General features: G+C 49.8%; 1 protein-coding gene across 1 annotated transcript; it reads right to left on the bottom strand.

Annotated features, from left to right (window-relative positions):
• Window positions 1-17688: 17688 nt before the first annotated feature.
• LOC131403013 (forkhead box protein O6-like) lies at window positions 17689-47945 on the bottom strand. Its single transcript, XM_058537434.1, is given in 4 exon segments — window positions 17689-19000; window positions 19002-19235; window positions 37340-37489; window positions 47853-47945. Coding segments are annotated over 4 exon segments (1521 nt in total). The 3' UTR covers window positions 17689-17956.
• Window positions 47946-71349: the final 23404 nt, after the last annotated feature.

Below are 71349 nucleotides of genomic sequence, written 5' to 3'. Positions count from 1 at the left end.
GGTGAGAGGGACCAGAGAAGACAGGTGAGTGGGGAGGAGCACCTGCTGAGCCCCACACTGGTGAGTGAGCTCTGTGCCCAGCCAGGGCCTGAGTCATATTCATCCGTCCGTTCATTCATTTCACAAAGGGACAGTGAGTGCCTGCTGTGTGCCAGACCCTGTTCTGGGCACAGTGAACGAGAAACGAGGGCCCTGGCCTCAGGCAGTGCGAGGGTGAGGACCCCTCAGCGACAACGCTCAGCCTTTCACCCATGACTGTCCAGCAGGAGTGAGGCTGTCCGTGCCCTGAGCTGTGCCTCAGCAGCCCCTGGGGCGTCCAATGGGCACAGCCCCCTCCTGCCTGGCTTCCATCCCCCTGGACACTCGTGAGCCCCTGGGTGACAGTTGGCCCTGGACAAGCAGAGGGGTGATGGGGGGATGCGGGAGAGGCTTGGGCAAGGTGGAGCTAGTGGAACCAGCTGGAGACTGCCTAGTAAGCCGAGGGCATGCTGAAGCCCCTGGGCTGCCCCGTAACAGGCAGGTGATAGTCAGACTCGCTCCCTCTCCCACTGCAGAACGGGATCTGGGCTGCTGAAACCTCCACAGCCTCATCTTGGCCCCAAGTTCAAAACTCTCAAGTCAGGGCTCTGATTGGCCCAGTTTGAATCATGTGTCCATCCCTTAGCCAATCAACACTGCCCAGGAAGGTGGGCCCTTTAGTGGGGAAACTGGTTCTCTGAATACAAAACCACAGATGGCCACCACACTGATCTTGGGCATGTGGAGATACATGGAGCCTCACTTTTCTGCCCTGTAAAATGGAGCCAATGAGAGTGCCAACCTCACTGGGCTGTCTTGAGGATCAAAGGAGAGCATTCGGCAGGTACTGAAGAAATGGGCGTCAAGTTTGGGACCTCTCTGGCCTCAGTCACTCCCTTTCTAAAATGGGGGGTGTCTCGTTGATCTCCCCAGCCCTGATGCCCCAGGATCCCAGGGCCCAGAGCCTCCATGACAAGTGTGAGTGAGCAGAGACCCTCCCCTCAGAGGTCAAGGGCCTCCTTCTATTCCTCAGGACTGGGAAAATCCTCCTGTTGCTCTTTCCCTCCCCAACTCCGTCTCCCCACCCCTGTGACTGCCCCTCAACCCTCTGAGTCTTTGCCTGGTGTCCTGGGGAAGAGCACGTGCAAAGCTGTGCTGAGCTGGGCCATCCGAATTCAGATCCCAGTCATGTCTGTCGCTCAGAGGCTGGGTGATCTGGGTCAGGCTCCTGAACTCCTCTGTGCCTCAGCTCCCTCATCTGTAACAATGGGGTATAAGAATAGGCACTCCCTTGTGGGGTCGTTGTGTATGTGGCCCAGCCACGTAAGTATTAGCTGTTCATGTTATTATCGCTGCTGGCTCCTGCTGCACCCTGCTGCGGAAACAGCCCAGCGGGTAAGAGTGAACCGAGCACTGGGGACCGAGCAATGCACCAGACTGGCTGACGCCGCCCCTGTCCTCCTCGAGCTCCCGCCTGGTGGAGGCAGACACATCAACAAGCAATTTCAGTGCAGCGTGACCAGGGCCCCTCTCTGGGGAAGCCTGGGGACCGTGTGGCCACAGGAGGGGCCCAACCCCACAGAGGGAGACCGGGGCAGGCTGCGGGGCGGGTGATGACGAGAAGTCAGTGCAAGCGGGCTGGTGAAGGAGGTTCAGAGTTGGGGTCCAAGCAGAGGGGCTAAGGGTGCAAGAAACTCAGCTGTGAGGGTGGGCCAGGAGGCCTGCTGCTCTTGGTCAGTTCCGGTGGAGGGAACATGTGACAGGATGGGCTGGAGGGATCCAGGGGGTGGCTGCACTCTGGGGCAGACTGTGGAGCCTCGGTGCCTGCCTTTCACTGGACTGTGTGCCTGGGTGTGACTTTGTGTGATTGACTGGACTCTGTGTGTATGTGTGTGGCTGTGTGGGGGACGGTGTGTTTGTGAGTGTGTTTCTGGGTGGGGCTGTGTGTGTGAGAATGTGAAATAGTGTGGGTTTGAAAAGGGAGGGAGCTTGCCTGTTTGAGACAGTTTAGGGTGTGACCACTGTGGGTGAAGTTGTGTGTGTGATTGTGTGTCCATGGATGTCCCTAAGCAGTAGATATGTGGCTGGCTGGCTGTGACCAGGAGTGTTTGTATGTCTGGTGTGCGTATGTATATACATATATGTGCATGTGTGTGTCTGTGTATATATGTACTATGTGTGTGGGCGAGTGTCTTTGTGTAGGTATGTGTGTGTACGTGTGCATGAGACACGTATATTGCTGTCTGCGGAGTCCAGGGCAATGAGAGCCAGTCTCCCCTCTTCAAACCCTGCTGCCTGCCAGCAACACACACACACACACACACACACACACACACACACACACACTTGTGGGGCTGGGAGGGGTGGCTGCCCATCTGCCGCAGCCAGTCAGAACTTGCTAATTTGCATGTTAATGAAGCTCGGGGAGCTCTCCAGCTTGAGACTGACAGGAGCCCCCGGCGCCCCCCCATATCCTCCCCTGACAAGCCTGGGAGGGGGGAGTGGGGATGGCTGGGAACCGACAGAGGGAAGAAGAGGCAGAGGAGGCTCTGGGCTGAAGCTCCCCTTTCTCTCTCTTTCTCTCACTCTCCCACCCCTGTGCAGGCCCCAGGCCCCAACCACATGGCCACCTGCCCCTCAGTCCCCCTGCACTCTCCCTCCTGGCCTGACTAAGAGAGAGGGGGCTGGGGCAGAGGAGGCTGCTCAGGGTTCCCCGTGAGGTGAGGCTGGGCTGCCCACCCCCTGCCCCTAAATGGAGCATCCACCCTGGGGCAGATGCCCTGGAATGGGCCTCTGAGAGCAGGTTGGTGCCAACACAGCCAGCAGGCCCTCCCTCCTGCCCCCTCTGGCAAGGAGAACCACTGTGAGCTCTTCAGCCTGCACCCCAAGACAGAGGGCTCAACCCCAACCCATGTGAGGTCAGGGCTTCTGCACAGGAAAGGAGAGAGTGGGTCAGGGTGGGGGACAGGGATGGGGACTCTGGAGACAAGATGTGTGGGGAGACTGGGCTAGAAATAGAGGCTGCCTGTCCCCAGAGGGCTGTGCTCTCAGTGAGCAAAGGGCAGGTGGTGGGTGGTAGGTAGGAGAGCAGAGCCCTTACAGCTTCGATCAACAGGTCAGTTGTATGACTGTCTTATGCTCGGTCCTATCTCCAACCGCATTCTTGTTTTGGTCCCTGGATCCTTCACCCTTCCCATCTCTGCACACCCCTCCTGTCCCAGCCCCTCCTCCCCTCCTTCCCTTCTTAAGCAGCCACATCCCACAGGAGGCTGGGCCCTCTGGGGAGCCCTCAGCAGCCGGCTCCTAAAAACACTGTCTGGTTTTGTCTCAGAGCTGTGTCCCCTGCCTTGGCAAAGAGAGGGTCTGGGCTGGGGGTCCTGGCTCCTGCCTCCTCAGCCTGACTCCTGTGGGGCATTTTCTTCCCTCCTTTGCCTTCCCTTCTCCCCCGTCTCTTTCTGCCCTGGGTCTGGCCCGCTGGCCCCTGTCTCTCCTTGGGCCTGGGTCTGCATTTCTCCTTCCTCTTCCCCAAATGCTCAAATATTCATATCCCACCCCCCAATCTCCTCTCTCTCTCCCTTGCCCTAGGCACCCGCCCCTGCGCAGTCCCTGCCCCATCCCCCTGTGGCCAGGCCTGGCCCCCAGATGTGCTCTCGCCAAAGCTGGGGAGGCAGAGAGGTGAGGGCAGCCCTGGGTCTCTGCAGGTGAGAGGAGAGCCAGGCAGTTGCTAGTGTTAATTGCAGGGAGGATGTCTGGCAGAAATAAGGTGGTTTTTCTGCTTCAGTGACGACTGTTACAATCAAATTGTCCACAGACAATTAGCGGAGTGGGAGAAATAAGAATTAGATTTCTAATTATTTTCCCAGTAAAAGCCGCCCTGGACCCCGTGGGTGAGGGGGAAGGGCTTTTCAGTGGAGCCAACTGGCGCTTTCATGGGTCTAGCTCCCCTGGGCAGGGGGGGAGCCCCAAGTGGGAGTTCCCATGGGGAAAGCAAGGGGCAAACTTTGCTTAGCCTTGGGTGCTGGAAAGAGCTGGGAATTTGGACGCTTGGGCCTCACAACTAGCCTTGATGCTGACTTGCTGTCACTTCCCCTTTTTGAGCCTTGGTTTGCTCCTTCTAAAATGGGAGGATATTCATTCTCAGGTCGTAGAGCTCTTGTGAGGAGTCGAGGAGGTGAGGTGGAGACACCACCTGACAGACATTGGCACAGGGTAGAGCGTCCTGGGGGCCCTGGCCCCGAGCTCACACGCCCTCGAGTACGGGAAGCCTCTCCTTCCACACCCTTCTGTCTCCCTGGACGGCTAGGTCTGTGTCGGTGACAGAGGGAGGGGACTCTCAGGGAAAAGGAGACGGTACCCAAATAGAGCCTAACTCGTAACAGAATGCCTCTCCCTGATCTGTGTGAGCCTCAGTTTCCACATCTCGCAAATGAGGCTAACGATGGTGCAGCCTGCCTCGGGTTGAAGTGAGGGGTCAGTGACACACACGTAAAGGGCGTGCCTCAGGCCTGGCACATGGCATGTGCTCAGTAAACCCTGTTAATGGTGAAAGTACTATCCCAGGCGTCCAGCCCAGGTGTGAGGCTGAAGAGGGAGGGTAGGGGGTGTTTCTGGAGGGAACCTGGATAGCAAGCTGAAGGAAGGGATGAATAAGTCAAGTCCTTCTCAACTCCTACTAAGCACAAGGGCTCAGTGCTGAGTGTTGTGGGACCACCAGACCCAGCCTCAGGGGCCTCAGATGCTCAGAGAGACAGACAGAAGATGGAGCAGAGAAGGACCGACTGGGCTGAGTAGGATGGTCCTGGGTTCGTGTCTGGGCAGTGCCCTTTCTAGGTAGTCAAGCCACTGCCACTTCCCCTCTTGGAACCTCAGTTTTCTTCTCTGTAAAGTGGGGAGAATATGAGTGGCTTCGTCACAGAGTTGTTTTGAGGCTGTGACAGTGCTTTGCTCCTGGAACGTGCTTTCAGGAGCAGGAGGGGCTGCTGGCACAGTCACCGTGACTTGAACAACAGCGCCCCACATCCTGCACCCAGACTCGGAGTCCCTGAGTGGGAACATCTGGGCCAAACTGAGCAGAGGGAAGACCTGGCTCACTAATGTCCTCCAAGTGCCCAGGGCTAGTGACAGCCGTTGCACCCGCACCCAGAAGACCCCATGCTGGTGCTACGCGTGATCGCACTCTCGCTGTCACATTTGTACACGCACCACACACACCCTTTCTGGGGCAGCCAGAATGTCCCCACGTGAACTGAGGGGAAGCTCGTGGCTGCACCCACCAGGGCTGTGCTGAGGGAAGCAGCTGCGGCCCAGCTGTGGGCTCTGGGGTGGGATGAGGGGAGCTGCTCCGAGACCCAGCTGGGAGTGGGGCAGGAGGGGTACTCAGCTGCACCTTGGGCTCCAGGCCACCTTCCTACCTCCAGGGCCAGCTGGCTGGGCATGGCGTGGTGGAGGTCACCTGCTGGGGGTGGCAAGAACCTCCACCTGTATTGCTCTCCCTCCTCCCCCACCGCCTGTCACTCAGCAGCAGTGACTGGGACCCTCTGGATGGTGCCCTGCCCACCTTCCCCCACCTTCTATGCCATCTCTTTCCTTCTCCCCACCCCCATATCTCTTGTCTCCGGCTCTCTGACTCCGTCTTTCTCTGGTCCCCTGGACCTTTGTCTCCTGGGCCTGGGTCTCCCCACCCCAGGGCTGGGCTATGTAAATGTGGTATTTCCCGTCTCATCAGCAGGGCTGCCTGCTCAGCTCACATTTAATTTGATCCGTGGCGGCGCCTCTGCGGAGCCACTCATCAAAGCAGGAAGACAATTAGGTGAATGTCAGGGTGGCCTAGGCCCCACGGGGCGACCAGGGCCTGGGGCTGGGGCCATGAGAGATGGGGGGCAGGGGGCTGGCTGCCACCTTCATCTCCCTCAGGGCCTGTCTATACTTGGGGCCCAATGCCTGTGGGGTGCCCAGAGGCCTGGACTGCCCCAGTGAAGACCAGGTTGCCCTCTGCCCAGGACTGGAGGCATCGAGGGGCGTGGTCGGTGCTCCTGTAATGGAGGAAGGGCTTGGCAGAGCCCCTCCCCACCCCTGGAGCCCAGAGAGCAAGGGGCCCGGGCATCTGCATGGCTATAGTCAGGTGGACTCCTGGGCTGGGCGCCAGTAGGGTTTGGGAGAGGATCTGAGCTCTGGCTCAGGGTCCCCTGAGAAAAGCACACGTTCTTTCCACAGCAGTCCCACCTGTGCCGGCACGGAGGGGTCTCTCCTGAGGGGTCCCCTCCTGAGCCTCAGCCCTGCCTTTCGTCCTCCCCTCTCTGTCTCTTTTCGTATCCTTCTGTGTCTTTATGTCTCTGATTATCTCTCTCTCCGTGTCTCCCCCCGCTCTGCCTCTTTTTCCAACTCATACCTTTACTCCTAACCTCTCCCTTTTCCTGGGTCTTATACCCGCACCCCCACCCCACCATGTTTTCGATCTGGGACCCTCGAGCCTCAGCTACTTGTCTGTCATTCCCCAACTCCCTCTCCATGGCTTCCTCATGGCTGACCCTGCCCCAGCAGCCCACCTATGGCTGACCTTCTAGACGAATCCCAACCCACCACCCCAGTCCTGGATTCCGCTCCACTGCCCCCCACCCCCCAGGGATACCCTGAATCGCCAGCATCTCCCTCCCTACTGGCTCCTTCCCGTCAGCTCTCAACACATTCAAGTCTCTCTTTTCTTAAAAACCAATAATAATGATAAAATAATTTTAAGAAATACTTTCCCTTGACAGCCCAACCTCTTCCACCATGGCTGAGTCTCTCCTCACCCTCTAGAGAAGCTTCTGAGAGTTGTCTATATTTGCTCTTTGACCCACTCCAAGCTGGCTTCTATACCCCTCATGCCCTAGAAACAATCCTCCCCAAGGTCACCAGCAGCCTTCTTGTCACTAAATCCCACGGTCATTCCTCATCTGGATGCCGGGACAGCGTCAGGCACAACTGACCTCTCTTCTCTTCTTGGCTCTCTCGTGCTCCCGTGATGCCTCCTGGCTTTGCCTCCACCCCTCTGGCTGGTACCTTCTTGGACTCTTCCTCTGCCCTTCTCACAAGGCTGCTCTCCAGAGCTCTGTCCGGGTCCCCTTCTCCGCTCACCCTTCACATGACCCCTGGGTAATATAATCCGTGCCCAAGGCTTCAGTCACCATCTGCGTGCCTACACCTCTGATCTTCCACTCCAGCCCAGCTCTTTCTCCTGAGCTTGGGACGCGACTATCCACTGCCTCCTGGCCCCTCCTTGCATGTTCCCTGGATATCTCCAACCCAGTGTGGCCCAAACCAAGCTTTCTCTCTGACCCACACCACGCTCGTCCTCTTGGCTTCCCCAGCTTGATGACTGGTGCCTTCATCTCCCAGTTTCCCAAGCCAGAAACCTGCAAGTCAAACCAGAGCCCCTTCTCCCACCTTATCCACATAGAGGTGACGATGGACTGCAGATTCATCAATTCTGCCTCCAAAATATTTCTCTTTCTCTAAGGCCTTGAAAGTCCACCCTGACCTTCCCCATCCTCCCTAGACAGACCACTCAAGCCAGGATGTTCTCATCGTTCCTTGGAGGCATCTTATGCTTGTCTACCGCCAGGTGATTACTCTTTCTTTGTCCCCACGTGGAATGCCCTCTTCCTCTTCTTTGCCTAATCCATGCTAAATCTGTCTTGGCCTCCTCTTCAAAGCCAAGCTCCAGTCCCCTCCAAGGAAGCCTCTCCTCTCTGCCCCACTTGGCAGAACTCCCTCTCACTCTAAGCTCCCGGGCCCTTCTTGTCTTGTCCATGCCTAGACACATAGAATCACCCCGGCCCTCCTCCTGCATACACGAAACCCTACATTTCCCAGGCTCCTTCTTGGTAAGTGGGCCGTGTGACTGCTCCTGGCCAAGGACCTGTGGACAGAGGTGAAATGGTCACTTCCCGGCCAAAGCATATAAGAGCTGGTGCATGACCTTCCAGCTGCTGCAGCAACCAAGAAAGCCTCTTTTGAGGCGGTGGATCCTCAAGATCAAAGTGGCATGGAAAGTTGAGTCACCCCATGAAGGACAGCAGCCCTGAGAGGTGCCCGGACCTGCAGGAGACTTTGCATAAGCAAACAATAAGTTTTTGTTGTGTTTCTCCACTGAGATTTAGGGGTTGTTTGTTACCACAGCATAGCCTCTCCTCTCCTGACTAATACAGCCCTCTCTGAGTATAATTTCCCCATCTCTAGTCTGAGGATAACCATCTACTCCTCCCAGGGTGGTGATGAGGATTAATTATCAAAAGGTCCACCCCTAGTTCCTGAGTGCCTACTGTATGCCAGGCTCACTGTGAGGGCCTGACCATGAGATGCCTTGGCTGGGCAGGTGTTATGAACTGAATGTTTGTGCGCCCCCAGATTCACATGTTGGAGCCCCAATCCCCAATGTGATGGTGTTTGGAGGTGGAGGCATTTGGGGGCCTAGGTTTAGATGAGGTCATAAGAGTGGAGCTCCCATGGTAGTAATAGCACCCTTAGGAGAAGAGGAAGACACCAGAGCACTCTCTCTCTCTTCCGTGGGAGGAAGCAGCGAGAAGGCAGCCGTCTGCAAGCCAGGAAGGGTTCTTACCAGGAACCAAATCTGCCGGCACCTTGTTCTTGGACTTCTCAGCCTCCAGATCTGTGAGAAATAAATGTTTGTGGTTTAAGCCACCCAGTCTATGGTGCTTTGTTATAGCAGCCCGAGCAGACTAAGACAGCAGGGCTCCATCATCAGAGAGAAAAGGAGATAGCTACATTCAGCTGCTCAGGTTGGGTTCTGAACAATTCCAGGGGGGAGGGGCACTGACAAACATTATAATGTGGAAGTCAACCCTTGGAGTTGTGAACTGTAGTAACCCTGTCGTACTCCCACTCCCAGTTCTGTTTTGAACCCACTAATAAATATGGAGACTGATTTTGTTGTTATAAGAGTAAGAATTGCGGAGGAGAGTCTGAAAAGGGCACAGGAGAAACAGGAACAATGGTTATAATATCATAACATTAATATCGTCATAATACTATCAGGAAACATTCACATCATGCTGCTATGTGCTAGGTAACACTCCAAGCACTTTACTAACATTCACTTATTTATTTCTCACAACAACAGCCCTATGAGGTAGGTACCATCATCCCCATTTTACAGATGAGGAAATTGAGGCAGAGATAAGTTACCCAACATCATGTGTCTGGTAAATAGCAAAGCCAGGATTTGAATCTGGGCAGTTTGGCTTCAGAACTGCTCTTAACCCCTCCACTGTATGGGTTCCTGGAATGAGGGCAGTGTGGAGCCCTCCCCAGCTGAGCCCCTGCTTAGATTTCAGCTTCCAGGGTCAGGGCAAAGGCAGAAGCTGAAGAAACTGATTTCATGAGAGTGTTTGAGAGATGATAAGCACAAGCACAGCTCCTTGGGGCCCAGATGACAAGGCCCAGAGCTGAGCAGGAACACAGTCCCTTCTACCCTTTACCCCTTTCATCCCCCGTCTTCACCCTGCTGCCCTGGCCTTGATGCAGAGCCCAGAACCACTGTGGCATCCAAACAACAGGGGATTTGGAGAACACCCAGAGGCCACTCTTTGGCCTGGTATTGATATGTCATGATGGGAGGAATGGTGGGGAGGATCTGTCAAACATGTTCAAAGGTGGCAGGCGTGCATAAACGGGAGTTGGGTCAGGACCAGGCTGGAAGAATGATGGGTGGGCTGCAGTAATGAAAGACAGGTCTGTGGGCCCCTGTGAGACCCCACCTCCGGAGCCTGCCAGAAACAGTGGAGACTGTGGGGGGTGGCCTGAGGCCCTGCAGTGAGCATGGGGGGACTCAGAGCCTGAATCATTTAGGCATACCAATAAACGCAAACGTGACCTCATTCATGCGCATAGGTTCTTCAGCTCTGGGACACATCATGCCACAGACAGGAACTCACTTAATTCTTACATCAACCCATTTTACAGATGAAGAAACCAAGGGTCAGAGAAGCTGATTGCCTGAAGCCATTCAGCCATTAGGGAGCAGAGTCTGGCAGACCTCAGGGCTGTCCACATCTCCGGCTGCCCCCACAAGTGCCAGCCCTCCTGAGAGAACTCCCTATGTCCCCAAGGATACCTCCTACTGGGGACCAGGTTATCCAGGTCTCCTGCAGCCTGGCAGAGGTCTGCCTACCCGGGAGAGCCTCTGCCTCACCCGCCCACCCGTGTGCTAGGGACAAAAGGGGGAGTTTATGTGCAATCTGCCCCACTCTCCAGAAAGCACTTAGGTTTACGATGTGCATGAAATTGATCGCCAGTTGGCGCAGCCCCCGCTCGCTCAGTGCCAGCCCAGAGCTGGCAGGAGGCTGCCCCCCCACCCCCGCTTTCAAGGAGCATCAAAGCCGCCTGCCAAGGCCCCTCGTGAGGGTCCTTCTCCACTAACAAGTGCAGAGTGGAGGAGGGAGCTCTGTCCCAAGGACTTTCCACAGCACACACACCCCCACCCCACGAGAGTTAAATAGCTCTGTGTTTTCTGCCAGTTCCAGCCTCTTCTGCTTCCCCTCTAACAAGCTGATGCTTTCAAAGGCCCAGCTAATTGGTGTTTGTGCCTCGCACACCACGACACTTTGATAGTCACTTAGGACGTGGGGCCATCCATCACACCTACGGTACAAGAGGTTGCTCACCTAACTGCACCAGGGTGCCTGGGCCCGTGTGACCCCGTGCCTGTGTGTGCCTGTGAGAGTACCCGTGTGCTTTGCTTCATATGTGGAGGACATGCATCTACACAGGCACACATATGTGCACATGTGTGTCTAAATGCTCCTTTGAAGATATTTCTTGTGTACCTATGTGTTTGCATGTCAGTGCATGTGCACGGGTGACACTACCATCTGTGCACCCGGGGGTGTGCATTTGTGTGCGCGCACTTTCCTGGGTGAGTGTGTTTGTGTGCAAATGTGAACTCGCGTGTGTTTATGCATGCTCTCGTGTGCCTTGCATGTTTGTGTGTGGACATCTGCTTGCAGGCGGGCACGTACATGTGAATTTTCGCAAGTCTACTAATAAGGTACATGTTCCCGTCCGAGTGCATCTCTGGGTGCCGGGGTTTGTATGCCTAAGCGCAGGGGAGGGCAGACGTGTGTTTGTGTGCATGCAGGTGGGACGTGGAGATGAGAAACTCTCTGGTTGGGGATGTATGTGTATGTGGCATGCATGTCCCTGGGCATTTGTGTATGACACGTGGAGGAAAGGTGTAGCATAATAGTCAAGGGCCCATAGACTTTGGTTTTGAGGTCTGGATCTGCCATTTTCTAGCTGTGTGACTTTGGGATAATCACTTAACCTCTCTAATCATCAATTTTCTCATCTGTAAAATGGAGATAATAAAAGTATCTACCTCACATTGTTGCGTGGATCAATGGGATGGCACATTCAAAGGGCTGGCAGGGATGTGCAAGATGCAGGGGTGTGTGCCTATGTGCAGGGGCGGGCCCTTCCCACCCTCCCAACCCCTCCCTCCCCCCGGGGAACACCCACAGCACAGACACTTTTCCCCGCCCTCAACATGGAGCTAGCTGCCTGGGAGAGACCTGTGGGCACCTGGGGAGAGAACTGGTCAGGCCCGGGTCACACAGTAACAGCTACAACCTCGGAGATCTTTGTTGCATCTGAAGTGAGTTCACACTTTTATTACCTCCCTTTGACAGGTGGGAAACTGAGGTGCAGAAGTAGATGCCAGTTGGTGGCAGAGCAGGAACTTGCTGACAGAGGACACAGCCTACAACCAGGCTGTGGGAAGCCAGGCCGCCCCTCTACTCTTGAGGATGGAGTAATGCTCACCTTGGCACCTCGTGCACAAATGCACAAAGCTGGAGCAAAGGCGATTCCTCGCCTGTCCCTGGCCTAGGGTGCTTGCCTCGGGGGAGGGTCCCTGATGGGGACTCCAGGCTGAATACGGACAACCTCTAAGGATCCCAGCCCTGTCCCCTCTGTGAACACAGCTTTAGTCTAACCCTCCCCTTTACTCAGAGAAACTGAGGCCCAGAGAGGGAAGGGAGCTTGCTCTAGGCCATAGGACAGAAAAAGCTAGAACAGAGGGCCCAGGCACCAGACCATGACTCTCACCCCCTTGCTCTCCTCATTCGCCACACTGCCACTTAAGTGGCACTGACCAGGTTGGTGAATCGTGGGGCAGAGGCTGGGTCCTCCCCATGGGCAGGTCTTAGAGCCTTCAAGCCCACCTGGTGGTCAGCCTGAAGTGTCCATTGCGTCCCCATTTGGGGGTACATGACCTCTAGACCTGGGCTCCTGGTCTGCCCCCACCTAAGACTGCAACCAGTATGCATTACTTTTATTTCCTTCCTATTTTGCAGGGTAATTTTTCATGTTACTTTTTTAATTTCAAAAGAATTAAAACTTTAAAAATCACAACCAGCAGCAGCATTGCAACCTTGCCAATTGACACTGCCACTATCATCAGTACCATCATCCCCCAGAGTCATCACCAATGCCAGCCGCAGGGTATGACTGTGCCCCCACTGCCAATGCCCACCCCTTAAGCTGTCGTTACACCCTCACCCTTAAAAAATGTCTCCTACGTGGCCCCAGAATCAAGCAGAAATGGTCTTCCTCCAGCATTTGCATTTCATTTCTCCTCCCACCCCCAAGCTCATTCCAGGGTCATATGACCTGATGCCCTCCCCGCTCCCAAGGGCCCCTGGCCTAGCCTGTCCTGCAGAGACTGTGGGCTGGGCTCTGGCCCTGAAGTCCTCGCTGGGGGCTGGCAGCCAGCAAGGGAGCCGGGAGGGCAAGCGGCCCCCTCCTCAGCCTGGCACTCCACCCACCCAGCCGGCCGCCCGTCTGCCTTCCTGAGCTCATTATCTGCAGGTCACCGTTCAGCAGGAAAGACAAGGCGTGGGTTCTGCGGGCGTTCATTAGCCGTGAGAGGAACAGTGTGTGTGAAATTAGCAGTCACCTGAGGCCCTCGATAATTTCATAATTAGGAGGCCTAATGGCCCCAGCTCTGGATGCCAAATGACTTAACCCCTTGCCTGCTGGGCGCCAAACCCCTAGCCCAAGGCTGCAGGGGAGGGCATGCAGTAGCCCCCTGCTCCAGTCCCTCCCTATGGCCCAATCACGCTCATTTCTGCCACCCCAGCACCCAGCACCAGGGCTGGCACAGAGGGGTGGCATGTAAAGTTTATGGAGTGAATGAGTGAATGAATGAATGAACGAACCTGTATCCAAATGGGGAGAGTTTCAGCCCCCGCTGCAGGTGCTCAGGGAGGAACGACTCTCCATCTGTGTGCGTAGGTGTGTGGCTGTGTGCATGCCTGTGTGTGTGTGTGTGTGCACGCGCGAGCTTGAGGGCACACACATGTGGATCTGTGATGTCTGCTTCTAAGAACCTTGCATGTGTCCATGTCCATGCTCACATCTGTGATACTCATTCTCCTACCTCCTGTCTGGAAAGAGAGGGAGCTCTGCGATGGGGCCCCAAGAGCCTCCCTTGATGCCAGCCTCTTCCGGCATCACCTGAATAACAGTAGCTCCAGAGTTTCTCTATCGGGGCACACTTAAGGGATAAAGGGGGCCAAGGAGTTTCCCTTGAACCTGCATTTGCTTAGCAAGTGCACGTTTTTTAGACTGAATGTTTATTTGGGGGGCTGGTGCTATTAATGAGGGGCAAAAGTCACAGCCTTTAGCATAGGGGGAGCTGGTATGACAGCCTCCAGAAACCAGCCCATCCCCCGTCACTCTCAGCCTGCTCCCCCTCCTCCCAACCTTCCCCTAGTCCTGAAGAGGTGAAGGCCGAGGGGAGGGGTGGGGTACACCGGGCTCCAGGCCTGTGTAGGCCTTCCCCAATCTGGGACAATTGGTTCTGAGCCTCCTGCGACCCTGCCTCCTTCCCCTAATTGTAGAGCAGATGTGGAGAGGTGAGTGGGGTGAGAAGGGAGGAGCATGAAGAAATGGGCGAAGAGGAGGTATGAGGAGAACAAGAAAGGAATAGAGAGAGGGAACAGGAGGGGAAGTGGGAAGAAAGGAGAGGAAGAAAGAATGGGAAGTCCCAAGGAGGTGAGAGAGAAGAGGGGAGGGGAGGAGAGGCAAGGAGGCTGAGAGCATTATCAGCACTTAAAAAGCCAGCAGCTCTGTTCTTCTTTGGCACAAATAATAGCTTTTTACGAATAAATCATGTGTCAGACGCCTCCCAGGGAGTGGGCGTGGAGGGGGGCTCGTCTGCTGGGCTCAAGGCTGGTGGGGAAGGGCCAGTCGCAGACCCCCAGCTGCAGGGGTGTTGCCCCCTTTCTCCCGATGGGGCTCAGCAGGACAGAAGCTCTCTCTAGAATTACCACTGGCCTGAGCCGGGCAGAGCTCAGTCGTTACTCTGAGGTGGTTTCACTGCTCCCTGCTCATAAGCCTGGCCACATCCCAGGGTTGGGAGTGTCCCTCTGCTCCCCTCCTCTTCCTCCGCAGAGCAGCCCAGAAGACACTCCTGGCAGGGGAACACCAGCTCTGGTGCACCCGGAGAGACGTGTGCGCCAAGAAAGGCAGACACACCCAGAGAGGAAGGCATGCAGCACACACAACTCACACAAGCATGGACTCCACAGCCCCGGGCACACATGTGAGCCTACTCAGAGATGGATACACTGTCATTCTCAATAGACACACACACACACACACACACACGCTCAGGCATGTGCGTACTCAGACAGGGAGGCTCCAACCATCACTCAGCCTGCCCCCCTCCCAGCACACTCACACACACACACACAGGCCCACACAGGCAGAGGCACATGGGGCTACATGGACACACACAGACCTGCACATGCACACCAGCAGCCCACCCTCGGTCAGCCTAGGGTGGGGGCAGCTTTGCAGCCCATATGGAGCCCAGACCCAGCTGGACCATCCGGAGTCTGATTGTGGGGTGGGGCTGGGGCATCTGTCCCAGGGGAGGATCTGTCAGCCTCTCTGTGCTCCCCACCCGGCAGGGACAGCTACCACACCCCACAGTGAGGTCTCGCCCTCCACCTTTAAGTCCTGTACATGTCCTGCTGGCTCAGAGCTCGTTTGCTCTTGTGGTCACAGCCACCTCCCCAGAGGCATTGGAGGCTGCAGGAGAGCCTGGGCATTGGAGGTCCACAGTGCGGGCAGGAACCCGGCTCTGCTCCCTGCCAGCTGTGTGACCTCAGAGAATAATTCCAATCTTATTTGCTCTTCAAAACAAATCTGAGACAGGTGCTACTGTCCCATCTCCCAGAACAAGAAAGTGAGGCTCTGCGGGTAAGAGCACTGGGCATTCCTTTCTAGGACCATGCTCTTTGCACAGATTCTAGGAGCTCACAGTGTCCTGGTTTTCCTTCTCCTCAGTCCGGCGGCTCCCTCTCAACCAGTGGGTTCCTCTTCCTGTGCCAAGGTGTGCTAAGGTATCCATGCAATCAGACCTGGATCCCCTGTTCTTCCCATTCTGCACCACCCCCAGGCCACTCCCAACACCTCCATGACAGCCTCTGTGCCCTTGGTTCTCTGAGCCTCTCCAGCCCAGACACCTTCCTGGGCTTCTGACCTCACTACCCAGGGGGACATCTCCAGGCTACCATGTCGGCCAATGCCAGGGCCAATGCCATTCACACAATATACATGCTCCTGAACACCCCTCCCACATCCCACTGGTTCCCGTAGTACCCAACTCAAATTGAGCCTGTCTGAGGCTGAACGCACCAGCTTCCCCGGGGCTCCTCCTGCTGGGATGTTCCCCATCTCAGGGAAGGGCTCTGTCTGCCCAGGTCACCAACTCGAAACCAGGTATCACTCAACTCTTCCTTCTCCCTCATCCCCCATGTCCAATCCACAACAAAGTCCCAATGACCCCACATCCAAAATATATGTGACCTCTTCCTTTCCGCTCCAGCCCCACTGCCCTCCCATATCCCTCCTGGTTTCAGTCACCACCAGCACCTCTGGCCTGGCCACTGACTCCCTCCCACTGTTGCTCCCTCCAGCCCATTTGCCTCCCTGTCATCAGTAACCTTTCTATCTCTGAGTTTCCATCACACTAAACTGCCTTTGGTTCTGGAACCCATATGATCTCTTGATTCCGGGCCTCTGACCATGCCGTTCCCTCTGTCTGAATCCCTCCCCTTCCCAAGGCCAACTCATCCTTCAAGGCTCAGCTGAGACAGCACCCCCTCCAGGCACCTTCCCTGACTCCTCAAGCCTGGGATGGGTGCAGCGTGTCATTCGTTCCCACAGCAGCCCTCTGGCTCCTCCCTTCATTCCAGCTCTGACCTGCAATCGCCTCTTTACTCATCCACGTCCCCCTCGAGCCTCGAAGTTCCTTGAGGGGAGAGACTGTGCCTGTGATGTTCTCTGTGGCAGCCCCAGTGCTTGGTATAAGACCTGGCACATAACAGTTGGTCACTAAATCTTCTGTGGATGAATGAATGAATGAGTGCAGGACCACTGCTGAGCACATTACATACCTTTTCTCCTTTACTCCTTAGAAGAAATCCATGCAATCAGTGCTACTATCCTGTGGTCTAGACCAGGAAAGCAAGGCTACAGAGCTTAAAAACTTGCCCATGGTCACACAGCCAGTAAACCGCCGGGAACGGATTCAAGTAGATGTCTGTGTGCCTTCAAAGGCCTCCTTTCCACCCCACCTTGCCTTCCCAAGCCATTGTCCCTCTCGGACCTTTTTCTCATCTGTATATCGGGAACAAAAATCGTGCCTAATACATGACCTGACACTAACAGGTTCTCAGTAAATATCTGTGCCTTCTCTTCCAATCTCTGAGGCTTATTCAGGACAGAATTTCGCCAAACCAGAAACTTCCTGCATGCACATGTTCACGGAAACAGGTGCAGAGCTCCACACAGGCACATCTCCAGCGTCCGGAACTCACTAGGCCCTTAACCAATGTGTGTTGAGCAGACAGACGTAGTGAATGCTGACACATACTCAGAGGCAAAGCCACAGTAGGGGCTCAGGCACAGGGACACTCCGTCCCCATGATCCCTGCCAATTCTCCTCCTCTGCTGCTACGCCCCCTGCTAGCCCAAGGCGCGGGAAATATTTAAAACAATTTTATCCATGAAAATATGCTGTACAATGCACTCTACACGGCCTCGACACGGCACACACGCACACGCGCACGCTGACGGCACGGCCACGGTACACTGCCTACGACATGCGCCAGGGACGCCGCGCCCACAGCCCGCCCCGACCGGACACTTATAAATATGGGAGAGAGGAGCCAGCACTGGCACAGAGAAAGGGGTGTCGGTTGTGGGGTGGATGGGAGCTGAGGCCCGCTGGAGAGACTGAGACCAGCACTAGCGGGTGATGGGGAGGTTGGAAAGAGGGATTGACTCCGACGGAGGAGGGGAGAAGCTAGGGCCGGCAAGGATGGGTGGGAGGGTGGTTTAGGGCTGAAAGAGGACAGCTCAGGGTGAACAGCAGGTAGGTGTGAGTGTATTTTCGGGAGGGGATTGCTGGCTTGGGGTGGGTGAGGCTAAGACCAGTAGGAAAGTGTCAACTGAGAACTAGACCGCAGTTTGGGGTGGGCGATTCGTCATGGCGAGGGCCCCACAAATGAAACTGAAGATTCGGAGACGCCCCCTGCCCCATCTCCCGGTTGGCTTCCCCGACCAGCGCGGCCCACCTCGCTCCTCGCCGTTCCACCCAGCCCGGAATTCGGCCTCCACTCCCAGACTTCCTGCCCCCGGGGGAAGGAGTGGGTCTCAGGAGTTTGGGCAGCAGTGGAGGGGTGCCCCAGCCCCTCCCCACCACTTCCTTCAGCGGTCAACTTCTGAGGGATGTCTCTAGCTGGGCTGGGGCTGCCTCCTGGATCCTCCCGCGGAGCTGGAATCGGGGGTGGGGTCCCGGGGATCAGGATGGGAAGACAGAGGCCCCTTGGGGCGGGGCAGGCACCCGGGGCGCGGGAAGCGGCCCTCAGCCCGGCACCCAGCTCTGGTTGGGGGGCGGGGCCCCGGCCAGGCCGGGCGGCGGCGGAGGCAGGGCCGAGTCGAAGTTGAAGTCCATTTCGTCGCTGTCCATGAAGTCGCTGAGGACGATGGACTCGACGTCGCACTCGAGGCTCCCGCTGAACATGTCGAGGTCCAGGTCGGCCGGGAAGCGGTCGGGCGCGGCACCCAGCGGCCGGGCAGCGGCGGCCGCGTACGGCCCGGGCAGCGCGTCCAGCAGGAGGCCGCCGGGCGGGGCCCCGAAGGCGGCCGCATGGCCCGGCGGCGCCAGGCCCGGGGCGCCCGCCTCGCCGGGCAGCGTCATAAGGCTGATGGGGTGGGCTAAGGCACTGCGCGAGGGCACAGGCGGCGCGTATGGGGCCGCCCCCTTGCCCGGGTAGGCGGCGGGCGCGCCCGCCAGCGCCAGCTCCCCGGGCGCTCCCAGCACCGGGCCGGGCCTGGGCGCGGGCGGCGGCGGCAGCAGCGCGGACAGCGCCCCGGGGCGGAAGGGCGCGGCGGCCGGCGCGAAGCTGGCCTGCTTGTTCTCCTGGATGGTCTGCATGGGCAGGCGGCGCAGCGCGCCCAACGCCGGCGGCCCGAAGCCCCCGCCCCCGCCCCCGCCCCCGCCGTAAGCACCGCTCTTGCAGCCCCCGAAGTAGGCGGGCGTCCCGGCGCGGGCCCGCGGCCCGTACGCGTCCTGCGCGCCGTCCAGCAGGGCCTCGGGCAGCCCCGCGCCGCCGCCGCCGCCGTGCAGACCCAGCGGGCCTCCCAGCTCGGCCAGGCGGGGCAGCTCCCCCGGGCAGCGCGCACCCAGCGCGGGCGACAGCGCGCTCGCCGGGCTCGGGTACATGAGCGGCGACGATGGCGCCAGGGCCTCCAGGGCCTCGTCGTCCTCCAATTCGGCCGCCTCCCCTAGCAGGGGTCTCCCGCCACCGCGGAAGTCGGCCCACGCCTCATAGTCGTCGCTGGCGTGTGAGGCCGGGCTGGTGGCCCACTTGGCCGCGGCAGGCAAGGGCCCCGGGGCTGGTGCGCTCAGGGGGGCTGTCGTCGGGGCTTCGCTCAGGTGCCTGCAGCTGCTGCTTCTTGCTTGCCTTGCCTTTGATGCACAGGAACTTGGCCCCGTTGTCCATGGACGCGGCCCTGCGCCGCGGGGTCTTGCCCGTCTTTCTGCCCTCGGGGTTCAGCATCCACCACGAGCTCTTGCCGGTGCCCTCGTTCTGCACGCGGATGAAACGGGTGTGCAGCGACAGGTTGTGCCGGATGGAGTTCTGTGGCCGGAGACAAGGACATGGGTGGGGGAGTGGGAAGTGAGGAGGCCGTGGGGAACGGGGAGGGGGGAGAAAACAGAGAAGGAGGTGAGAGGATGAGAAAGGAGAGAGCCAGAAGGGAGAAGGGGGCAATGGGGTTGGGGGAACAGGTGTAAGTCCCCAGGTCGGACTAACCCGAACACCCATCCTCTCCCCCGCTCCCCACAGGCACTGCCCAGAGGGTGGGACCCGAGCCTTGGGCCTGGCCTTTCCCGGGAAGCATGGGCGAACCTGAGGGCGACTCTTAAGGGGCCTGCAGCAGGGGAGCAGGACCCTGTCTCCCCAGCTCAGCCCAGCGCCGCCTGGAGCTGGCCAGCCTGCCAGGGCCCCCGGGCAGATTATGTAAGGGCTCATGCCGCTGCGGCTCATTTGTCTGCCCCCCTCCCTCCCCAGCCTGGCATGGTGCCAGGAGCCCGAAAACCCAGGGCTCCAGAAATCAATCTCTCGGTGACTGATTAAGCCCTGTTTAGAACTAATTGCTCTTTCGTGTGTGGGGAGAATAAATTACCTGCTTTAATTTCGTGTCTTTAAAATGCAACTGCAGGTAGAGAAGACTGTTAACCCTTTGCTGGGAGGGCCTGGCCAGGGAAAGCAGAATAAGCTGGGGGTCCCCAAGGTGGCTATAGGCCCGAGACTATGCAGAGATTTCCCCCAACTCCTCTGAGCTCCTGGGACCTCCACAGAGGACGTGGATCCCAGCAAGCCCCTCAAAACACATCCACTGGCCGTGGAGACCTCAGACCCCACCTCTGCTTGGTGCCCACCTTCAGGCCAGCCCAGCTCTCCAGCCTGCCCTTTGGGCTGCAGCCCACCCTTCCCTCCTGACCCACCTGAAGCAGAGTAGCTCTGCCCTCAAAGCCCCTTCCGTGGAGCCTTCACAAAATCCCCACAAAGCAGGTGGCGTAATCCCCATTTACAGACAAGAAGACCAAGGCTCAGGAGGTGAAGTGGCTTGCCCAAGGCTCCATGGCCCTTTCTGCTGTTCCTTCCTACTTCCCTGAGCTTCCTTTTTGCCACCCCTGCATATCCTCTTCTAAATTTCTACTCTGCCAGTCTCTAGTGATCCCCATGTCACTGCCTGCTTTTGCCAAGAAGGCAGGGGAGTCCACAGCTCCACTGACCTGGCTCCCCTCAGGAACCTGGAGGAGTAGGACTTCTGCTGGGCCTGCCACGCCCCACCACTGGGGCCTCCCACCTGGTGGCCTTGACCTCCCAGCTTAGTAACTGCTGCAGAAACAGCATGGGCTTGGGTATCAGAAGGGCTGGGCAGGATGCCTGGCTCTTTTCAGCCACCTAGCTATGTGACCATGGGCTGCTGACTCAATCTCTTATGAGCCTCAGTGAACTCTGAAAAAAATGGGCAACATTCAATAACCACTTTCGAAGGCTGTTAGATCATTACCTGAGATAATGTGTGTGGGTAAGTGTTTGGTGAACCCACCAGGTGCTCATAGACGTTGGTTAAATCCCTCACTCTGGCCAGAAGACCTCATCTCTTAGGTCACCCAACAGACCTGCTCTGTCTCTACCTCCTTAATATCATACCCTGAGCATAACTGTGCTGGGCACTAACAACCCGGGGAAGCTGGCATTACCCCATCTCATGTACCAGGGAGCGGAGGCCCAGAGGCATGATGTAACTTGCCCACAGTCCCACAGGCAGCAGTGCTAGGTACCACTCCATCCAGATCTGCCCAGCTCATGGACCTGCTCTTAACTCATTAATCCACCTGTAACCATAACCACTGATCCATGAGGGCTCTCCCTCCCGCCTCCTTCCCACCAGTCTCCAGGAGGAGGGGTCCTTTCTGCTGCCCAGGATATGCTCCCACCCCTCACCCCCAGCTCCAGGTACTGCCCTGACTCTTCAGGGCCCAGGCTCCCTATCTCTGGCACTTTCTGGTCTAAGGAGGTGACAGCTGGGGCTCCAAGGCCCCTCCAAGCGTTGCCCTGCCTGGCTTCTCCTGGGGCCCTGAGAGGAGGGGAGCTGGACCCCCAGGGAGTGGTGCTCCCTCAATTAGATACCCCCTTCCTGCTCCCGCCCCTGCACCTGGCTCCCCAGCCCCTCCCTCACACCTGTGTTCAGGGGCCTAGGAGGCCTCAGTTCTTCTCCCCTATGGAACTCTCTGGCTTCCCAGAAGCTCCACCTCCCAGCTTCTCCACCTGGAGGTCAGTAAGGCAACACGTCTTTATCAATGTCCCTATGTGCCAGCCTGGTTCTGAGTGCTGGGGGGGAAGGAGGAAGGACATTGCCAAGTACCAGCACCTACTCAGAACCTGCCTGTTCAGACGTATAAGCGTTAAACTACTTTATCTCACGTGATCAGTCTGTCAAACTCCATACAAGTCAGGGATTGTGATCCCTATCTAAGGATGAGGATAGTGAGGCTCAGAGAGGTTAACTAAGTTGCCAAGGTCACACAGTTTAAGTGGCAGAGCCAGGTATTGATTTCAGGTTAATCTCACCCTGAGTCTAAAGGACATCACATTCCACCACGGGAGAGAGAAACGAGTCAGAGAATTTCCAAAGAATCTTAGGAAGCCAGTACTCCAGTGCTTCTCAAACTTTCCATGTAAACTATCCCTAGAAGCTGGCAGCATGGAAAGACTGGGGACATATCACAAGGTCAAAATTTCCTATATGTCTTGTGATTCGTTTGTAGAGTTCAAGTGAATTTTGAATTGTACTTCATAATACGTCCAAATTTTCTGAATATAAAAATAATGTTTTAGATTTTTACCAAGAGCACATGTTCTGAGCCTAGGAAGGTTTGCATCCTTCCCCACTCTGTTTCCTTCCCAGCCAGGTACCCCTGGGAGCTTGAGCCCCAGCCTGAAACAATGGCTGGTCCAAACCAGAGAGAAGAAAGGATTTGCCCAAGGTCACCCAGGACCTGGTGGTAGAGCAGGGATTCGGGCCCAAGCCCCCTGACCCTCAGCCTGGGGATTGATCCATTCCACCAAGCCTGACCTGGGGCAAGTCCCTCCTTCTCTCCAGCCTCAGTTTCCCTACCAGTAAACTGATGAGATGGGCCATCTGTACTCTGGGGACCTTTTGGATTTGACACTGAAAGTTCTTAGAATCATCCAGCCCAGAGGTTTTCAAACTTTTTTTCAAAGTAGTGGAACTCTTTCAGTTAATGGAATCTAATGCAAAACTTGAGTGTTGCACACTCAAGCCATCAGGGAGTGGGGGTGGGGGCACCTGAGGCCCTGCCGGCTCAGCACCCTCCCTTGCACTCGCACAGAAAACCAGGCCCCTGGGGAGAGATTCTGCTGGCCAGATGGATGGGGCAGAGAGGAGGCCTAGAGGAGGGCGATACCTTGTCCAGGGTCACCCAGGGAGGTGGCCCAGAGCTGCACAAGGACCTAGGCCCTCACTGCTGAGCCAGGCTCTGCACCAGGTGTACACCAGGGCTGTGCCCCACGAGGGAAGCCCAGGCCCTGCAGCCCAGGCTGGCTCCTCAGAGCCCAGCCACCTGGTACCGATCAGACCTCCCGGCCAACATCCAATGGCAAGCGCAGATCACAATTCACCCACAAGGCCTCCTGGGAGGCCAGAGGCCACAGAGGAGGTGAGGGAGGCAGAGGAGGGAGATGCTTCTGCCAGGCAGCAGTAACCAGGGCTCCCTCTCGGAGTCGCCTAGCAACCCGCCACCACAGCCCGGCCCCAGCATGCCCGCGCTCCCCTGGTGCCCAGAGCTGGGCCCGACTTCTGGGGCCTCCCATCTCCCATACCTCCATGCAGGCCTGGGGCAGGTTCCCAGGGGAGATAGACCTTCCTGATTCAGGGCCTCAGGAGACCCTCAGCGGGCAGAGGGAAGGGAGAGTGAGTTACATTCCACACCCATCCCACTCTCCCTCAGAACCTGGGCCAGGGAGGCCAGTCCCCTGGGGCCTCACCCACCAGGGAGAGGAGGCTGGCGCAGGGCAAAGCGCATGCGCTCTGGTGTTGGCTGCGGATCCCAGTTTTGGCTCCAACACTCACAAGCAGTGCGACCCTGGGGCAAGATGCTTTGAACTTCCATCTCCTCACACAGCTACCTGCTTCCACCCTTGCTCCCCTGCAGCCCTCCACCACGCGCCAGCCAGAGTGGTCCTTCAAATAACCCGGATCACGTCCAGTCCTGCCCAGAACCCTCTGACGCCCCCATCTCACTCAGAGTAAAGAACAGAGGCCTTGCCATAGCCCACAGCCCCTCCATGACCTCTCAGACTCCTCCCCTAAATGCTGGATCCCTCCCTCCTGCTCTGAAGCTGCGAGACATGGTCGCACCTTGGGGCCTCTGTCTCAGAGAAACACTGGGCGCCCAGACACCCACGTCGATCTCTCATCTCCTTCAAGTCTTTCTTCAGATGTCACCTTCTGCAACGAGGCCCATCCCGACCACTCTTAACAACTGCTCCTCTTCCCTGCCATTTCTGGGCCCCCTTACCTTGCTCTACATTTTTCTAAAGCAATTATCACTGTCTAAATGAATATTTAATTTATATATCTATGAATTAATAAATTAATATATGTTATATATAAATATATAATGTATTTATATTCTGTATTTATTATTTATTGTCTGGTTTCACTATTTCATGAGGGATTTTTGTCCATTTTTTACTGTACTCCATGTGTTTGATACATACTAGGCGTTTACTAAATGTCAAAGGAATGAATGAATGAATGAGAGAGTAAAGGGGGAATACTGTGTTGCAGGGAGAATTAATGAGACTGGGCAGAGTAGCTGGCACATGATATGAGCTTCTCCAAACTGGGCTGAGAGAAGGGAACATAGTCAGAAGGAGAGGTAAGCATGGGGTGGAGGAAGTCAGGAACAGTGTGATCCACAGATGGAACCGCAGAGAGCAGTGAGGGATTCTGTGAGAGGGGAAGAAGGCCTCAGAGGGTGAACAATGCAGCTGCCCACCCCAGCCCCCCACCTTGCTCCCTCCTGCTCCCCAGATAGACCTGAGTAACCTAGGGCTTGCTGGGGCCAAGGTTTCTTACAGACTGTACCACCTGGGCGAGAAGACACTCCATGAGCCCCAGTGGGAACAGAATAACCTCATCCTTGCTGACCGTGCTTCCCTCCTGGACAGGGTCTGATCCATTTGATGGCGCACCTCATCTATCCAGCAAGACAACCCCATCTATTCCCAGGACACCCTTCGCCCACGAGCAGTAATGCATTCATCTGACAGCACAACCCCATTTATCCAGCACACCAGTCCCATTTATCCAGCAAGTACAACCTCATTTGCTAACAGCACTCCATTCACCTGACGGGCCCCCTCATTTATCCAGCAGGACACCCTCATTTATTCTCCAAGTCGGAGGCTCTCCTTCCTCCTGTGGTGTGGCTGTGTTCTCTGACAGTGCAACCTGACTGATCCAGCAGGACGTCATCTCTCCTACAAGTACACTTCATCCCGACAGTACAACCTCATTTATCTAACAATGCAGCCTCACCTTGCCTCCAAGTACCACCTCATTCCCTGACAGTACAACCTTGTTTATCTTCCAGTACAACCTCATTTCTCCTCCCAGTACAGCTTCATTCTCTGATAGCTCAGCCTCATCCAATCTTACTTTTCCAGCCAGAGCCCACCAGATCTCTAGGTGGGGAGAGGGGAGTGTGGAGAGGAAAGGGGTTCCACCATTTGCTGTCTCCTGCTATGACTATGTCCAATCTCCCCAGGCCCAAAAGGGCCCACAGCCTTTGAGTTCTAGGTTGCGTGGCCCAGCCAGTGCTCCACCATTGCCCCACCTCCCGTTTTGTCCCCTCTAGGGCTAAAGAGGGCCCACAGGATGGATTTCCTCCAGCTCTCCAGGATTTGATTTGTAGCTGTTGCTGATTTCTGTGGCATGGATACTGCCATCGTAGCCAATTTTAAGCTGCCAGCATGACGTCACTGAGCGCAGAACTGGGAAGAAGTGTGCACGATCGGCTCTCATGAGCCAGTGGAAGCCAGCTCTAGCACACCACCGCCACGTGCTTCAAATACTGAGGCAGGAGAAGGGCACCACTTACAGTATGACAGACCCAGGCTAGGTTCTTTGATACATTTCTTCTTTTAATCCTGATAACTGCCCTGCAAATAGGTAGTGCTACTTTACAAAGGGGGGAAACTGAGGCTCAGGTGGATTAAATGACTCCTGAGGCCGTGAAGCTGGGAAGTGATGGAGCCAGGTCTGGGTCTCAGTGTGACGGGGGACACTGCCCCCCTGCCCACCTCAGTGTCCATCCCTGCCTTGGTTCTCAAGCCCAAGCTTCCTGGCTTTCATAAGAGACAGGAGACCCAAGTCTTGTGCCCCTCACCCACCACAAGCCCTGTGCTACCTCCTGGCCTCCCTGGCACCAGGCGGTTCCAGGACCCTCCCAGTTCAGTCCCGGGTCTTGTGTCCATCCATTCAAGCCCGAAGCCAGGTATGGACACCTCTCCAGGTTCTATCACTGTCCAAGGTTCAGCCCAGCCCCTCCCTCAGGAAGTTGACCTGCCTACCCCATGGGGATGATGATCTAGCTCCTCCCTTTAATGCCTCCCTGAGCAGACACCACCTGTGGGGCTATGTGAGCGCTGGATCCCCACCATGACTCCCATTTCGTCTCTCCCTCCTTCCTTCCCTCCCTTCCTGCAGGAACAAAGGTCCAGGGCAGTGGCTGAAATTCCAGCTTCACCCATGGAACCTTGGGCCTCCCCTGGAAAAGAAGGTAACAATCCCAACATCCATGGATGAGATCCCACATGTCATGAACCTCAACCCCTCCCTGTCTCAGAGCCCCAAGAGCAGCCCCTGTCCCACCCCTTACCCCAACCCCACTCTGGGGCCCCAGTCTGGCCCAGGAACACACACCTGTCTCAGACAGAGCCACAGACTCTCCGGGGGTCACTTGCTCTGCTGCCTGAGGTGAAGCTGTGGTGCTTCACCTGGCAGAAAGGGTGACCTGGATGACCTCAAGGGCCTGAGGCCACGTGCAAATCCTTGGTACTAGTGTCTGTAGTGGAGGAGGGGTAGAAGGGCAGGTGGTGGCATCAGGGCCGCAGGTGTCAACAGGTGGGTGAGCTTGGGGTCAGCAGTGGAACAGAAGTGGGCAGCCAGGGGGTAGGGGGAACCAAATGTCCCAAGCAAGGCATGAGTTCAAGGGATAGGCCCTGGCATCCCCCACCCCTACCCCAGAGACAGCAGAGCCCACACACCCAGCCTGGGCAGCAAACAAAGCAGCAGCAGAAGTCCGAGCTCTTCCCTCAAAAGCCTGTGGCTGCTCATCACCCACAGGCTTGGGTCCAACTCCAGACTGATACTCAAGAGCCCTCTGAGGCTCTCCAGCCTCATCACCTCCATTCCCTTAAGCCCATCTGGGGCTCCAGCCACCCTGGATGTCTCACACCTCCATGCCTTTGCACTCTGTTCCCTTTGCCCTTCCCTCCCTCTCTGCTCCACCAGTTCCTGCTGCTCCAACAAGGCTAGCTCTGTGGCATCTTCCTAGCGCCCTCTGCAAGCCCCAAAGATAGCTGCTCCCACGTCAGTGCTACTACAGAAATCTAACTGCACACTGGAGTATAACTGTCTATGAGTCTGCCTCCCCACGTGAACTTTCTGGGGCAACCCTTGGCTCACATTCAGTCAACCATAGGATGGAGCTCTCAGCAGCCACAAACCACTCAGGCCTGGCAATTCTGTGCAGTTTCTGTTCAGCAAAACCTCAGGCCAGAGCTCCAGGCCTTGCCTCCTCCACCCTGGTCTCCCCTCCCGTTCCTGCTGCCTCTGCCACCTCCCTCCTTTTCCTCAGCACTTCCTGGCTCCTCCAGAGAATCCAGCCAAGTGAGGAAGCAAAGAAACTACCATTTACTGAGCGTTCACCAGGTGCCATGCACTGTGCTGGCACTCAGCAATTAAAACCCTATTGAGTCTTTGTGACAACCCTCCGAGCTGGTTTATTATCCCTATTTTACAGACGAGCAACTGAGGCTCCAAGAGACAAACTGACCTGCCCAAGGTCACGTCGTGTAAGTGGTGGTGCAGGAATTCACACCCAGGGCCCTTGCTCTTCCTCCCACCCTGAGATGCCTCTAGGGAGGAGCCCAGGCCTGGCAGAAGCTCCAGGGTGGGCCTGGGGTGGGGGTGGGGGCTGTCCGCAATGGCTCAGCCACACCTCCACACTCTTTCCTCCTTCATCTGGGATTAAAGGGGATCCCTAAATGCAAAGCCATTCAGGCTTCTCCCTGTCTCTTCTCAGTCGGAGCCCCCTCCCTCCCTCAGGCCGCACCTCCCCACACCCCTGCCCTAGGCCTGGAGCAGCTGCGGTGACCTCACCCAGCCCTGCCCTGGGCCTGGCTCTGGGGAGGGCCCAGCAGCTGTGCCCCAGCCCTGCAGGCCGGCTCCTGAGGGGAAAAAAGGCAGAATGGGCGTGGTGCCAAGAGAGCCATCTGCTCTCCCAGGGGCATGGCCACCCGCGCAGACACTGGCCTTGCCCCAGGGGCCGCCCTTGGCCCTCTGTCCCCATGCCAAGGGGCTCCAGGAGCCCAGGGCAGCCCACCCAAACTGGGCACCAGCCCTCATCTGCCATCTGTCTTCTCCTGGATACTGAGAGGTCCTTGCAGGACATGTTGGAGCACGAATGTCTGCTGAAAAGGGACAAGTGCTCAGGGCAAGTTCTTGGTCCAGAGGCCAGGGGCCAGGGCTAGGTGTACTGAGCACTGCCTTCCCAGCCCCAGCCTGGCCAGGCTAAGAGCCGGAGATGCCCTGGGGGAGGAGGGGGCCTCCATCCCCTCACATCTGCTCAGCTGGCAGGTGCCTCTGGCAGAGGGCAAGCCCCTTCCCCCACAGCCCCAGCTCAGGTTACAGAGGAGGCAAGGCCAGACGAGGACAGGGGGAGGGGACAGGAGGGGTGGAGAAGGCATCACAGCTTCCCAGAGTCTTGGGGGAGGGGAATTCAGATCTCTAGATAGGACTCAGCCAGAGAGGGAAGGGCCATGCCCAAGGTCACACAGCCTCCCAATGGGCAAAGGGCAGCAGGCACCCAGGGGCAGGCAGCCCTGGGTTCAAGGGTGACCTTGAGCAAATCACTGCCTTTATCTCTAAAAATACAGAGCCTAAAACCTGGCTGCTTGCCTCCCAAGGCCATGGGGAAGGCTCTGGAGGCTAGAAAGCAGCGGGTCAACCTAAGGGCAGGACAAAGCTTGGACATCCTGAATATCTGACACCTTAGGGACAGAAAGGGAGGCATTAGAGGAAGGACCCCCTTTCCCGCAACACGCACAAGTCAGTGTCTTTTAGGGATCAGGGCCCAGGGACCCCCACCTGACACAGCAGTGCTGGTTCCTTTCCTTTCCCAGAGCAATGAATAACCGTCATGTTATTTCCTGATATCTTGGGGACAGTTGCCCAAGGCCACACACAGGGTGAGTGACAGAGCTATGATCAGCTCCTCCCTGCCTGTGTCCAAGACCCCTAACACCACTCTGCCTCACCTCCGGGATCCTTGAAGCACCAAAGGGTGCTGAATGGCACCTCAGGCCTGGCATCTAGGACTCTTTGGGCCTCCACCCTCTCTCGGGCTCATCTTCTCCCCTGGACCCCACTACCAGGCCCACACTGGGTGCCAGCGCCCGCCTCTCCCCTCGTCCACCCTCCACACCACCGTCAAGGGATTTTTCTGCCAGAGTAATTCCCCATCCCCTACAGCTTGGAGTGCCAGCTCCCCAGCTTGGCATTCAAGGCCACTAACTGTCAGGCCTCTGCTTGCTTCTCCAGCCTCAAGTCCTGGTGGGCTCTGGCCAACACAGCCAGACTCTGTGGGGCTCCTAAAGAGTCCTGAGGGTTGACTTCCTTTATCTGGTTCCCTTCCTCTACCTCCAAACACCTATAGATCATTATCTGGCCTTCCACCGTGACCCTGAGCAGTCTTTATCCTGAATCAAAATCTGGAGTCCTCATCTTATCTCCCCAGCTTGACTTGTGGGCACCTCAAAGTCAGGGAGCCAGTCCCGTTCCCCTGAGCAGCACTGCAGTTGGTGCCCAATGGGTGTAGGCCTGGAGGGAGGAAGCTGCCATCAGCCTTGGGGCCTACAGATGGGGTTGGGGAGGGGGGTGCAGTGTGGGACAATATCAGGCTGGTCAGGCCCTGTTTTCAGGGAGCTCTCTGAGAAAGGGAGCCAAGGACCCCAGAGCCACGCCCCAGGCTGGAAGCCTCAGGGCCAAACTCCAAGGGAGAGCAGAGAGGCAATGATGGGGCTGGAGACAGGGGTGGAAGCGGAGGCCAGCTTGGAATGTCTTGGCCAGAGCAATGGGCTAGGCAGGAGTTAGCCCTGGGGAGTTTCATTTCTGTCACTTACAGTGGGATACTGTGAAAGCCACTTTATTTCTCTCAGCCTTAGTTTCCTCATCTGCAAAACGGGGACAGTAACAGTACCAGCCTCACAGGGTTGCTATGAGAATTCAAGGAAAGCATGGACGTAATGGCATAAGGCGATTGAATCCTGAGCTGGAAGAGTGCAGTGTGGCTACAGCAAGGGTCAGAAGACGGTGAGTGATGTGGCTGGAGAGGCTGACTGGTGCCAGGTGGCCAAGGCCTTGAGTGTCACGCTGAAGCCCCTGGACTGGATCCTGTAGGAACAGCACTGCACTGTACACGTGCTCACGTCTCCTCACCAGATGGGGAGCCCTCAGAGAGCAGGGGCTGTGACGTTCAGTTTCCTCACCTTTCTAGGTGCAGAGAGGCTTCCTGAGAATTTACACCATCAATTCCCCTCCCTCCTGTGGCCAGAGGCTCTGAGTGGCACAGCGTATCAGCCCTGGCTGCCAGCTGCATTCTCTCCATCCACATTCTATATGGCGCGATTCCTAAGACGTGAGGGATGAGTGAATGTGTTGGGGATGGGGGTCAGTCCCTTCAAGCTGTCTGCATGGGGTTCAAGTCTCTGGAGGATCCAAAAAGAGCGAGCAGGAGAGGAGTGGGCTCAACCTGGGCAGCCTGCTTGGAGAAGAAGCTGGTCCACACTGGGGGCAGCGGAAGGGAGGGACAAGTGGAGCCTGAGACGCTACCATCTAAGGCACTGCTTCAGAATCGGACCCGTGACTAGACAGACCTGTTAAAATATAGATTCCAAAGCCCACCCGCTGAGAGTCTGATGGAGAGGGTCTGAGATGGGGACTGGAAACCTGTATTATCTAAAGCCTCTGGGTGACTCTGATCATCAGCCAGGTTTGCCAACAACTAAGGATTTAAGGGAGGAATTCTCAGGGAGACACAGTGAGTTCCAGAATCACCTGGGAGGCAGGTCTTTGTTCCAACCACCCAAGACCCCGCCTACTTTCTGAGGGGTGTCCCAAGGGATCAGTCCATGAGTCAGTAGCTGCCTTGGTGAGCATGTGACAATGACAGTGGGTGTGGGTTAAGAACTCCAGGGCCAGGTGTAAAGGCGACAACGTGAGGGTGGCCTGAGATCAGAGGCTGCAGGGAAAGCGGGAGCGAGGGTAGGGTCTAGACAAGGCCAGCAGAGGGCCCAGGGGTCCAAACAGAGCAGTTTGGGCTTGCTTGGCTCCCAGGGGAACTGAGGAGCCCTAGAGCGTTCTGGAGCATGAGCAAGCCTTGGAGCAGGAGGGCTGGCTGGTGTGTGGGGCTGAGACTGCACCAGCATCGGGACATGGGGAAACATGGTAGAAACAGACAAGTCTGTGTCTAAATCCAGGCTCGGCCTCATCCCAGCCATGCTGCCTTGGCCAAGTGACTTCATCTTTCTTGGCCTCCATTTCCTCAACTGCAAAATGGGGCTATTAACACATAGCTGGCAGGACCCAGGGAGGATGAAATGAGAGCATTTATGTGAAGTGTCCAACTAACTGCCTAGCACCCAGACGTTAATTCTCTTCATTCGTGTTCCCCTTCCCACAAGAAGCACCCCTCCTAGAGACCAGAAAGGTTTCTCTGCAAAGAGGGAGGCCCTGGGGGGAGGGTGTGGGAGGCCCCTCCCCCACACACCACCTGGCCCCCCTCCCACCTCCACATATGGGGTGGGGGTGGGGAATGGCAGCAAACAGCCAAACCCTCCCAAACAAGAGTTGCTTTCCATGGTAACCAGGGTGCCAGGAGGAAGGGGGGCGCTCCAGATCCAGCTATCCCCCTGAGCGCCCTACTCGGGCCCCAGAGCCTCAGCTAATGCCCACCCAACACCCTGCACACCCCATCTGCCCGCTCTGGGGGCCAATTGGGACTGCCATGAGCACTCCTGTCATTGCGCCCAGAGTACGTTTGCCACCTGGGTAACGCCATGGGCAGGGTAGGCATCTCCAAGCAGGAGCCCCAAGTTCAAGTCCATCCACACCCACACTCACACGCTTCCACCCGTGAGAAGTCCTATCGGTACTTTGTGCCCGCCATGCCAACTAACCCCTCGTGGTTCCCGAACCAGAGGATTTGTCAGTCACAGCGCCGAAAGGACCAGAAACCGAGTTAAGGCCCTTTGGACACTAGGGAGAATACCAAGGACCAGAATGCAAAGAGCTTTGCTCCAGCTCACACACCTGGATCAAGTTCCTACAGGTGCTCTGTCCACCCCTCACCTACTCCCAACTCCACAGCTCCAACTGACCCCAAAGGGCTGAACTAGGACACCCTGAGCGATGCTCCAGGGAGATGGGCCTCTGCCGGGAGAAGGAAGGACGTCTTAACTTTAAGACCTGTCTAGCAATAGAATGGGCAGTCTCAGAGGTCAGAGATCATGAGCTCTCAGTCACTGGGAGTGTGTGAGAAGGGACTGAGCTGAGGAAGGAGGCATGGAAGGGGGTGTTGGGCTCTGTGACTCCCCACTTCCCCTAGAGACCCAAAGTCTGATTTGGAGGTGGGAGGAGTGGGCACCAGTGTGTACCTGCTTCCCAGGTACCACCCCCAAGTTAGGAGGCAGGCCCACAGGCTGCAGATAGGCAAAGGGTGCTGGTGAGTCAGTCACGAAATAGGGGGGACAGTGAGGTGAGGAGGGGGCTCCCCCTGCTATGGCTGCTGCACCTATATCCCAGAGGCTCACATCCATACACACAGTCCATGACCACCCCCTCCCCTCAGAGGACACAGAAAGAGGGGCTTCCACAGCCCCAGGACCCCATGTGGTGGCCACCACCGGCTGCCACTCAAAGGACGGAGAAGGTGGGCTGCAAGGAATAATCCTGTGCCCTTTCAAAATCCAAACACAAGAGCCCCCCTCCAGCCCCAATGGTATAGAAAAAGCTTGAGTTTTGGGGTCAGAAGGGGGTTCAATTTCCAGGCCTGCCACTTCATAGGGATGTGACCCCAGGACAAGTCACTTCTCCACCTGGGACACAGAGATGCTAATACCCACCCAGAAGGATGGTGGCCAGGATTTGATGGGATATGCCCTGGGCTAGTGGGCATCTCCTTCCCAGCTCTCCCTCCTCTCTGGTAGAGCACCCCCACTCCAGCGAATCCTGCAGCTGGAGTCCTCAGGGCACACAGAGAGGGGGGCCCCAACCCGCAGAAAGTGGGGGCTGGGGGGTGCTGAACTTTCAAACCCGCAACCCCCCCCCCCCCCCCCCGCGCCGTTCATTACCTTAACACGAGTTAAAAATAACCGTCTCATCTCTTTAAATTAGTCTGTCTGCAATTACCGCCTGGCACGGCGCTGCCCGCCATCGTCCCGCTGGAGCGGCGCCAGGTGGCAGGCGGGGCCCTCACCCTGTCTGTCGGTCTGTCTGCCTGCCTGCCTGCCTCCTGGTCCCCCCTTCCCCCCTACAGCGGCACAGCTACCCCAGGGGCCTCCCGGCGCCCCGCCTCCTGAGCTCCCCAAGTTGCGCGAGGATGGGGGCCAGGGCGGTGGGGCTGGCGGGAGCGAAGGGGCCGGCGGGGCGCAGAGAACCGGGGTGGGGGCTCCGGAGCACGGCGGCGGGGGAGGGGCGCCGGGAGGCCCAGGAAGCCTGAAGGGCCCGCAGCGCGCCAGCGCTCGTGGGTGGGTGTGAGCAGGTGGCCGTGGGAGTCTGCCGGGCGTGCCAGCAACTGTGCCAGGAGCGGCTGGCACGGGCTCGTGCCCAGGAGGTGGGCAGCTGCCAGCCCTCCGCTCGTGCAGTGCGGGGGGTGAGGACACCCCCCAACCCAGGCTCACACCGCCTCCTCCCGAACCCCCACCAGCCCTTGGGGCTGGGGATCCCCGGAGGACAAAGAAGGAGGAGGCAGCCCTGCTGGAGCAGGCTGGGGGGAGGAAAGAAGGGGAGCCCTCTGCGCTCACAAGCACTGCTCAGCCCGGCTGTAGCACGACCCTCCTCCTGGCCTCTCAGATCAGTCCCTCCCTCCAGCCTCCCTCCCACCTAGGACCTGCTGGCCAGCCTGGGCCAGATGGGGGTAGCACCACCCCTCCAGATCCCACCCCCCAACAGCTAGGCTGCTCCAGCCCTGAAGGAGAGGGAAACTCCCCATCCACTGCGCTCCTCCCCACCCCCAGGCCTGGGGACAGAAATGGGAGGCGCCCAGGCCTGACCTGGGAGCTCCCAGGGGAGCTGGCAGCCAGGAAACACAAAAGCAGGCAGAACAACTCCAGAGGCGCTAAGTGGAAGGAGTGCCAGGACCCTGAGCAGCCTGGAAGGCTTCCGGGAGGAGTCCAGCACTAGGGAAGGTGGGGCTGGAGCATCTGAGAGGAAGTGGGAGGCTCTACCTGGATGGTGGAGATAAACACTACTAGCACACTGCAGAGGGAGGGGGACCTCCTGTCCAAGCGCCGTCCCAGGCCTAGAGACCCTCCGCCCTGAGGGGAACACTGCCAGCCTCTTGGGTGGAGTTCCCAGCACCAAGCCCAGCCCCTCCTCAGGCTTCAGCCTGCTGAGTGCCCTGTGCCTGCTGCTGACCTTGCCTCCTCCACTTCCTCTCCGCAGCACGCCACAGCTGGGACCACAGGGCAAAGGCCAAGCACAGCGGCCCGTCCTGATCTGGCCCACTCTGCCTTTCCCATGCTACCTCCCTGCCATCCCTAGGAGCCCTCATTCCAGCCTGGCACGCCCAACCATCTCCCAAACCCAACATGTATGATTCTACCTCCTTGCTTTTCCATATGCAGTCAACAGCTCCTGGAAGACTCTCTCAAATTCTGCACACCACCCCCCCCCCCCCCCCCCCCCCCGGTGAAGGCAGCTCAGATCAAGTGCCACCTTCTCTGTGAGGGCTTGCCTGGCTCCCAGCGGATCTAACCTGCCTTCCCTGCACTCCCCCACCCCCGGCCCTTCCTGCCTGTAAAACACAGGGCCTGGGTGTGGAACTGGCTGAGCTCTGATGCATCCTGAAGGCAGGTGCAGTGCCTTCCCCTGTTCCCCGACTCCGTCTAACACCCCTGGGGATTCAAGTGCAACACTTATGTGGGAGAGGGGAGGGAGGAAGGAACAATGGGCCCCTTGCCCCAGCCCTGGCACCTGAGCGTACCACAGGCCCTGCTAACCAGAGGTTGGCTGGGAGTTGGAGATGGCCCCTCCACCAGACCCCTGGAGGGACTGACTGGGAATGGAGGAACAAGCGGCAGGGGGGGCACGAATGACGAGGAGGAAGCTCCATGGGGAGCTGGATGGGGGGTGGGGTACAAGGGGGACAGCCACTGAGAGCATGAGATGGGAGAGGCCCATCTGAACAGCCTCCTCCAATGCCTGGGTGGTCTCTGCCAGGGCCTAAGTCAGGAACCCCAGGCTGAAGCACCCTCTCCAATGCCCCAGTCCAGGACAAGCCTTCCAGAGCTCCTTCCTTCCTGAGCCCGGGGAACAGGGAGAACCAGTGTGTCCCCAGCAGCATGGTGCAGTGGAAAATGCATCCAATGGGCAGGCAGGAGACCTGGGCCGTCATCCAGGGCCTGCCGCTCACAGCTGACTGACGACCTGAGAAGAGTCCCATCCCCTTCCGGGGCCTCAGTCTCACAGTCTGAGAAATGAACACATGGGACTAAATTATCTCCAAATTATCTCCATTCCCAATCACGTTCTAGGATTTAGACCTGCCCCTGTGCAAAAGCCGTCAGCGCCCCACTCCCACGGCCAGTGCCAGCAGGATACTATTCCAGAGGCTCTGTGGGGCCTTGGAGGGAGACACACCTGGACTGGAGTCCAGCTTTCCCACCAACTGACTATGTGACCTTGGGCAGTTCACTCCTCCACTCTGCGCCTCAGTGCCCAGTTCTGTAATGGTGACGGTAAAACTCACCTTAGGGACTGCTGAGAGCATTAAAGGAGACACCTGGCACAGATGCCTGAAGGTGTCTGGCACAGGGCTTGGCCCTGAGACCCTCAATGAAGTGCAGTTCTCGCCCAGCTTCCAGCCTCACGTCCCCTCTTGCCATCTTCCCCCATCATACCTAATCTATTAAGCCCAGCTGGAGCTCCACCTCCTCTAGGAAGCCCTCCTGGCTTACCCTGGCCCACAGTACCCTCCCTGGTCTCAGCATCCTCTGCATGATCCACCCATTTCTTCACTCTTTCACCAGACATGCACCGGTGGCTCCTCGTTGTCAAGCTCTATGCTGGGTGCTGTGGGCACAGAGATTGCTCTGACACTGCCACTGTCTTCCAAACGCAGGGTGGAGAAGGGAAATGAGACCTATGACAGACAGGGAGATGGCCAGAGAAGAGGGAGTCCTAAGCTAGCTAAAGAGGATTAAGGGAAGGCTTCCTGGAAGAGGCATCTAAACTGTGCCCTTGAGGACAGGGAATATATCCACAAGGAGAAGTGAAAGGTGGGACAGTGCATGGGGAGCAGGGAGGGAGGAGGGAGCAAAGCCCAAGGGCAGGACCCAGCTGGGAGGAATAAATGTTCTGGCCCGGGCTGAGCCCAAGGGGACAGGAGAAAGCCTGGGGAAGGAAACTCATGTCTGCTCCTCCAAGCTGTGGCCCCACCCCACAGGGGCCACAGAGAGACAGAGAAGCTGCCAGCACAACGCCTGAGAGCCATGGCTCCCGGGTCAGAGCACTGCGGCCCCTAAAAAGCAGCCTCTGGGCATCTAGAGCTGTCCACATCCACAAGCCTCCCCTCTTCCACTGGCACACCTCCTTCCTCTGACCCTGTCTGCAGCCACCACCACGCACAGCCCCCTCCCTCCACGTAGGCACGACTCCCTTGCAGGGACCCCTCTCCCATAGGGAGCCTGACAGCTCACAGGCCCCAGGCACAGCACCCCCCACCAACCTCCTCTCCCCTAAAGGCATCGACTATCCCCATTCCCCAACAAGATGGCCAGGGGAGGGTCTGGAGGCCACAATCCAGTCAAGCCCCTGTCCCCTCGCAAGATGGCGCCCCCCTTTCCACTGGCTGGCACTGAGGCCTCCCTGGGGTGCCCCTGCCCCTCCCCCCACCACCAAATGCATCTGGGCTCAGAAAGCCAGAGAAGTGTAAGACTGACAGCCTGGGGTGGGCAGGGACAGATCCCCAGCCCTCAATACCGTGCCCCTACACCAACAGAGGTCATCACCAGCTCACCATGCTGATCCAGGCAAGGGGGCAGCAGCTGCCCCATGGAGAACTCAGATCCCAGGTCACCTGACCAGTTCCCCACCCCAGGCTGGCTGGTGCCCTAGGGTGAACTCCTGGCACCACAGGAAGAACTGTGGGCCCAGGGTCGCACTCTTCACCCGGGGGCCAGCTCCAGGGAGGGCAGTGGGAAAGATTTGGGGGGAAAGCAGTCACTGGCCCCAAGTCATTATTCCAGCTCTTTAAGGAGGGTGATCTGGTGGAGAGGGCAAGAGTATCATAAAGCAAACTCGCAGGGGTGAGAGGGGCTCCCCCATGTCCGAGGCCTGGGAATTGGCTCCTCTGCTATGCTCCCAAGGACGGGGTGGGATGCTCCTCCGAGATGCCTCAAAGCGGCAGTCCCTTGTCACCCCACCAGACCTCCCACCCCGCATCCAGGGCACACACACAGCTGCTTCCAGCACGCCCGCGCCTGTCTGCTGGCCGGCCCCACGCCCTAGGCACACACTCCATGTCCCTGGGGGTGCCCCAGGGCCTCCCTCCGACCGCCTGACGGGAGCCTGGACGCACCTAGCAGCCTGGAAGCCCCAGCCCGCGACCCCAGCCCCCTCCACAGCCGGACGCCCCCACCTTCCAGCCGGCCGAGCTGTTGCTGTCGCCTTTATCCTTGAAGTAGGGCATGTAACGGACCATCCAGTCGTAGATCTGCGAGAGCGTGAGCCGCTTGTCCGGGGCGCTCTCGATGGCTTTGGTGATGAGGTCGGCGTAGGACAGGTTCCTCTTTTTTGGTATGTGAGCCGCCACCACAGCATGACCGCTGACAGATGAGTGGTGTAGGTGCACACCCAGGAACCAAACCCAGGCCACCGAAGCGGAGCACACCAAACTTAACCACTAGGCCACTGGGGCTGGCCCTAGAGGATCTCTTTTGATTTTCATAATACAGAAAACAATTAACTTTGAGGAAAACCTTTGATATCCTTAGACTAGCAGGGAAAAAACTGGACAAACGTGTTCAAACTCAGTGCCAAATGTACTGAAGGAGCTCATTTCTAGGATCATTCCTTCAGCCGATAACCTTAGGTACGTCCTAGAAGCTGAAGCTGCCACATCATAGTTTTAGGGAAATGCATAAAGAAAACAGAACCCACTTGTAGTGACCTTGAGTCCTAGAGGTATAAGTCCTCCTAGGGACAGTGATGACTTACCTTCCTAACAGAGGAAACGTCAGGCTCTTACTATTTTATTTACTGCTACAAAATGTGACCATATAAAAGCAGTGCTTTAAAAACATTTTATTTTGTTCAAAATCACACTGGCATATAGATTTCAAAAAACCAAATAGTATTAAAAGCTGAACACTGCCACTACCACCAGTCCCCAGTCATCAACCCTCGCCTTTTCCGCAGAGGCATCCAACAATGGTTTAAAGCAACAATGGTTTAGTTTTCTTTTGTTTCGTTAGAAACCAGGGGTCATATTTTGATATGTCAGGTAGTTTTCACATTTCACAAAAGCATTCCGGCTAATTAACTTTCTAAAACCCCTCTGCCCACCCCCAAGAATGATTCATTTGTCATGTCACTTGATCTGTGTTTTCTAGGTAATGTGTTTTTTCTAACTGTTTCAGTTCAGGCTTCTCTACAGACTGTGCCCCTCACCCAGGCAACAACAGCCAGGCAGCTAGTCCAGATGATCCCCACAGGGGCCCCGTGGCCCTGTGCAGCCACGGGTGGTCCAGGAGAAACTCACGCAGCAGCAAGTTATGATGACAACCGTGGCCCAGCTGCAGACCCCTGGTGTTCCCGACCAGCACAGGTGCCAGCCAGCTCTGATAACCCAAACCAGCAGCCCAGATTACAAATAAGAGTCCCTGCTGTCAGGTTAACAACGCCCACCCAAACTCCATGCCCCTAGTCAGGAAAGTGGGGTGGCCTCAGTGCAGGCCATCCATGCATTCCACCATCTAGCCAAAATCTGGTAGATTTTACTTATTGTTGAAACTTGGGACTATGTCATGTGAGATGTTCAGCACCTGTAAAGCTATAATTGTAACAAAGCAGTGTAATCATTTTATTACAATGCATCCTATACTGTGGGAGCATCATTTTATTATAATATCTCCTATACTGCAGGAAAATCATTTTATTACAATGCACCCTGGAAAAGGAGGTCACATTCCAGCAGCCAGCCTGACGATAAAATAATTCAGAAGGGGATAAGTACCATGAAGAAACAGGGGCAAGATTCTGACAACCATCTGGATTTTATCCTAAGTAGATGGGAAAGGTTGAAGCCTGAAAGACAACTTGACTTACAATTTTGAAAGGTCGCCCTGTCTGCAGTGGAGATGTTACCACCCAACGTGTGGCCTTCTGCTCGCCAAAAGACATGCCAATAGCCAAGAGGCAAAGTGGTAGGAGAAAAAGGACTTTTTATTACAGCTTCCTAGCAAGAGGGAAGATGGCCGACTCATGTCCAAAAGAACCATCTTAAGGGGGCACAAAAATCTTACAGCAGTTATATAGGCCATTGGGTTATTGGGGAGGGGATTAGGAATGTTGACCTTCTGGTCTTATAGACTGGGAGTGCCACACCAGATCTTTCAGTTTTCACTGATGATGGCTATCAGCATAGATTTTCTGTTCAGGGGTCATCACATTCCTAAGGAACTCAACAAAAACAAAGTTATCACCTTATCAAGTTACCATCTTATCGCAGCTGGGAGGTACATGCACGAGCAGGTGTCATAAAATCGACAGAGCAGTTAGATCTCCTGGAGGGTGCATATCCAGCTGGGTTAGTTTGTCAGAGGTCATTCAAAGTTACAAGAGAGTTTTTCTTTTCTACAATATGGCTTCCCTTATGTCAACCTTGTCTTGAGCTGGTTTCAGAGACTTGATGAAACGGAGCAAGAGTGAAACCAGAGACACACTAGAACATTTCCCTGGTCACAGGCAGGAGGAAGAACTATCCTTGTGGATCTTCAGATCCCCGCTTACAGCCTATTGGGCATCTTCTGACTCCTTCTCCCCAGTTTAAAATAGGCACTCAACTCCCACCACATTTTCTCAGCAGCCCTACCTTATTTTCTTCTCATTGGGCATTTATTTATTAATAAATGATAAATAAATGGCAAGCAATAGGATATATTGGGTTATATGAGGAAGCCATTTGGTGTAAAACTAATTTGGCCTGACCTTGTTTTTCCAAAAGGGCCTGCCGCAGCCACTGAGCATGCATTGTATATCTGCTTTAAGTATTTACTATGTCCCAAAGACAAGCACAAGGCCCTTTAAGATAAGGAAAGATGTAACTTCCCGTTGGCATTTCCTTAAGGATAAGCATCTCTCCCTAGGCTACTGATTGATTGGTGACCTGCTGTGACCACCAAGCTCGAGACGACAGACCTGCTACTTGCTGTGGTCATCAATCGCTGTGTGAATTGCTGTGCAGGCTAGGCAATCTCTTGACTGTTGTAAAAGGGACATTCCAATCATATGTGATACATGCTCTTTGATGGTGTATAACCCCTCTGTACACCCCACTCCTTTCGCGCCCCTCCTTACTTGGAGAAGGAAGTCCCTGGGCTAGTCCTCAGATATGGCTCATAATAAACTCACCCCAATTTTGACCCTTTTGATTTGACCCTTCCTCACGAGATTCCAGGTTCTACCACTGCAGGAACTAGACGTGCTTGGTCAGTGTAACAGGTAGTAAGCATCCCGTGTATGGGTGGGTGGGCAGACTGGCACGTGCATAGTCTGTGGCAAGCAGAGATGCATCAATGAAGGCATGAAGGCCGGTGGCGGCCAGAGACGGAAGCTAGAGGAGTGCGCAGGCGCCACCTCCGCCCCACCCACTCCCTCTGGGTCCTCCGCTCTCACCCCGCCCGCTTCGATCGGCCCGCATTCCGCCTGCGGGTCCGCAGGTGCCCGTGCCTGAGCTGTGTTCCTGCCTGCTGGTGCGCCTGCGCACTGGGGCCAGCCAGACCGCTTTTGTCTAGTCCGGCGGATCCAGCAGTCCCGTGGCCTGCCGCTGCGCTACTCCTGCCAGAGTCCTGCGCCGCCTGCCCGGCAGCCTCGGTAGGGACGGCCGCTGTCCACGCCGGGGCGTGATGGGCGGTGCGGCCCTCCCCTCGGCCTCCACTGCTGGCCCGCCTCCCCTGTCACCTGGGCCCGGTGACCCCCGCTTAGGTGAGGCCGCCTCCCACAGTGGAGTCCCCTGCCCCGTTCCGGGAGGCCGCTGTCAACGGTGCTGACGCCGCCGCGCCCGTCTCTGGTGGGCCGTCGGGTCGGGGTGACCCTGCTTTGCACCCCGAGAAGGGCGGGTCCGTCCAGGGAAGCAGTCTCTCCGTGGGCTGAGCCCTGCGCGCGCACCGTTGGGAGAGACCTCCCCGCAGGGGGCGTTCAGACACCGGATGGCGAACTAGGACACACCTTCGCCCCGAAGACCGTTAAGCCATCTGGCCAAGGGCTGAGTAAATATCCTTCCGCACAGAAAACTGACCTGCTGCAGTCAGCTGGCGTAAGAACGCTGAAAGTTTGAGCGTTTGACATTTTGAATCTCAAGATCCTTTGGAAAACTGATTTGCCAAAGTAATTTTTTTTTGTACCTTGGAGTGAGGTATATTTTAAAGTTAGTTTTTAAATACAACAAAATACAACCTTATAAGAAGAATTCGAACAATGTAGAAAAATAAGAATTCCTTTCTGTCCTCTTTTCTCCTTAGTCCTATTTACCTCCCTTCCCCCTTTTTCTTCACTTAGCAATATGTCTCCAACATCTATTCAAGTCCAGAGATAATTTCTTTTGGTCGCTGCATAATGGTCCATAATTAGGATGTACCATACTGAGTCAATCGTCCCCCATTGATGGGTTTTCCCACCACGAGTCGTACTGAGATAAGCGTTCTGATACATAGGTTCTGGTACTTGATTTCTATGGGCTAGATTCCCAATAGTGGGAACTAAATCGAGATAATGGGTCAAAGGATATACATATTTAAAATCTTAATTTTAATAGATGTTGACAGAGTGTTTCACAGACTATTATAGCAATTTACATTCTATAAATGCAGGGGAGGATCCTTGACTTCCTATCTGAAGTTAATGCCAGCTGAATGGGTGAAAAGACATCTTGCCCCATTGCTTTATGTTGCTTTTCCTTGGTTGGCTGTCGCCAGTTGGGACAGCCTCTTCAGTAAATGCCTCTTATATTCTTCTCCATCTCCTTGGTGAATTGTTTTTTCACTAATTTCTAGGAGCTGTTTGTATATTAAGGATATTTACCCTTTGCAGCCATAAATAAAATGTTGCATGTATTTCCCCCCTGATTATTTTTTGTCTTTTTGTTAGAACATCTTTATGTAGTTATTTTTTACTTTATGGCATCTGGGTTTCCTGCCATGTTTATTAAGAAAGTTTTCACCATCTCAGGATTGTAGAAATATTCTCCTAAATTTGATTCTAATAAAGTTCCTCTCTCCCTCCCCTTATTCTCTTTCTTTCTTTCTTTTGAGGAAGATAGCATTTAACTCTTTATTCCGTCTGACATGGTGTGGGGTAGGGAACTAGCTTTTTTTTTTTTTTTCCCCTAGGTGCCACTACCATTTTTTAGCTAAAGCATTCTTTTTTCATTCAAAGTAAACACCACTGTCTATATATTTTGGTCAGGACTCTGTATTCTTTTCCTTTCCTCTTTTTTTTTTTTTTTTGGTCTATTTCTGTGCCAGGACAACACTGATTTTTGAGTACAGAAGCTCTAGAATAAGTATGAATATTTTGTAAGTCAAGAACCCCCTCGGTATTCTTTATTCTTCTTTTCAAAATACTGTTGCCTCTTTTCAGACATGAGCTTTTTCATATAAGCTTTAAAGTCATGTTTTCTATTTCTAAAGCAAAACAAAAGCCAAACTCATTGGAATTCTCCTCAGAATTGCATTACATGTATATTTACTTTTTTGGAAGTGTGGCATTTTATGATATTAAATCTTCTTATTCAAGAACATAGTATCTTATTTCATTTATTCGTGTCATTTTATATCCTAAAATAAGATTGTATGGTTTTTTTCAGATTGTGCTCCACTTTTCTTGTTAAGTGTATATTCACTGGTATTTTATAGTTTTTGTGGCTGTTAATGAAATGGGATATTTTTTCCATTTCTGTTTCAATTGTCTATTGCTGACATAGAAACAAAGCTATTGATTTTTGTATGTTTATTTTGATTCCAGGCACTTTACCAAATTCTGTTATTCTTATAATTTTTGGTCTCTTAGGTTTTCTAGGCATACAGTCATATGATTTGCAAACAAAGATAATTTCATTCCCCTCATTATTTAGCTCATTTTTCTTTGTTTTTTTAATTGCTAAAACCTCCGTTGAAGTGGTGAAGTGGTGATATTTGACTCTCTTGTGTTTCTAATTTATTGGAATTAGCTTCTGTACGTCAACGTTAACATATTTGCTGTTGAGTTTTGGGCCCTAGTTTTTTAAAACATCACATTTAAGTAGTTTCCTTTGATAGGCGTTGTATTTTGAATTTTTATTAGGAATGGCTGCTAATTTTATAAACTATTATTTTGTCATCTAGTACTTTTTGGCTTTAAAATTGATGATAAAGTTAGTGAGTTTCCTGATAGTCCACTCTCTTACATTTTTGGCCTACCTCCCCTTTGAGGACAGTCTATTATCTCTGTTAGTATATGCTGGGCTCTATTTACTAATTTCTTAAATAATTTTAATATCCATACATATGCAAAATTTTTGTAAGTTTATCACTATGAACTTTTGTAAAGAACTCTTTGTATGGACATATGCTCTCTTTTTTCCTTGGTGAATACCTAGGAGTGAAATGGCAGGATCATGTGCTCAATGTGTCTTTAACTTCTAAAGAAACTACCAAGCTGTTTCTCAAAGTGGGTGCACCCTTTTACATTCCCACCAGCAGTGTTTGAGGGTTCCAGTTTCTCCACATTCTCACCAACACTTTGTATGATCAGTCTTTGCAATTTTAGCATTCTAAGGTGTGTAGTAATATCCGGTTGTGGTTTTGTCTTGCATTTTCCTGATGACTAATAATGTTGAGCATCTTTTCATGTGCTTATTTCTCATCCATACATTTTTCTTCAATGAAGTGCCTGCTCAACTATTTTGCCCACTTAAAATTTTTTCTTCAAATTGAATTTGAGAATTCTTCTTGTTGGAAGTTCTATATCAGATAATGGGATTTGACAATATTCTCTCCTAGTCTGTGGCTTATATTTTCATTATCTTAATAATGTCTTTTCAAGAGCATAAGTCTTAATTTTGATGAAGTCCAATTTATCAATTTTCTCTTACGAATCTATTGTTGTATCCAAGCTGTCTTTGCCTACCCAAAGTCATAAGGATCACAAAGATTTTCTTCTATGCATTCTTCTAGGGAGTTTTTAGTTTTAAGTTTTATATTTACATCGCTGATCCATTGAAAATTTTTGTGCATGTCTATTGTACAACGAATGAATCAAAGTTCATCTTTTTGCATGTGGATACCCAGTTGTTTCAGCATCATTGTCTTTGCACCTTTGTTAAAAATTGATTAACCATATATGTGTGAATCTATTTCTAGTCTCTCTATTCTGTACCATTGATCTATTTCCACACCGTCTTGATTGCTGGCTTTATAATAAGTGTTAAAGTCGAGCCATCTACATTTTCCAGTGTCTTTTCCAAAATTTTGGCTCTTCTAGGTCCTTTGCATTTCCTTATGAATTTTAGAACGAGCTTCTCACTTTCTATAAAGAGCCTACTGGGATTTTGATTGAGATTGCTTTAAATTTTTAGATCAGTTTTGAGAGAATTGACATATTAACAATATTGAGTCTTCTGATCCATGAACACTTATTTACATCTTTAAAAATTTCTCTTAGCAATGTTTTGTCACTTTAGTGTATAGGTCTTACACATCTGTTATAGATTTATTGCTGATATTTTTTGATGCTATCATAATTTTAAAATTTTTAACTTCTGATTGTTGTCAGCTTGTAGAAATATAACTTTTGTATATTGAGCTTATATCTTGCTAAACTCACTTATTAGTTCTAGGAGTCTTTTTGTGGATTCCATGGGATTTTCTGTATAGATGATTATTTTGCCTGGGAACGAAGGATTTTAATTCTTCCTTTACAATCTGTATGCCTTTTATTTATTTTTCTTGACTGATTGCACTGGCTAGAATCTCCATTACATTGTTGAATAGAAGTACTGAGAGTGGATATCTTTGCCTTCTTTCTGATTTTAGAGGAAAAGTGTTCAGTCTTTTACCATCTAGTATGAGTTAGCTTCAAGTTACCTGTAGGATGCCCTTTATCAGGTTAAGGAAGTTTTCTTCTAGTCCTAGTTTTCTGTGTAGAACCAGATTTTCATCTTAGATCTGGTAAGAAAAGTCTGTAGCTTTCACTGGATTCTCAGAAGCATCAACAGGGTTAAGAACCACAGGTCTAATCACTGTTGTGAGGGTTTTTCCATGATCTCACGTGTGTTCATGTGTGCTGGTAACAGCTGGGGCAGGAGGGGCGAGTCCTGCAGTAGAAATTGTTTAGAAGGTGTAACAGGGGTGAACACAAAGGGACTCTTGATCTATCACAGTGGTTCTCAACCCCAGCTGGTTCACATTTGAGTCTTTCTATTAAATCTTTAAAAATTACAAAATTTTTTTATCTTGAATTTTTCCATTTGAAATCTAACGTAAACATTTTATTTCTTCAACACTCTTTATAGTAATTTCAGTGACTACATACTATGTCATCCCATGACTGACCTGCTGTTCTCTTCTATTTGGTGTTTCGTTTACATCCATTTTTTTTTTTTTTTTTTTTGTGAGGAGATCAGCCCTGAGCTAACATCCGCCAATCCTCCTCTATTTTTTGCTGAGGAAGACGGCCCTGGGCTAACATCGGTGCCCATCTTCCTCCACTGTATATGGGACGCCGCCACAGCATGACTTACCAAGCAGTGCGTCGGTGCGCGCCCGGGATCCGAACCAGCGAACCCCGGGCCGCCGCAGCGGAGCGCGCGCACTTAACCGCTTGCGCCACCGGGCCGGCCCCCATCCATTTTTTATATGACGTGCTGTCATAAACATCTCTGAGCATCAAGCCTTTGGAAAGGCGGCTGCCATAGTTGGTGGGGTTATTGCAACTTTTAAATGTTTCCCCTGAAATTATATGATGTATTATGATGGAAAAAAATGATATCTGAGCTGTCTTATAAAATATATTTTTCTATAATACATATACTTTATTCAAAAATATTTGGCAGTAGGGAGTCTCCTGTGTCCTGGGCTTTAGTCCCAAGTTATGATAGTGCTGGACCTGGAGGTTGGCCCACCAGGAACTTCAAGCCCACTCTGCACCGCATGTCTGGCCTGTCTCTGGAATGACTACTTCAGAAACTGTCTGTCTACTTCCATTCACTATTTTCCACCAGAGAGCTAGTCACTAAGCAGTAATCACTGAGTCCCTCTAGCACTTAGTTCCCGTAGGGTAGGTGCTAAACAGAGTGTTCAGTCTTCACACAGGCTCAAATCCAAAGACCTGGTGCTCCAGCGCTGTTTGGTCAACAATATCCAAATCCAGATTCAGGGCAAGGCTGAGTCTGTGTAGGACCTATCCCAGTGCTTGGCTCAGTGGCCGGCACGTGGCCTTGGAGCTGGAGAGCCTGGGGCTGAAGAAGGCTACTGCCTCTTAGCTCAGACGGCGTGTTCCCCTCTCGTGGCCTCAGTTCCCTCCGTGTAGAACGGGATGATGGTGGAATTGGCCTCGTGGCATTCTCCTGAGCAGTCAGTGAGGTGAGGAATGGAAAGCCTCTAGCACCATGCCTGGAGCACAGAGGACCGGCCCCGGTAAACGTGAGCCGCTGCCCCTGGTCTCCTCTGGCTCCTTGTTGCTGTCCTCATTACCGTCAGCTCGGAAGCCACTAGCCAGTAGAATTGAATTAAGCAGATGCTTTAGCTCATGGAAAATTTGATACAAGAAAGTGTTACTGAACATCTCCTGCCGAGCAGCTCTTTTAATCTGAAATTACTCCACTGTAAGGGCTTTTTTCCACCTAAAGTAATCAGTTTGTGCCTAATTGTTATCAACCACAGCAGCCGGCTCCCCTATTCCTAAAGCAAGTAATAAGGGTACGCTTTTTGATGCAGTAGTCGGACTTTCTAAATGCCTTTGTACAGTACTCAGAAAGACTACTAGAAATAAAATTTGCCTCACTGAATCTCATCTTTTCTGTATTTGTTTAGGAATTATTTCATAAAGAAGTGATAATGCACCATGGCAGCGGCCCTCAGCATGTCCAGCACCAGCTGCAGAGGTCTGGGGCCTTCACAGGCAGCGAAGGAGAGGAGCAGCAGGCCCATGGAAATCCACTCCAGGCCCCTGCCATGTCCTTCACGCCATCGGTGAGCCCAACCCACCCCAGTCACCCAGTTACCAAGTTCAGCAGCAGGTGAATAGGAGTCCCGTGGCTGTGCAGAATGTGAGCATCACTTGTCAGAATGTTGGATTGGAGGAGGGAGGAAGCCCAAGGATCCCGCTTGCCCCTGTGCTGCTCCCCAGCCCCACTTCTCTGGGTTTTCAGTTCAGTGCCCAGCAGAGGCAGTTTGAGCATGGATCTCCGTCATACATCCAGGTTGCCTCACCACTGTCCCAACAGCTGCAGACCCAGAGCCCCACCCAGCCCAGCCCTGGGGCAGGACCGGGCCTGCAGAGCATGCAAATTGGCTCCCCTCACGCTGGCTTGGGCCTTTGCAGCAGCGGTCCTACCTGGTGAGGCAGATCAGCTGGAACCCATCCAGTGGTGGGCGCTCTGTGTTTCAGGAGGGCTAGGGCCTTGGCCAGGTGGCTCAGGGGACCCAGGTTCACCTGCAGCATGCAGGGACTCCCATCACTGTCAGAAAATGGAGACTCTCACAGCCCCACACCCAGTCCAGGGGGGGCTGTCCAGCACCTGAGACCCCAGAGCCCTGTGGACACAGGCAGGGGCAGCCTGCAGCCTGTGGCCAGCCCCATCACATCACCACAGCGAGCTTGCCACCCTAGATCAGTAGCAACATCCAGGGGCCACTGATGCAGCAGAAGCAGGTGCTGCAGGGACCACCACTGACCAGACCTCTGCTCCGTGGGGTCAGGGTCAGGGTTGGGGGAACTTCAGCATTCGGGAGGACATCCCTGCGCCCCACCAGCCCTTCCAGGACCATGGTGCCCGCTGGCCTCTCCAGCCTTCCTTTCACATCTCTGGGGAGTGCTGGGATGTGAGAGGATCCCAAGAAGTAGGAGGAGATCCTCTGGCCTCCCAGGAGCTGGCTGAGATGAGGAAGCAGTGCCTGGACCACCACTACAGAGAGATGGAGGCGCTGAAGGCGGCCTTTAAGGAGTATTTGATTGAACTGTTTTTTTTGCAGCACCTTCAAAGGAACATGATGGATTTCCTAGCTTTTAAGAAGAAACATTATGCCCTATCGCAAGCTCATCTCAGGCAGAGTGATTTGGACCTTGAGGAAGAGGAGGAGAAGGAGCAGTCTGAAGTTACTAATGATGGAGGTGAAAATTCTCATGTTTAATTACTTGTCATGGAAATGGATATCATGGCTTATATCATCACGAGTGAAATTCAGAGCTGCATCATCCTAAAGCACATGTTCTAGACATTTTACTCTCACACCAAGACACTGTTATAGTTACTTGATAGCTGTCTTAGAGATGTGCTGAGGCCCTCCCCATTTATGGAGGATGGTTTGGGGACCCTGTGCATGGCTGAGTCCGCTAGCACCTGCATGCCAGCCGCTCGCCCCTCCGTCTAACTGTCTCTCCACTTCTCCCCATCACTGTTCCAGGCTGTGCTGCTCGGAGTGGCAGCACCCGCAGCCCTCTCTGCGGTGCCTTGCCGGGGGGGCTGGACACTATCCGAAGCTGAGAATCCTGACCATGCCCCTCTCCGTGTTAGAGTCTCTGTGGATGTTATAGGTCTAACTTAGACTCGAAATATGTAAGGCACAACTGACAGAATTTCAAGGGGGACATTCTGAAATCCGCCATTATATGAGCGGATTCTAACATTTCTCTCAGAAAATAATAAATCAAGGAAATAAAATAATTATAAGGATGTAGAACATGTGAACAACATGAATTAACAACATAAATTATCCTGTTTGACTATACATATGTGTACATATTTAAATCTATGTACATATGTATATGTGTGTGTGTAAAAACTTTCATTCAACAAAGTGAAATAATTCTTTTCAAGGATACATGGAAATTTTTTGTAAATCGACTCCAAAGGAAACTTCAATATGATTTTAAACATCAACTCCATATGGACCATTCTGTGCATACAGTGAATAAAATTAGAAATCAATTATTTAAAAAAATTATGTTTGGAAACTAAGAGACTTACTTCTAAGGAATTCATGGGTGGAAGAGAATATCCTCATGGAGTATTTTGAACTAAATGACAGCAGGAGTGCTGTGTCCTTCAGGCCTTGTGGGAGAAGCTGAAGGTCTACTTATAAAGTTAATTATGTGAGGGTCCGGCCCGGTGGCACAAGCGGTGGGGTGCGCACGCTCCACTGCGGCAGCCCGGGGTTCGCCAGTTCGGATCCCGGGCGCACGCTGACGCACCACTTGTCAGGCCATGCTGTGGCGGCGTCCCATATAGAGCAGAGGAAGATGGGCATGGATGTTAGCCCAGGGCCAGTCTTCCTCAACAACAACAAAAAAAGAGGAGGATTGGCAGATGTTAGCTCAGGGCTGATCTTCCTCACAAAAAAAAAAAAAAAGTTAATTATGTGAGAAACAAGAAAAATTGAAGACCAACATTCTGAAAGCTTTGATAGTAGACTAATAGTAAGTTAATTCTTTTATTAGTGTTTACTTGTGAATAATAGAAACAAGTTCTTAATAGAATCTGACTAGCATCTCAGGAGTTCATGTTTGACCATCATTTCACAAGAGAATGTTGGATTCTACTGACATTTACTAACATTCAGACTTTTAAGTGAATATTTTCCTCTATGTCATATAGTTCTCATTCCAAGTGCTTTTGTGTATTTTAAGTCTACCCTACTAATATCAGCTTGATTATCAAACTTTATTAGAGCCCTAAAATATTTGGGGACTAAGTATTGATTTCAACCAAATTACTTAAGTGAAATTAAGTAAATTTGCCTGTAGGTCATTTACTTGGAGAGTTGGTACAAGTGAAAACACACTTTTTTAAACCTTTGAGCAAATTATGTTTATATATTTTTTAAAACTTAAAAAAATCATTAAATCAAGTTGTCAGGAGATTTTCAGAGGTACTCTAGAAGTCAGTATATAATCCTATATTGAATTGTTAATGCCGTATTCTTATATCTTCAGTATGTTTTTCTAATTTTGCTTCTCAGTATAGTAGGATTTCCCCTTGACACCGTTGAGTGATATATGTGTAGTCAACGTATCAAAAACTGTAAGTATCAAGAGAGTGTTCCATCTCTATCCCTTTTAACCTTTTCAATAAAGGGGTCAACTACTCCATAACATTCAATTTCAGTGTTTAAAACTTGTATGAGAAGTCTTGTTTTTGAAAGGCTTCTTACCTTCCAAGAAGGAGCGAACTTTACTAACAGTTTATCTCCTTCAACTTTTTTTCCTTCATTTTTAAAAAATTTTTTATTGTGAAATTTTTATTGTACATTATTGTTTATCAGTCACGATATAAGTGCATCCCTCCACCCCTTGTGCCCACCCCCCGACCCCCTAGCCCCTGGTAACCACCAAACAGTTTTCTCTGTCCATGTGTTGGTTTATCTTCCACATACGAGTGAAATCATGCACTGTTTGTTTTTCTCTTTCTGGCTTATTTCACTTAACATAATACCCTCCAGGTCCGTCCATGTTGTTGCAAATGGGACGATTTTGTCTTTTTTTATGGCTGAGTAGTATTCCATTGTATATATATACCACATCTTCTTTATCCAATCATCAGTCAAGGGTTACTTCCATGTCTTGGCTATAGTGAATAATGCTGCGATGAACGTAAGGGTGCATAAGCCTCTTTGGATTGTTGATTTCAGGTTCGTTGGGTAGATACCCAGTAGTGGGATAGCTGGATCATAATGTATTTCTATTTTTAATTTTTTGAGGAATCTCCATAGTGTTTTCCACAAGGCTGCACAAGTTTGCATTCCCACCGGCAGTGCATTAGGGTTCCCATTTCTCCACAGCCTCTCCAGCATTTGTTGCTTTTTGTCTTGGTGATTATAACCATTCTAACAGGTGTAAGGTGATATGTTAATGTGGTTTTGATTTGCATTTCCCTGATGATTAGTGATGTTGAGCATCTTTTCATGTGCCTATTGGCCATCTGTATATCTTCTTTGGAGAAGTGTCTGTTCATTTCCTCTGCCCATTTTTTGATTGGGTTGTTTTTTTTTTTGTTATTGAGTTGCGTGAGTTCTTTATATATTATGGAGATTAATCCCTTGTCAGATATATGGTTTGCAAATATTTTTTCCAAGCTGGTGGGTTCCCTATTCATTTTGATCCTGGTTTCATTTGCCTTGTAGAAGCTCTTTAATCTGATGAAGTCCCACTTGTTTATTTTTTGGTTTGTTTCCTTTGAGTAGACATGGAATTCAAAAAGATCCCTTTATGGCTGATGGCAAGTAGTGTACTACCTATATTTTCCTCCAAGAGTTTTCTGGTTTCAGGTCTCACCTTCAGATCTTTGATCCATTTTGAGTTAATTTTTGCATATGGCAAAAGAAGATGGTCTACTTTCATTCTTTTGCAAGTGGCTGTCCAGTTTTCCCAGCACCATTTCTTGAAGAGACTTTCCTTTCTCCACTGTATGTCCTTAGCTCCTTTGTCAAAGATTAGCTGCTCATAGATATGAGGTTTTATTTCTGGACTTTCAATTCTGTTCCATTGATCTGTGTATCTGTTTTTGTACCAGTACCATGCTGTTTTAATTACTATTGCTTTGTAGTATGTTTTGAAGTCAGGGATTGTGATGCCTCCAGCCTCGTTCTTCTGTTTCAGGATTGCTTTAGCTATACGGGGTCTTTTGTTGCCCCATATGAATGTTAGTATTCTTTGTTCTATTTCTGTGAAGAATGTCCTTGGGATTCTGATTGGGATTGCATTGAATCTGTAGATTGCTTTAGGTAGTATGGATATTTTAACTATGTTTATTCTTCCAATCCAAGTGCATAGAATATTTTTCCATTTCTTTATATCATCATTGATTTCACTCAATAATGTCTTATAGTTTTCACTGTATAGGTCTTTCACCTCCTTGGTTAAATTTACTCCTAGATTAAAATTTTATTCTTTTTTGTTGCAATTGTAAACAGGATTGTCTTCTTGACTTCTCTTTCTGTTAGTTCGTTGTTGGTATATAGAAATGCAGCTGATTTCTGTAAGATGATTTTGTACCCTGCCACTTGGCTGTGGCTCTTTTTCCAAGTGGTGAGAGTGGGCACCCTTGTCTTGTCCCTGTTTTCAGAGGGATGGCTTTCAGTTTTTCCCCATTGAGTATGATGTTGGCTGTGGGTTTGTCATATATAGCCTTTATTATGATAAGGTACTTTCCTTCTATACTCATTTTGTTGAGAGTTATGATAAAAACTCTCAACAAAATGGATCTCGTCCATCTTTGTTGGATCTTGTCAAAAGCCTTCTCTGCATCTATTGAGATGATCATATGGTTTTTATTCCTCATTTTGTTAATGTGGTGTATCACATTGATTGATTTGCGGATGTTGAACCATCCCTGTGTCCCTGGTATAAATCTCACTTAATCGTGGTGTATGATCTTTCTCATGTATTGCTGTATTTGGTCTGCCAATATTTTGTTGAGGATTTTTGCATCTATGTTCATCAAGGATGCTGGTCTTTAGTTTTCCGTCTTAGTATTGTCTTTGCCTGGCTTTGGTATCAGGGTGATGTTGGCCTTGTAGAATGTGTTGGGAAGTGTTGCATCTTCCTCTATTTTTTGGAATAGTTTGAGAAGGATGGGTATTAAGTCTTCTTTGAATGTTTGGTAAAATTCTCCAGAGAAGCCATCTGGTCCTGGACTTTTATTTTTTGGGAGGTTTTTGATTATTGTTTCAATCTCTTTACTTGTGATTGGTCTATTCAGGTTCTCTATTTCTTCTTGATTCAGTTTTGGGAGGTTGTATGAGTCCAGGAATTTATCCATTTCTTCTAGATTGTCCAATTTGTTGGCATATAGTTTTTCATAGTATTCTCTTATAATCTTTTGTATTTCTGTGGTATCTGTTGTAATTTTTCCTTTTTCATTTCTAATTTTATTTATTTGAGCCTTCTCTCTTTTTTCTTGGTGAGTCTGGCTAAGGGTTTGTCAATTTTGTTTATCTTCTCAAAGAACCAGCTCTTTGTTTCATTGATCCTTTCTACTGTTTTTTTAATTTCAATTTCATTTATTTCTGCTCTGATTTTTATTATTTCCCTCCTTCCTCTGACTTTAGGCTTAGTTTGTTCTTCTTTTTCTAATTCTGTTAGGCATACTTTGAGGTTGCTTATTTGGACTTTTTCTTGTTTGTTAAGGTGGGCCTGTATTGCTATGAGTTTCCCTCTCAGGACCGCTTTTGCTGCATCCCATATGAGTTGGTACAGTGTATTTTCATTTTCATTAGTCTGCAGATATGCTTTGACTTCTCCTTTAATTTCATTAATGATCCATTGGTTGTTTAGTAGCATGTTGTTGAGTCTCCACAGCTTTGTCACTTTCCCGGTTTTCTCCTTGTAGTTGATTTTTAACTTCATGGCATTATGGTCTGAAAAAATGCTTGTTATGATTTCAATCTTCTTAAATTTATATCAGCATGCCTTGTTTCCCAACATATGATGTATTCTTGAGAATGTTCCATGTGCACTTGAGAAGAATGTGTAATATTCTGTGTTTGGATGGAGTGCTCTGTATATGTCTATTAAGTCCATCTCATCTAGTTTTTCATTTAGGTCCATTATTTCCTTATTTATTTTCTGTCTGGATGATCTGTCCATTGATGAGAGTGGGGTGGTAAGATCCCCCACTATTATTGTATTGTTGTTAATATCTCCTTTTAGGTTTGTTAATAGTTGCTTTATGTACCTTGGTGCTCCTGTATTGGGTGCATATATATTTAAAAGTGATAAGTCTTTTTGGTGGAGTGTCCCTTTTATCATTATACATTGCCCCTCTTTGTCTCTCATTACCTGTTTTATCTTGAAGTCAGCTTTGTCTGATATAAGTATGGCAACACCTGCTTTCTTTTGTTTGCCATTAGCTTGGAGTATTGTCTTCCATCCTTTCACTCTGAGCTTGTGTTTGTCTTTAGAGCTGAGATGTGTTTCCTGGAGGCAGCGTATTGTTGGGTCTTGTTTTTTAATCCATCCCACCACTCTGTGTCTTTTGATTGGAGAGTTCAGTCCATTTACATTTAGGGTAATTATTGATATATGAGGGCTTGTTGTTGTTATTTTATTGCTCTTTTTCCAGTTCTTTTGCATTTCTTGTGTTTCTCGTCCCATGTGTTTCGGACTACCAATTTAGTTTGGTAGTTCTGTATGGGGGTTCTCTTAGTTTTCTCTTTCTTTATCGTGTGTGATTCTGTTCTGATTATTTGGTTAGTGGTTACCATGAGGTTTGTGTAAAAAATCTCGTGGATGTGAGAGTCCATTTTTTGATGGCCTCTTATTCCCTTAGACTAAGTTGATTCGATCCCTTTCTTCTTCCCCTTCTACGTTGTTGTTGTCACATCTTATTCCTTCTTGTGTTGTGAGTTCGTGTTTAACATGATGAGGTTATATTTATGCTTGGTGCTTCCCTTCCCTTGATCTTTGGTTTTATAATTAAGTGTTTGCTAATCTATTTTGATAGAGGACTGCAATTTTTCTGGTTTTGTCGACCTATTTTCCTCCTTGTTCAAAACTTTGAATCCCCTTTCTCTTTTTTTCCTCAGGGACGAGGGCCTTCTTGAGCACTTCTTGTAGTGGGGGTCTTGTGGCAATGAACTCCCTTAGCTTTTGTTTATCTGGGATAGTTACTATTTCTCCATCACATCTGAAGGATATTTTTGCTGGATAGAGTATTCTTGGCTGAAAGTTTTTGTCCTTCAGAATTTTGAATATATCATTCCACTCTCTCCTAGCCTGTAAAGTTTCTGTTGAGAAATCAGCTGAGATCCTGATAGGAAATCCTTTGTATGTTATTTTTTTTTTTTGTCTAGCTGCCTTTAATATTTTTTCTTTGTCGTTGACTTTTGTCAGCTTTACTACTATATGCCTTGGAGACGGTCTTTTCGTGTTGATATATTTAGGAGATCTATTTATTTCATTCACTAGTATTTCCAGCTCCTTCCCCAGGTTTGGGAAGTTCTCGGATATTATTTCTTTGAATAAGTTCTCTGCTTCTTTTTCCCTCTCTTCTCCTTCTGGAATACCTATAATCCTTATGTTGGATTTCCTAATTGAGTCGGATATTTCTCGGAGAGGTTCTTCACTTCTTTTTAGTCTTAGTTCTCTTCCTTCCTCCCTCTGGAGCATTTCTGCATTGCTGTCCTCAATATTGCTAATTCTTTCCTCCATATTGTCAGCTCTGATGCTTAAGGCTTCCAGATTTGTCTTTATCTCCTCTATTGTGTTTTTCATCTCTAAGATTTCTGATTTTTTTTTTATAGTTTCAATCTCTTTTGTGAAGAAACTCCTGATTTCATTGAATTGTCTATGTTTTCTTGTATTTCATTAAGCTTTTTTATGATGGCTATTTTGAATTCTCATTAAGGTTATACATTTCTGTGCTTTCCGGGTTGACTTCTGGGTGCTTGTCATTTTCCTTTTGGTCTGGAGATTTAATATATTCTTGCATGGTGCCTGTCAGTGTTGGCTTACTTTTCCTCACAGTGAAAATATATGGTCTCAGTTTCCTCTTGCTGCTGCTGGGTGGGGGTCAAGGGCTGTGTATTGTGGCCAGCCTCAATCCGCAGGCATTCTTCTCGGCCTCTGGCTGATCTGAGGCGTGGCTGAGTGGAGGCTGCTAGGGGGGAAGCGTGGGAACAGCTGTGACTAGAGTGCAGCTGGGCTGAAGCAGCTGGGGTTTGGGTGCGGGTGAGTTGAAGCAGCTACAGCTGAAGTGCTGCTGGGCCAAAGAAGCAGGAACTGGAGCACCACTGGGCCGAAGAAGCTGGAACTGGAGTGCGCTAGGCAAAAGAAGCTGGAACCAGAGTGTGCTGGGCCAAAGAACCTGGAACTGGAGTGCGGTGGGCTGAAGTTACGAGCGCCAAGTCAACTGGAGCCTGAGCACAGGCCAAGCTGCAGCAGCTGGAGCCAGGGGGAGGGAGGGCGGTCAAGCCAAAGGAGCTGGGGCCGTGGCACGGTGGAGCTGGGGAAGCTGGGGCCGTGGCCTGGTCCAGCTGGAGCAGCTGGGGCTGTGGCATGGTGGGGCCTGAGCTGCCGCTTCCTCTGGTGTGGGGGCGCAGGCTCACCCCACTGCTGGTCAGGCCCGGGCACCTGGGGGCTGCTGTCTGTGGGGGTGGGACGCGGTCACGCTGCCCCTGCTGGTGGGGCCCAGGCACCTGGGGGCCACTGCCTCTGGGGACAGGGCTGAGCTGAACCGCCACTGTGCTGAAGTGCCAGTTGGGTGGGCCAGGTGGGAGAGGGGCTCTTACTTTCGCCTCCCGGATCTCCGAGGTTTCTTGCCTGGCTGTCGCTCTCTGCTCTCCTGAGGGGGTAGGTTGTTGAAACTACCCTCACAACAGTTCCTCTCCCTCCATAGGGGGATCCCCTCAGGCTGTGAGGGGTCTTGGAGAGTGCCATTTTTCACATGGCGAGCCGTCCCTCCCCCTCCTCTGAGAGCCACAGGGTCTCAGTCTCTGGGTCGCAGTCCTTGGGAAAGGAAGGGAGCTCCTCTTACCTTCTTCCACTTACTCTGGGGATTCCAGCACCTCAATCTTCGAGTGTACGGCTGCCTGGGTGCCTCAGATGTCCCGTGTTGTGTGAATAGCTTCTGTTGGAATATGAATGTCTTTTTTGTTGTGTCTTAGTGGGGAGAGCTTCAATGGGGGAAGCTCACTCTGCCATGATGCTGATGTCCTATCTCTGTCAACTTTTGATGACTTGGCCCCCCAATAAACTTCAGGCAGAGGCCTCTGCACATGCCCTCAGCATGGACATCACTCAGAGGACCTCAGAGTTCAAAGTCTCCTTCTTCCCCAAGCATTGCTGATTACTCTTCAGCCCGCTGAATGCCGAAATTCCCACTGTCACAGTATGGTTCCCTCCTTCTGGGTCAAAGTTAAAGGCTTCAGTACCTCCTAACAGAACTGGATCCCTAAGGCCAAGACATTTAGCCAATGTCAGCCATTTTAGGCATTTTGACTAGAAATTACATTGAAGGTTCCTGAAAGAATGAGAAATGTTTGTACATTTTATTCAAGCTCATTTGATTACAGAGTTAATGTACTTGATTTTTAAAAAAAAAATTAATTGTGGTAAAATATACAGAACATAAAATTTACCATTTTGCTTATTTTTCTAAAAGTATACCTTTTTTCCAGAGTACTGATAAATATTAAGGTTTAGTTTTTATTATTTATGATGATATAGGTTTGTTTCTAATTAGCCTTCTAAATGTATTTATCCAGATGAACCAGTTTTTGTTTTCTTGTATTTCCCCTTGTGAGCTTTTAAGATGTGAAATGCTGTTTCACTTTGAGTTAATTTAATATAAGGGTATGTTCCATTCAAATATCCTGGACCAAAAGCAGATAATTCTTCTTGAAAGACTCTCATTTGCTTAGCTCTAAGTGCATTATCATGGATATGCAGGTTAACTTGTCCATCTGTTCTGCTTTATCAGATCAAAATGTGTTTTTAAGAGATTATACATTTTCAGTGTGTGTGTGTGTGATTCTCATTCCCTCCTCCCCCGCTTATGTCCTCCCAAGTCGCCTGCAGTGCCAGCATCCCCTCCCTGCTGGGCTCATGCCTGTAACTGTCCAATGCAGACGCCTGTCGTGCCTAAACTTGTTACCTGCCAGCAATTAAATATGCCTTGTTGAAGTGAAGAGTCAAACCAGACTTAAAACAAAGCTTTTCAGTGCTGAGGTCCTAGTTTTATTCATTCCAGCCCGCTTGTGAGTCACTAACGGTGACAAATAACCATGTGTTCAACTGTGTTCATCTGAAATCACACGGGGGCCACTCAGTCATGTCCCCTCTCAGTGAGGTCTCACCATCAGAGTGTGAAATACAAATATTGATCAACTTTGAAAAAGCTTACAAATGATTCTGCTTTTTCCCTCCCTTCCCTTCAGTATCTCCTTTCAGGTAAAGGTTGTGACAGGAAAGGATGGGCAGACTGGTACTCCTTTTGTTATAGCAACCCAGCTTCCTCCTGGTTTCTGCCTCTTTTTCACCCCAGCAGCAACCATTTCAGGTACTTTTCAGTGGTTCTAAAATGTAGCTTTGTCCCTGATTTTCCACACTTGGACGTGGGGATTTGGTGTTCTCTGGCAGAATCAGATATTTTCCAAGAGTCTGTCCTTTGTAATTAAAAGATACATATTGAGATGACTTTATGAAGAATCAAAGTTTTAATGCATGAATTATGTTATTTTTTCCTGCTGTTGATGAAATGAAGAAGTTTTTGTCTCTGGTTCATTGGCTTACATCTATTAACTATTCAGCTTGAATGTTTTTCATTATTATTTGCTTTTCTGATACATCTGCTTTTTTATGCTTTTTGTATGATTGTGGCCTCTTTGTGATAGATTTTTCTCCTCTCTCTTCCCCCTTTCCTTGTCTGCTTTTTAAAAAAGGAGTAAATTTTCCAAATTATTTCCTTGCTAATGTAACTTTCTTTTGTTCTTTAGGCATGTTTTAGGTGATGAGTAGCAAAGAACAATGATTCTACATTTCTGAATACAAGAAAGTACCTAGAAACCACAAGTCACTTACTGTGTTCCTGTATACATAAGTTCTTTTTTAACTGTGATAAAAATACATAACATAAAATTTATTCTCTTAACCATTTTTTAGCATACAGTTCAGTGGTATTAAGTACATCCACATTGTTATGAAACCATCACCACCATCCATCTCCAGGACTTTTTCATCTTCCCCAAACTGAAACTCTGTCCCCATTAAACACTAACTCCTCATTCCACCTTCCCCAGCCTCTGGCACCCACCATTCTCCAGAGACTTCCTATAAGTGGAATCATACAGTATTTGTCCTTTTGTGACTGGCTAATTTCACTCAGCACAGTGTCCTCAAGGTTCATTCATGTTGCAGCAGGTGTGAGAATCTCCTTCCTTTGTAAGGCTGAATAATATCCCATCGTATGTATATATCACATTTTGGTAATCCATTTATCTCTCAGTGGACACTTGGGTTGCTTCCACATTTTAGCTGTTGTTAATAATGCTGCTTTGAACATGGGTGTACACATATCTCTTCTAGATCCTGCTTTCAGTTCTTTTGGGTATATATGCAGAAGTAGAATTATTGGATCATATGGTAATTCTTTGTTTAATTTTGTGAGTAACCACCATACTATCTTCCATAGTGGCTGTAACTATTTTACATTCCCACCAACAGTCACAGCGGTTCCAATTTCTCCACATCCTCGCCAACACTTCCTTTTCTTTTTTTTTTTTTTAATAATAGTAACCATCTTAATGGGCGTGCTATATACTTTTATGGCATAATAGAAAAATATGCACTGAATACATATGTACATAAAGCTGAAGACTTTCACAGTTTTAATATTCAATCAGCTAGCACCATTGATGGTATAGAATTGACTAGTGAGGGAGGGAGCATTTACAACACAGCTTTACCTCAAAGTAGCAGATGTGGTTTTGGCAGCACATGTAGAATCCCAAAGGAAGGGTCCCCTGGAGGAAGGGGAAGGACAGGGGGCTCTTGTGAGCAGAGGTGGGGCTGTCTGGGTGGAAAGGCACACTCCACCTGTGCCCTGGGAGGCACTGGGACCTACACACAGACCAAGGGGTGCTCAGCTCCCTTCTCACGTCCATGTTTTTAACAACTGAAACTGAATTCAGTGTGAGTCTCAAACCCACTGGCCATGGAAAATGTGAATTTTCTTTAATTTTTGTAAATTGATCATTATCTATGGAAGCATTTAGGAAGCTGCAGTTTTCACCTTAACAAATATTTTGTTAACCTTCTTTAGTGATCTACATTGTAGCAGATACAAAAGAAATAACAATCCAGAGTTTCTGCCCTTGAGTCTTCTTGGAACGTAATTTAGAAAATATTAGAAACAGTACAGGACATTGCATAATAAAGTGTGAAACTGCTTTCAGCAAAGTGCCAAAATGTGTGGGATACTCATTAGATGCTTACATTGGCCAGGAGTGTGATATATAATTCATGTTTGTGATGATCTCTTTATGGAATGCAGCTAAAATATTATAGACTTGTGTGAAACAATTTGATTTATTTTCATATATCTAGCTATATGTATACAGAGATTTTGTAGAAAGCACTTTTAAAATTTTTATTTCAACTTTAAATTGATGTTGTATTATTGTATAGCCAAACGTTCTATAGCTGTTTCGTTTCAGATGCTAGAGCACTACAAGTATTTTCCCCAAGTTATTTTGAAAAATTTCAAACTTATAGAAAATGTAGAAAGAATAGTGCAATGAATACTAATAGACGCTTCACCTAGACTCACATTTGCCACATTCATGTGTTATCTATGTCTGTCTGTCTGTCTTTATCTACTCAAATCTAGCTCTCTACCATCTTTCTATCTATCAATCATCTGTCTATGTCTCATCTGTCTATCAATCAACTATCCATCTGTCTATCTATCTGTCATAGCACGTGTTTTCCAAATCATGTTCAAGTTTTAGATCATGCTGGTTCTTTCATGAGTACTTTATCACATATCTCCCAATAAGGAAGTTTACCTGCATAACCATAATGTTATATCACACCCATTAACTTTGATGCAATAATATTCAAAACTTCCCACCTGTATCAGAATATCCTCTGTAGCCGGGTTGTTTCCAACCCAGGATTCAGAGGAGGGCCATGTGATGTCTTTAGCTGCCATGTCTACCTAGTCTACTTTCACCTAGAACAGTGTTTGTGTTTTCCTTCTCTCTCACGACACTGACATTTCTGAAGAGCCCAGGGCATTCACTCTTAGAGTTGCCACAACTTGGATTTTTCTGAGTTTCCTCAATATTAGATTTAGGTCAAACCTTTTTGGCAAGAATATTGTATAGGTGATGTTGTGCAAACATTATTTTAAAATCCTGTCTGGTGGATTGTTAAGGAGAGGTGGACATGCGTGCCCCTAGAGATGCAGATGCTGGCTGCCTGGGTGGTGCTGCAAGGCTGCTGGTATTGCGGCTCAGGACGGCCCGTGCTGGCACTTGGTTCATCTCCTTGTACTATCTGCTGGAATACTTTAAGGAGGCACACTCTCTATTACTAGCTGGGGCTTGGCCTGAACCCAAAGGCTTAGCAGTTGTCCATTTCTAAATACCTTCTTGCTCCTTCTATTCAGACGTTCTCTTCCTGTGGTCCTTTGTCTTGCTGTTGACCCACACCAGAGCCCTTTCCTGGAGGAATGCCAGCAGTAGGAATTAGACACCAAGCATTGAGCTTTCCCAAGAGGCCGCGTGAGCAGGGTGAAGACTTGATGGGCCAGTAACCTGTGGGCTGGGGCATCAGGCTGTGACCTGTCCTTCCGTTCTTTGTTGGGGTGAATTTGGCCCATCCAGCTTGCCTTATGTAGCATAGTATATATTGACAGAGATGTACTGACACATTTTAGAATTCTCTTTGGACTCACACACACATAAACAAATTTTTTTAACCACTTTGAGTCCATAAAACACAGGTATTTAATTTTATAGGCAAAATTTTTTTTAAAGTATCTTTTTCAAGCTTTTTTGGTATTTCTGAAACTCAGCTGGCTGCAGCATTCTGATCTATCTTTGAAATGGTCCTGCATGCTGGTTTTCATCATGAACCTGTATGAATCTCCATTCTAGATTGCTCTCTGAAACTGAACATTCTGCTTGAGGAAAGATCTCATATATAGGGATATTAAAACAAATGTTATTTTATATGAGAATAATGTCTGAGGCTCAATACATATATGTTTCATATCTCAGAAATAGTCACCCATATATTTATGAAAGTGCCCTGGATCACTTTGATGCAGTTGATGATGAAGAAATCTCCGTATAGAGAGTCAAGGAGATGTGTGCTAGAAGTGATTGTGGGAGCGTACAGAATGCAGCCCACCCTCAAACGAGGCAAAGACTGAAGGTGTGCACTTGGAAGACAAAAGGTTTATTGTGCCTTATGCCAAGTAATAAAAATATAAAAATAAAGTAAAATGCTTTTAGTACATTTCAGATTCTCCTATGCCACACCCCCTTGTAGTGTTCTATATGATTTTCTCCTTATTTCAGTTAAGAGTTGGTCTTACAAAACATATTTTTATATTGTAGATTTATAAAACCCAAATCTCTCTACTTCCTACTCAGTAAGTGATTATACTCCTGATTTTTCTTTTTGTATTGTTCACTAATTACTAGGATTTTGTTTGCACGTAAAGAAGTTCTTGCTTTTGCCATCAGATCCACCCATACTTTAAGTTTTTTGTTAAATTATGTTATGGATTAGAGCTTTATTTTTTCCCAAAAACATTATCATTTTTTACTTTAGTTTATACAACTGTTTTTCTAAGCACTAGACTTAGTTTTAACATTAACATCTTTGATGTTTTTATTCTAACTTTCACTTTTTGTTAGTGTGCTAACTGCAGTTCTTACCCAGATGCTGCTTCTGAAACCTAGTTCTATTGTACTATCTTTAGTAAATTATAAACAGAAAAGTATGAAACAAATGGTAATAGCTTTTTTTCCTTTGTTGTCAAGTTCAAAGGCTAATCTGGAGTTTTTTGGAATTTATAATCATTGGCTGATAGATCTAAGCTGTGAAATCTTGTTGTTTGTTATGGAAACTGAAAAGATAGTGCGGAGATATTTCTTTGAAAATCAGTATGATATAAGTCAATGCACATTTACCTTCTGGAATGTTTGTCTTCTGATAGTACATACACATAGAGACTCCAGTACCTAGAAATGTGAATTCCATAGAAATGGAAGCGTTTAAGAGATAGCAAACACTGATGCCAGCAGGTGTTAGCAATTAACCAGCATTAAGCAAACAAACAAAATGAAAACTGCCAGGCACCTTTAGCTGTTTATTTCATAACTTTTTATCATTTTAATCAATCAACAAGTATATAACAAATGGGTTCTGTGGGCTCAGGAGAGTGATTGTGCCTTATTTCAGTGGTAATCAGAACCCATTTGTTCTTATTTAGAACGAACTAATTTAACATGCTGTTGACCATTTAGTGCATAGTGTTGGCCAGTTAGTGCATTGTGGTGGGAGATGTGGTGAAGATGCCCTCTCATATGGAGGTCGTACCAGCACCCAGGGAGTGGCAGTACCTGGGTCGACCAGGGGCCCTGGGACCTGGCCCTCAGCTCTGGGTTTATCAATGCACTTGCTAACCAAATGCATGAAAGACTACGTCACCCCCTTTAATATCAGGATATCTGGGGAGTTGAATTATTCAACAGCAGGTTTGGAATCAGAACAAAGTGAGATGGATAATCTCAAAAGATGCAGTTTATCCAGTCCTTGATAAGTCTAGCCTCACTGAGGTTACCTCTCTAGTGATTGTGATATAAATGTGCGTGTTCTGCTTCCTTGAGCTATAATTCTGTGATATCACAGTAGCCTGCACTTCTGATGACAGCAGGTCTAGTACAGCATGAACTCTGAAGACAGAGCCTGGCTCACTGTCTTGTGCTGTGACTGGAATTTGATGTCACAGATTCTCCTAAGAGACCTTGACTGGAGGTGGGCCATCCTGGGCTGGGCCTCCAGCACCCAGGGCTGATCAGGAGTCCCTCTTGAGCAGCTGATGCTGACAAGGTACAAGTACAGGGTATCTGTGTCGAGACACCTGGCAGGTGCTGGTCCTGGAGCGCGGGCAGAGGGACTGGAGATCCTGCTAGCGTTTGGGGGCCACTGTAGACTCTGCCGCATGTAAACTTTTTTTTTTTTGGCAGATTGTGCCTTTGTGCCTGTTTTGTTTACTCAACCACGTGTACAAGCTAATGGTGTTCGTGCAGGCTTAGAGATTATCCTTAAACGTGCTGAACACTTAATGCACTTGCGTGCAGTCAAGAGGGTGTTTGAATTTTACTTTCAATTGCAGAACTATCTATTATCTCGCAGACTTTGTAGGACATGTGGCCACAGACAGCGGATAAATAAACAGGCAGGCTGTGTCCCAATAAAACTATTTTATCAAAACAGGCGGCAGGCTGGATTTGGCCACGGGCTGTAGCTTGTCCATCCCTGCAATGGAGAAAGAGGAACAGGGAAAGCTTCTTGGAGGAAGTGGCGACTGATCTAGGCTCTAAAAGAGTGGGGTTTGGGTGATGGGAGACAGAGGCGGCACCTTCCAGAGTTGGGGATCCTGTAGGCAAAGGCAGAGCAGGGAAGAGACAGGCGAGGTGTAGACAGGTCTGATCATCTGGTTTGAGTAGCACATGAAGTGGGACTGAAGAAGGCCATCGTGATGGTGGAGAAAAGAAATGCTAAGGTAAGGCTTCCGTGGATCCATCAACAGTGCAAGTGAGTCACTGAGCATGAGGAAGACTGCCCTATGGAGGGTGAAGGGCTGACAGGGGAGGGAGGGAGGCGGCTGGAGAGTGGGGTGACACACGGCAGAGCTTTCGGGCAGACCCCATGGGTAGTGAAGAGGGCTGGGTTCATGGCCAAGGGCAGAGGTTAGCCACCCCTTGATTCTAGAAATTACCTTGTTGTTGTTGTTGTTCTAAAAGGTAAAATGAAACTTTTAAATCGACTACTTTGAGAACTTTTAGAACAGGCACAACTGCTGCAAACATAATTTAAAAGAAAAACTGTGATCATGTGTTATAACACAAAACAATTCGAAGTGTTTCTTTTCTTTTACCATTTGTAAATGTACAGCTCAGAGGCATTAAGCACATTCTCATTGCTGTGCAACCATCACCACCATCCGTCTCCAGACCTTTTTGTCTTCCCAAACTGAAACTCTGCATCCATTAAACACTAACTCCCCATTCCTCCCTCCAGCCTCTGGCACCCACCATTCTACTTTCTGCCTCTATAAATTTGACTACTCTAGAGACCTCATGTAAGTGGAATCCTACAATATTTGTCCTTTTGTCACTGGCTTATTTCACTTAGCATAACGTCCTCAAAGTTCGCCTTGTTGTGGCATGTGTCAGAATTTCCTTCCTTTTTAAAACTGAATATTATTCCGTTGCTTGTATATACCGTATTTTGTTCATCCATGCTTGGACATTTGGGAAAGTAGTGCAGTTTTTACTTTATTTTTTTTATTTTATTGAGGTCATAATAGTTTATAACACTGTGAAATTTCAGTTGTACATTATTATTTGTCAGTCCCCATACAAATGCTCCCCTTCATCCCTTGTGCCACCCCCCAACCCCCTTACCTTCTGGTAACCACTAAACTGTTGTCTTTGTCTGTGTGTCGTGTGTTAGTTTATCTTCCACATGTGAGTGAAATCATATGGTGCTTGTCTTTCTCTGTCTGGCTTATTTCGCTTCACATAATACCCTCAAGGTCCATCCATATTGTTGCGAATCGGATGGTTTTGTCTTTTTTTATGGCTGAGTAGTATTCCATTGTATGTATGTATACCACATCTTCTTTATCCAATCATCAGTTGATGGGCACTTGGGTTGCTTCCACTTCTTGGCTATAGTGAAGAACGCTGCAATGAACATAGGTGTGCATAAAGTCTCTTTGAATTGTTGATGTTAAGTTCTTTGGATAAATATCCAGTAGTGGGATAGCTGGGTCATATGGTATTTCTATTTTTAATTTTTTGAGAAATCGCCATACTGTTTTCCATAGTGGCTGTACCAGTTTGCATTCCTGCCAGCAGTGTATGAGGGTCCGTTTTCTCCACATCCTTTCCAACGTTTGTTATTTTTTGTCTTGGTGATTATAGCCATTCTAACGGGTGTGAAGTGATATCTTAGTATAGTTTTGATGTGCATTTTCCTGATGATTAGTGATGTTAAACATCTTCTTATGTGCCTATTCGCTGTCTGTATATCTTCTTTGCAAAACTGTCTGTTCATATCCCCTGCCCATTTTTTGATCGGGTTGTTTGCTTTTGTTATTCAGTTGTGTGAGTTCTTTATATATTTTGGAGAATAACCCCTTGTCAGATATATGATTTGTAATTATTTTCTCCAAGTTCGTGGGTTGTCTTTTTGTTTTGTTCCTATTTTCCTTTGCCTTGCAGAAGCTCTTTAGTCTGATGAAGTCCCACTTGTTTATTTTTTGTTTCCATTGTCTGAGTAGACACAGTATTCGAAAAGATCCTTCTAAGACCCATGTCAAAGAGTGTACTGCCTATATTTTCTTCTAGGAGTTTTATGATTTCGGGTCTTATCTTCAAGTCTTTGATCCATTTTGAGTTAAGTTTTGTGTATGGCAAAAGATAATGGTCTACTTTCATTCTTCTGCATGTGGCTGTCCAGTTTTCCCAACACCATTTATTGAAGAGACTTTCCTTTCTCCATTGTATGTTCTTAGCTCCTTTGTCAAAGACTAGCTGTCCATAGATGTGTGGTTTTATTTCTGGGCTTTCAGTTCTATTCCATTGATCTGTGTGTCTGTTTATGTATCACTACCATGGTGTTTGATTACTATAGCTTTGTAGTATATTTTGAAGTCAGGGATTGTGATGCCTCCAGCTTTGTTCTTTTTCTCAGGATTGCTTTAGCTCTTTGGGGTCTTTTGTTGCCCCATATGAGTTTTAGGATTCTTTGTTCTATTCCGTGAAGAATGTCATTGGGATTCTGATTGGGATTGCATTGAATCTGTAGGTTGCTTTAGGTAGTGTGGGCATTTGGACTATGTTTATTCTTCCAATCCATGTGCATGGAATATCTTTCCATTTCTTTATGTCATCATCAATTTCTTTCAATAATGTCTTATAGTTTCATTGTGTAGGTCTTTCACCACCTTGGTTAAATTTATTCCTAGATATTTTATTCTTTTCATTGCAATTGTAGATGAGATTGTCTTCTTGAGTTCTCTTTCTGTTAGTTTGTTATTAGAGTATAGAAATGCAACTCTTTTTTGTAAGTTGATTTTGTACCCTGCAACTTTGCTGTAGTTATTGATTATTTCTATAGTTTTCCAATGGATTCTTTCGGGTTTTCTATATATAAAATCATGTTGTCTGCAAACAGCGAGAGTTTCACTTCTTCATTGCCTATTTGGATTCATTTTTCTTGCCTAATTGCTCTGGCCAAAACCTCCAGTACTGTGTTGAATAAGAGAGGTGAGAGTGGGCACCTTTGTCTTGTTCCTGTTCTCAGAGGGTTGGCTTTCAGTTTTTCCCCATTGAGTATGATGTTGGCTGTGGGTTTTTCATATATGGCATTTATTATGTTGAGGTGCTTTCCTTCTATACTCATTTTATTCAGAGTTTTTATCATAAATGGATGTTGGCTCTTGTCAAACGCTTTCTCTGCATCTGTTGAGATGATCATGTGGTTTTTATTCCTCATTTTGTTAATGTGGTGTATCACATTGATTAATTTGCAGATGCTGAACCATCCCTATGTCCCTGGAATAAATCCCACTTGGTCATGGTGTATGATCTTTTTAATGCATTGTTGTATGAAATTTGCTAGTATTTTGTTGAGGATTTTTGCATCAATGTTCATCAGTGATATTGGCCTGTAATTTTCTTTTATTGTGCTGTCCTTGTCTGGTTTTGGTATCAGGGTAATGTTCGCTTTGTAGAATGAGTTAGGAAGCTTCCTCTCCTCCCCAATTTTTTGAAAGAGTCTGAGAAGCATAGGTAGTAAGTCTTCGTTGAATGTTTGGTAGAATTCACCAGGGAAGCCATCTGGTCCTGGACTTTTATTTTTTGGGAGGTTTTTGATTAGTGTTTTGATCTCCTTACTGGTGATTGGTCTATTCAAATTCTCTATTTCTTCTTGATTCAGTTTTGGAAGGTTGTATGACTCCAAGAATTTATCCATTTCTTCTAGATTATCCAGTTTGTTGGCATATAGCTTTTCATAGTATTCTCTTATAATCTTTTGTATTTCTAAGGTGTCCATTGTAATGTCTCCTCTTTCATTTCTGATTTTACTTATTTGAGCCTTCTCTCTTTTTTTCTTGGTGAGTCTAGCTAAAGGTTTGTTAATTTTGTTTATCTTTTCAAAGAACCAGCTCTTGGTTTCATTGATTTTTTTCTATTGTTTTTTAGTCTCTATTTCATTTATTTCTGCTCTGATTTTTATTATTTCCCTCCTTCTGCTTATTTGGGGCTTTGTTTGTTCTTCTTTTCCACTTTTTCCAGTTCCTTTAGGTGCACTGTTAGATTGTTTATTTGAGATTTTTCTTTTTGTTGAGATAGGCCTGTATTGCTACAAACCTCCCTCTTAGAACTGCTTTTGCTGTATCCCCTAAATTCTGGCATGTCATATTTTCATTTTCATTTGTTTCCAGGTGTTTTTTGATTTCTTCTTTGATTTCTTCATTGACCCAGTCATTGTTCAGTAGCATTTTGTTTAATCGCCACGTATTTGTAGCTTTTCTGATTTTCTTCCTATAGTTGATTTCTAGTTTCATAATGTTGTGGTCAGAAAAGATGCTTGGTATTATTTCAGTCTTCTTAAATTTATGGAGACTTGTTTTGTGGCCTAATATGTGATCAATCCTGGAGAATGTTCCACGTGCATTTGAAAAGAATGTGTATTCTTCGGTTTTTGGATGGAGCATTCTGTATATATCTACTAAGTCCATCTGGTCTAGTGTGTCGTTTAAGGCCAGTGTTTCCTTATGGATCTTCTGTTTGGATGATCTATCCATTGGTGTAAGTGGAGTGTTAAAGTCTCCTACTATTATTGTGTTACTGTCTATTTCTCTTTTATGTCTGTTAATAATTGCTTTGTATATTAGGTGCTCGTATGTCGGGTGTATAGATATTTATGAGTGTATATCCTCTTGTTGGATTGTTCCCTTGATCATTATGTAGTGCCCTTCTTTGTCTCCTGTTACAGTTTTTGTTTTAAAGTCTATTTTGTCTGATATGAGTATTGCTACCCCAGCTTTCTTTTTATTGCCGTTTGCATGGAGAATCTTTTTCCATCCTTTCACTTTCAGTTTGTGAGTGTCTTTAGGTCTGAAGTGTGTCTCTTGGATGCAGCATATATATGGATCTTGTTTTTTTTTTATCCAATCAGCCACCCTATGCCTTTTAATTGGAGCGTTTAGTCCAGTGACATTTAAAGTAGCTATTGATAAGTATGTACTTACTGCCATTTTTTGGTGTTTTAGTAGTTCTTCTCTGTTCCTTTCTTCTTCTCTTTCTCTCTTCCCTTGTGATTTGATGACTTTCTTTAGTATTATGTTTGGGTTCCTTTCTCTTAGTTTTTTGTGTATTTATTATAGGTTTCTAGTTTGTGATTACCATGAGGGTCATATATAATAACCTACATATATAGCAATCTATATTAAGTTGATGGTCTCTTTAGTTTGACTTCTTTCTAAAAGCTCTACTCTTTTACTCCCCTTCTCCCACATTTTATGTTTTTGATATTTTGTGTAACCTCTTTTTTGTGTGTTTGTATCATTACCCTCTTATCATGGAAATAGATAATTTTTTCCTATTTGTGAGCTTCTCTTTCCCCCTTAAATGAGTCCCTTTACCATTTCTTGCAGGACTGGTTTCTTGGTGACAAACTCCTTTAATTGTTGCTTGTCTGGGGAACTCTTTATCTCTCCATCCTGCAGGGTAGAGTGTTCTTGGCTGTAGGTTTTTTCTTTTTAGCACTTTAAATATATTATGCCACTCTCTTCTAGCCTGTAAGGTTTCTGCTGAGAAGTCAGCTGATGGCCTTATGGGGTTTCCTTTGTATGTAACTTGTCTTTCTCTTGTGGTTTTTACGATTCTCTTTTTATCTTTAATTCTGGACATTTCAATTATGATGTGTCTTTGTGTGGGCCTCTTTGGGTTTTTCTTTTTTGCTGCTCTCTGTGCTTCCTGTACCTGGATGTCTGTTTCCTTCCTTAGGTTAGGGAAGTTTTCAGCTATTATTTCTTCAAATAGATTCTCTGCCCCTTCGTCTGTCTCTTCTCCTTCTGGGACACCTATAACACGGATGTTAATGCACTTGATATTGTCCCAGAGGTCCCTTATACTGTTCTCACTCTTTTTCTTCTTTCTTTTATCTCTTCAGCTTGGGTGATTTCCTCTACTCCTTCATCCAGCTTGCTGATCTGTTCTGTATCCTCTACTCTGCTTTTAAGCCCCTCTCGTGAATTTTTTATTTCCAGTATTGTATTCTTCATTTCTGATTGGTTCTTTTTTATATCTTCCATTTCTTTGCTGACATTCTCACTGAGTTCATCCATTATTCTCCCAAGATGGGTGGGCATCCTTATGACCCTTTGTTTGAACTCTCTGTCAGATAGATTGCTCATTTCTGTTTCATTTAGTTCATTTTCTGGGATTTTGTCCTGTTCCCTAACTTGGAACATATTCCTTTGCCTCCTCATTTTGCCTCTTTCTCTGTGCTTTTATCTATGTATTAGGTAGGTCAGCTACGTCTCCTGATCTTGGAGAGGTGGCCTTATGTAAGAGATGCCTTTTGAGGCCCAGCAGTGTGCTTCCCTCTCATCACCAGTTCCAAATATTCCAGGAGTGACCCCTCTCTGGGCTACGTGTGTCCTTCTGTTGTGGCAGGGTTGCTCTTGCCATAGGTGCCCAGGGAGGCTAAGCTGTCTCCGTGGCCAGCTGGTTATAACGCTCAGCTGCGTGTGGTTGTTGTGGGCCCTTCAGTCTCTTTATCGGGTGTGGGGAGCCCCAGCACAGTTGGCTGCAAGATCTAATAGCACATTCCTGTTGCAGTTTTTCTATTAAGTGAGTAGGCCACCAGTGTAGCTGGTTGTTAGGCTCAGGGGCTTACAATTGCTATAAGCCTCTGGCCTATAAGGCTCTTGTCTGCTCTCTGAGGATTGCAGCTGGGTGGGGCTGGCCCCAGGCACAAGAGCACCCAGTTGTTTCAGGCTTTGGAAGGTGGGGCTGATCCCATATGTGGCTGTTTGAGAAGCACACGTCTTCTGCAGCTGACAAGCCCCACCACCCACAGGGCCACACACACAGTCAACACAGTCCTGCCCGGTACGCACACCCCGACCCCCTGAAGTGGATCCAGTTGCTGCAAGGCAGGAGCCCCACAGACTCCAATAATGCCCCACACGCTCCACCCACTCCTCATGCACACCGTGCCCCACAGAGGTGGACCCACTTGCCAGGCTGCAGAGAATCCAGGCAGCTTGCTTCTGCAGGCCCACAAGTTGCCCAAAGGCTTGTTGTTGGGTGGGGCCAGTCCTTAGGGTGGGCTGCTTTCCTTGGCTGAGTTGGATTAAATCGGTGCTCTAGTGGGTGAGGCAGACCCTGGACTAGCAAGTCACAGGGAGAACTC

Source organism: Diceros bicornis, unplaced genomic scaffold (genome assembly GCF_020826845.1).
Source record: "Diceros bicornis minor isolate mBicDic1 unplaced genomic scaffold, mDicBic1.mat.cur scaffold_528_ctg1, whole genome shotgun sequence".
In the NCBI taxonomy this organism is placed as follows: Eukaryota; Metazoa; Chordata; class Mammalia; order Perissodactyla; family Rhinocerotidae; genus Diceros; species Diceros bicornis.
Note: the sequence above shows the minus strand (reverse complement) of the source record. Positions and strands in the feature narration are given on the sequence as shown.